Source organism: Teleopsis dalmanni, chromosome X, assembly GCF_002237135.1.
Source record: "Teleopsis dalmanni isolate 2A chromosome X, ASM223713v2, whole genome shotgun sequence".
Taxonomy (NCBI): Eukaryota; Metazoa; Arthropoda; class Insecta; order Diptera; family Diopsidae; genus Teleopsis; species Teleopsis dalmanni.
The window spans coordinates 19,263,544-19,321,254 of record NC_051848.1 but is presented as its reverse complement, the minus strand read 5'-3'; the positions used below and the strand labels follow the sequence as shown (position 1 = coordinate 19,321,254).

General features: G+C 29.9%; 5 protein-coding genes across 8 annotated transcripts; 2 read left to right on the top strand and 3 right to left on the bottom strand.

Moving 5' to 3' along the window:
* Positions 1-2,015: 2,015 nt before the first annotated feature.
* On the bottom strand, positions 2,016-2,299 carry LOC119662173 (actin, cytoskeletal 3-like). Its single transcript, XM_038071735.1, has one exon. The coding sequence runs from the start codon at positions 2,214-2,216 to the stop codon at positions 2,031-2,033; it is 186 nt and encodes a 61-aa protein (XP_037927663.1). The 5' UTR covers positions 2,217-2,299; the 3' UTR covers positions 2,016-2,030.
* An 8,877-nt stretch (positions 2,300-11,176) lies between these two features.
* Positions 11,177-34,978, bottom strand: LOC119662214 (transmembrane protein 214). Its single transcript, XM_038071786.1, has 11 exons — positions 34,716-34,978; positions 34,341-34,648; positions 34,047-34,268; positions 33,801-33,966; positions 33,245-33,344; positions 33,067-33,181; positions 32,783-32,981; positions 32,586-32,716; positions 14,390-14,794; positions 11,653-11,771; positions 11,177-11,581 (listed from the first exon to the last, which is right to left on the bottom strand). The coding sequence occupies exons 1-11, from the start codon at positions 34,837-34,839 to the stop codon at positions 11,467-11,469; spliced, it is 2,004 nt and encodes a 667-aa protein (XP_037927714.1). The 5' UTR covers positions 34,840-34,978; the 3' UTR covers positions 11,177-11,466.
* On the top strand, positions 32,437-43,830 carry LOC119662215. Of its 4 annotated transcripts, XM_038071788.1 has the most exons (7): positions 32,437-32,483; positions 35,162-35,291; positions 35,351-35,911; positions 35,969-37,186; positions 37,246-37,336; positions 40,993-41,775; positions 43,463-43,830. In XM_038071788.1, exons 4-7 carry the CDS (start codon positions 37,170-37,172, stop codon positions 43,523-43,525), a joined length of 954 nt encoding a protein of 317 aa, XP_037927716.1. In that variant the 5' UTR covers positions 32,437-32,483; positions 35,162-35,291; positions 35,351-35,911; positions 35,969-37,169; the 3' UTR covers positions 43,526-43,830. The 4 variants fall into 4 exon arrangements, with proteins under 4 accessions (XP_037927716.1, XP_037927715.1, XP_037927718.1 ...); XM_038071787.1 differs by having other exon boundaries at positions 35,351-37,186; XM_038071790.1 differs by lacking the exons at positions 32,437-32,483; positions 35,162-35,291; positions 35,351-35,911; positions 35,969-37,186; positions 37,246-37,336 and adding an exon at positions 40,644-40,771.
* A 1,686-nt stretch (positions 43,831-45,516) lies between these two features.
* LOC119688934 (transmembrane protein 230) lies at positions 45,517-46,348 on the bottom strand. Its single transcript, XM_038103612.1, has 2 exons — positions 45,927-46,348; positions 45,517-45,857 (listed from the first exon to the last, which is right to left on the bottom strand). The coding sequence occupies exons 1-2, from the start codon at positions 46,101-46,103 to the stop codon at positions 45,672-45,674; spliced, it is 363 nt and encodes a 120-aa protein (XP_037959540.1). The 5' UTR covers positions 46,104-46,348; the 3' UTR covers positions 45,517-45,671.
* Positions 46,349-47,671: 1,323 nt separating this feature from the next.
* On the top strand, positions 47,672-49,156 carry LOC119688221 (zinc finger BED domain-containing protein 4-like). Its single transcript, XM_038102904.1, has 3 exons — positions 47,672-48,070; positions 48,133-48,800; positions 48,856-49,156. The coding sequence occupies exons 1-3, from the start codon at positions 47,672-47,674 to the stop codon at positions 49,154-49,156; spliced, it is 1,368 nt and encodes a 455-aa protein (XP_037958832.1).
* The last annotated feature ends 8,555 nt before the right edge of the window (positions 49,157-57,711 follow it).

Below are 57,711 nucleotides of genomic sequence, written 5' to 3'. Positions count from 1 at the left end.
AGACGTTGCCTCAGACCACTCTCTCCTTATTATGGAGATTATACAACAAAAGTACAGACTAGAGTATTTATAGAAGCATCATAAATGAAAATTTAACAACTAACATCTAACCCAAAATCGGTAACGATGTCGAATTTGCGGTCGAGCAATTCAATACAATCATACAGAATGCCGCGTGGAACTCAAACACGCATAAACAAACAGTTACTTCAAAAACGTAGAACGCTGCCAGACAAAAGAAGTTTAAATGAAGCTAAAAAAAGCTTAAAGAAACTCTCACTGAAAACAAAAACGAGAACATTGAAACATTCCTCTCTGGATTGTCTCCCAGTGAAGCAACCGATTATTTATTATGACGTGCCATTCGCAATCTCAATGGACCAATGCCACACATTCCACCACTCAAAACGTATAATGAACAGTTGGCTAGATCCAGAATCGACAAGGCACAAACCTTCGCATAGCATCTCCAAGGTGTGTTCCAAGCACACCTGTCCAGAAATGACCAAAACGACGCTGAAACTGAGGCTCTCCTGCAAATACTGCATCAAAAGGATTTTCCAGTCACAAAAACCCCAATACAAAAATTAAATGGACAATTAAGACCAAAATTAAAGTCAAAAAGGCTCCTAGGTACGCTACCAAACATTTGTCTTGTATTCATCAACCCAGTTTTTAATGCCATTATTAGTCAAGAATACTATCAAAGTCAATGGAAAGTAGCCCAAGTTATTGTGATACCAAAACTAGGTTACATCATTAGAGTTAGTAACATCTTATAGCTTCAACTCCCTACACACTGTTCACAGCTGACCACTTAATCCATCAACGTATACCGCAATCTTTGCTAATGACACAGTGATCATAGCTAAAAGAAACGATCCAACAACTAGTAAAGTTACAAACAAATCTAGACACCATCCAAGTGTGGCTAAACAAATGGCGCATTAAAGTTTACGAATTCAAATCTGTACAAACCACATTCACTCTTCGCAATGATTACTACCCACCAGTCACACTAAATAATAACGTACTACCACAATCCGATCAGGTGAATCTGGGAGTTAATCTTAATCGGTGTCTCACATGGAAACACTACATATTTACAAAACCCAAGCCACTGGGTCTGAAAATGCGCTCCATGTACTGGCTCCTTTGTCAAAATTCAAAGCTATCACTGAGCGCTAAAGTACTCATATACAAAGCTATTTCGATCTGGGAACAATTGCAAAATCTAATATACCAATATTACAGAGATTTAAATCGAAAATATGGTACTTCGTTTATATGCGGCTTTTCCATGGTATATCCCAAATAGCACTTTACAGCGCGATCTCCACGTCCCATTAGTGTTTGAAACCATACAAACAGTCAGCAAAATTATTGAACAAGGCTATCAAATCACCCGAACTCACTAGCACACGAACTGTTATCAGATATCAATCATTCGCGTGAACTAAGAAAATTTTCTACGTCGGATTTGCCAAATAGAACCCAAAATACATCGTATTAGTTGAGTGTTTAACTTGTTTTTGAATAAATTCGTTATATAGAGATTTTTTTATATGCAAAAATTTGTTTATGTACCTGAAAAAACTTGGTTATAGAGAGGAATTCGCTATAGAGACGTTCGTTATAGAGAGATTCGCTATAGAAAGGTTCAAATATATGAAAATCGCTGTGTCTTCAACAAAACTTCGTTATAGAGAGGAATTCGTTATAGGAAGGTTCGCTATAGAGAGGTTTGACTGTATATACTTATTCATCATTAGTTGTAATTTAATCTTTAGCGGTATACTCGTATACTACTGAGTTGCCCGTAGATATCTACATATCATTTTTTTCTATATTATATCCATAAGAATTACTGAATGATCTTTTACAGGTTGTATTTTGTTGGAAATGTATAATCATAATTGAATAGTAGGCTATTCTTATTTGATTAACTGTATTTAACATTTTGTAAAAATATAGAAATAGATTAACTTTTGACTTCCGATAAGAATAAAGTTAAATTGTAAAAACACAAATTAACAGTTGGCGACGAGGATGGGATTGTAAGTGGTTTCATGAATACCGCAAGCTTCCATACCCAAGAATGATGGTTGGAATAGGGCTTCTGGGCAACGGAAACGTTCATTACCAATGGTGATGACTTGTCCATCGGGTAATTCATAGGACTTCTCCAATGATGAGCTGGAGGCAGCTGTTGCCATTTCTTGTTCGAAATCGAGTGCAACATAGCACAATTTTTCTTTAATGTCACGTACAATTTCACGTTCGGCTGTGGTTATTCATTCACAACCACAGCCGAACGTGAAATTGTACGTGACATTAAAGAAAAATTGTGCTATGTTGCACTCGATTTCGAACAAGAAATGGCAACAGCTGCCTCCAGCTCATCATTGGAGAAGTCCTATGAATTACCCGATGGACAAGTCATCACCATTGGTAATGAACGTTTCCGTTGCCCAGAAGCCCTATTCCAACCATCATTCTTGGGTATGGAAGCTTGCGGTATTCATGAAACCACTTACAATCCCATCCTCGTCGCCAACTGTTAATTTGTGTTTTTACAATTTAACTTTATTCTTATCGGAAGTCAAAAGTTAATCTATTTCTATATTTTTACAAAATGTTAAATACAGTTAATCAAATAAGAATAGCCTACTATTCAATTATGATTATACATTTCCAACAAAATACAACCTGTAAAAGATCATTCAGTAATTCTTATGGATATAATATAGAAAAAAATGATATGTAGATATCTACGGGCAACTCAGTAGTATACGAGTATACCGCTAAAGATTAAATTACAACTAATGATGAATAAGTATATACAGTCAAACCTCTCTATAGCGAACCTTCCTATAACGAATTCCTCTCTATAACGAAGTTTTGTTGAAGACACAGCGATTTTCATATATTTGAACCTTTCTATAGCGAATCTCTCTATAACGAACGTCTCTATAGCGAATTCCTCTCTATAACCAAGTTTTTTCAGGTACATAAACAAATTTTTGCATATAAAAAAATCTCTATATAACGAATTTATTCAAAAACAAGTTAAACACTCAACTAATACGATGTATTTTGGGTTCTATTTGGCAAATCCGACGTAGAAAATTTTCTTAGTTCACGCGAATGATTGATATCTGATAACAGTTCGTGTGCTAGTGAGTTCGGGTGATTTGATAGCCTTGTTCAATAATTTTGCTGACTGTTTGTATGGTTTCAAACACTAATGGGACGTGGAGATCGCGCTGTAAAGTGCTATTTGGGATATACCATGGAAAAGCCGCATATAAACGAAGTACCATATTTTCGATTTAAATCTCTGTAATATTGGTATATTAGATTTTGCAATTGTTCCCAGATCGAAATAGCTTTGTATATGAGTACTTTAGCGCTCAGTGATAGCTTTGAATTTTGACAAAGGAGCCAGTACATGGAGCGCATTTTCAGACCCAGTGGCTTGGGTTTTGTAAATATGTAGTGTTTCCATGTGAGACACCGATTAAGATTAACTCCCAGATTCACCTGATCGGATTGTGGTAGTACGTTATTATTTAGTGTGACTGGTGGGTAGTAATCATTGCGAAGAGTGAATGTGGTTTGTACAGATTTGAATTCGTAAACTTTAATGCGCCATTTGTTTAGCCACACTTGGATGGTGTCTAGATTTGTTTGTAACTTTACTAGTTGTTGGATCGTTTCTTTTAGCTATGATCACTGTGTCATTAGCAAAGATTGCGGTATACGTTGATGGATTAAGTGGTCAGCTGTGAACAGTGTGTAGGGAGTTGAAGCTATAAGATGTTACTAACTCTAATGATGTAACCTAGTTTTGGTATCACAATAACTTGGGCTACTTTCCATTGACTTTGATAGTATTCTTGACTAATAATGGCATTAAAAACTGGGTTGATGAATACAAGACAAATGTTTGGTAGCGTACCTAGGAGCCTTTTTGACTTTAATTTTGGTCTTAATTGTCCATTTAATTTTTGTATTGGGGTTTTTGTGACTGGAAAATCCTTTTGATGCAGTATTTGCAGGAGAGCCTCAGTTTCAGCGTCGTTTTGGTCATTTCTGGACAGGTGTGCTTGGAACACACCTTGGAGATGCTATGCGAAGGTTTGTGCCTTGTCGATTCTGGATCTAGCCAACTGTTCATTATACGTTTTGAGTGGTGGAATGTGTGGCATTGGTCCATTGAGATTGCGAATGGCACGTCATAATAAATAATCGGTTGCTTCACTGGGAGACAATCCAGAGAGGAATGTTTCAATGTTCTCGTTTTTGTTTTCAGTGAGAGTTTCTTTAAGCTTTTTTTAGCTTCATTTAAACTTCTTTTGTCTGGCAGCGTTCTACGTTTTTGAAGTAACTGTTTGTTTATGCGTGTTTGAGTTCCACGCGGCATTCTGTATGGTTGTATTGAATTGCTCGACCGCAAATTCGACATCGTTACCGATTTTGGGTTAGATGTTAGTTGTTAAATTTTCATTTATGATGCTTCTATAAATACTCTAGTCTGTACTTTTGTTGTATAATCTCCATAATAAGGAGAGAGTGGTCTGAGGCAACGTCTGAGCTGGAATGTATGGATAAGAGTTAGCTAGGAATGCCTTTAAATATGTAAACATCGATCACGTGTGGAACTTTATTGTAGTCTGATGGCCAGTAATTTGATTCTCCAGTTGATGCGTGAAGCAAATTGTTAGCCTGCATAGTTTTAAACAATTTGTGTTCTCTTGGTGTGATTAGCGTTGAGCCCCAGTGAGTATACTTTGCATTAAAATCTCCAGCAGCTATAAATGTTTGACCAAGCGTGTGGAAAAATTTCTCAAATTGATGACTTTTAATGCTGATGCGCCACGAGACGACCACCTCTGCCTTGTGGATTGCATCGAAGCTCTGGACGGGGGTTACGTCATTGGCTCCGCCAACACTTCACAGTATTCCAATTAATTGGTCTATGTGATCAAATTTGTATCGTTATTAATAAATTGCAAAATTCGACAGTACATCTCTCATAAGTGTCGCAAATAATTATCTATCCCACGGTACACTTCCCATATTACCAAATTTGTTTTTTGTTTGATTTGTGGCTTCAATCGACACTTTCCAAACATTAATTACAAAACGTAATTCTTTGTAACTATTCTAGTTACAGAACAATTAAAGTATCGAAATAATATTTTATCCCACGATACTTTAACTTCCTCTTAATAAGCAAAACAAAATTTCCTAATTTCAGTGCTCCAAATTCAAATTTCTAAATCATTAAAATATTAAAACAATATTAAAACAATATTTGAATTCATAGTAATTTCCATTACAAAATCTATTGCATTTGAGCATTTCTCAAACTGCATCAGCATTTCACATAAACAATGTAATGATCCTCATTTGTCAACAGGTTACCAAATTTTTATTGTTACCTCTAATCCACTTTCGCCAATTATGATTTGTAAGTAGTATATAAGATATTGATTTTGTATTTAGAATTTAGTCTTAAGATATCTTTAACCGAAGTTAAAGTTGATGACCAATATCTTGTAAAATAAAGATTTTTTGATACAACAATAAATAAATGCTTTGTAAAATAAATATTAACCAAAGTTATAATAAGTCTTAAGATTCCACCTAAGTGAACAAATATATAATTATTAAATAATTTTCATTTATAATAAAATTTGTTTTTTTTTTAACCAAATAAAATAAAATAAAATTTTAATAAAAATTAAAATTTGTGTGTTTTATTTTTTTTATTTACCGAAGTGAATAAAAATATAAGTCGGGCGATGTATTCGTTTGGTCTGCGAAGCATATGCCCAATCCAACGTCATTTTCCTTTGCAGATTTAAACAAACGCGGGGGTTTAATTGGTAGCGTACCAGAAGTCAGTATTACTAATGCGATTAGGCTGCCATACGTTTGAAATCTGACGCAGCCTTTATTGCAGAAGGCTTGTAGACGCGAAACGTTGTATTTGTGTGCTTCTATGTCTCACAACCATAAAACAGGATCGACTTAACATTCGAGTTATGAATTCTAATTTTTGTTTGAATGGTTATTTGTTGGGATTTCCAGATAGAGTGTAGCATGTCAAACGCCGTTTTTGCCTTGTTTATTCAAGACGTGATATCCTCTTCTGCATCGTCTTTTGAGGTTACCGTGCAGCCAAGATAATTAAAAGAACTCACATACTCGACATTCTTCGCGTTAACGTTGATAACCGGCTCTGAGTTAGCACTGTAGTAACCTGCCATTAATTTGGTCTTCGTGAAATTAATTTCTAGCCCGGCTTCAAGCTAGTAAAATTTGATGGCGTCTATGTTCTCTTGTAGATTACTGCGTACATGGCTTAATAGGCAGAGATCGTCAGCATACTCTAGATCTTCCAGATGTGAGGAATGAGTCACTGTATGCCGTTTCTACCATTTAAAACTGGTCGCATATCGTCATCAACTACAAGTAAGAATAGTGTTGGCGATAGTATGCAGCCCTCCCTGACACTAGTGGTAACTTCAAAGGAGTTTGACAGTTTTCCATTGAGTAGAATTTGACATTTGACATTTGGCATCCCTCTTTTTTGAAGAAGCTTCCATAGAAAGCTACTAATAACGCTGTCGAAAGCTTTCAAAAATCAATGAACGCTAAATATATGGAGGTCCGGAACTAATAACATTGTTTTAGAATAATTCTGACTGTGTTGACAAGGTCAACACTGGAGGGATTCTCCCTAAACCCAAATTGGGTTTCGCGAACAGTGGCTATAAGTGCATCAGAGATGCGGTCTAGAATGATGCGACTAAGTATTTTGCTTGGTAGCCCATTAGCATTCCAGAAAGCAATTTTAAATGTATTCATTATTTTGAAGTGTTAGCGATGAACGCGATTAAAAGATTGAGCATAGTACTCATTTGTTGCATTAGTGTTTGGAGCATCACTTTCAACTCTGACATATAATTGTTTTCTGAGTTTGTTTTTGGTCCACTAGTGATGATTTCGGTCTGCTTGAACGAACTCTGTGCGTGTTGGTGATCTAGTGGCCTCTTTTTTACGGAGAGCTGGAAACGCTTTTTGTTGAAGCTGCCAGTATACTTCCCAGCACTTGTAATTATCGGAACGATTTCCGTTGCATAATACGCATTTTACTTAATTGTCAACTACATTACGAGTACACTCTGATGTCAAGTGATTTCTAGCGCATTTCACACAGCAGGGCGTTCGATTATAGTAGAAATTTCGCGTTTTTGTCTTGGAGCTCCAAATGTTATCTTTGTATACAGTAGGCTGTTGCAGTTAAAAATATACATAGCAATTCTGAATACTCCCAGGGAACAAAACACCCTATTCCCACGCTGTTCCCAAAAACACAACTCCCTCATTCTGAATTGCTTGGGAGACACCAGTTTTGGGAACAACAACAGTTTCAAATTTGTTTTGTTAAATTTTGGCAACCATGGCACTTTTTGATGACGAAAAGTGCGAAAATGAGCAAAACAAAGAAAAGAATTGCGTATCATATGCTGATTTAAATGTAAAAATCGCATTTTTTGTCTGCTGCATAAATTACAAGAATTGAATATAATGAATATTTTATAAGTAAACTAGATAACCCGACAAACGTTGTTTTGCCTTATAAATTATTTCTAGTTTCTAGATAAATTCTAGTGTAGACAAAAAGTAACTTACTTATTATAAGTGTGTAAGTATGTGGTATATGCATGAAATAGGCATGGAGCGCTATGAACGAAAAGGAAAATAAAAATAACAAACGCCAAACAATATTATTTTTAAGTTATTATAGTTTATTTATTAAATTATTAATTTAAAATCAATAGATTTGTATGATACCAAGTTCCCTGGCAACAACTGTTGTATCTTCAAATTTAAATTGTCTTGGATTGACTGTAAATAATAATAATGATAATGGGCCAGTAACATTAACCAACAACAGTCGAAGATAAAAGCACTCAGTGTGTCTTGGATTAACTGTAAATAAGCGTTCGATTTAAATAAATTGAGACATGCATCAACTGGTGAAACTTGCTTGCGGGGCATCCATTTTTTTGTTTGAGCCCATGTGAAATAGCGTGGTACTTGTGAATAGAGTAATGTTCTTGCAAAGGCACCAAAATCATCCGTACTATTACACAATTCAAAAAATGCAGTGAGTGTAGATTTAGGTGGATTTGTACCACGATCAATCACTGTCTCGTTCGTGAAAAAAATACACGCTGACCGTTTTCAAGATGGACGGCTAACTGAACAGCTGCTGGATCCCGTTCATGAATTAGAAAACCGAAGATACGCCAAGCAGCTTCATTGGAGCTGATGTACCGACCAATTTGGTAGAGCGTAATTTCACCGTTTTTGTTCATTGGAGGAGCATTTACATTAGTATTTTCTACTCTAAACACAGCCATATCACTGCCTTTATGGACATACTTATATATTTGATGCTCTTCACAGAACTGCAAAACTCAACATTAATATGAGCATTGTATGTCTTGCTTAGCAGAGGCGAATACGGCACCACCCGCCATTGTCCCCCATTATCGGGATTTCTTCGACGATATATTGGATATCCGTCGGTATTTGTTATAGTATCATTAGTGAAATCTTTAGAAAAATTTTTAGTATATTTTCCATCTGCCATGCAAGGCGAAGACGAAGAAACGAAGTGGATGTAAATGCTCGATGTACTTGTTGGCGTAGTTACATAAAATATTAAGAAAAAAATTTTTCTTTTTCAAAAGTATAAACAAAATTTATGTCAAAAAAATAAAAAAGTTTTTGTTAAAGCAATAAGGATATTTTTGCTGGGTAGGGACTCCCTAATCACTTTAGCGGTATGAAAAATAGATAGTAGCCGATTCCCAGACCTACTGAATACGCATATAAAAATTTGGTAAAAATCGGTAAAGCCGTTTCGGAGGAGTACGGTAACTAACATTTTGACAATGTTAATTTTATATATAAGATAATATAAAGTTTTTATTTTATTTAATTATTTTATTATTTAAATATGTATATATTTAAATATAATTTTAATATAATTCATTATTTTCTTATATACAATAAAACAAAGTAAAATATCTTTTTTATTAATTAAAATTATCAATGTTTTAACTAAAGCTTGAGTTCCTCTGCAAAACTCGTATTTATTTTTATAATTAGGATAGAAATGTACTTAAATTAATAAACTGTAATAATAGTTTATGATTGTGCAGATGAAAAAAAAGAAGCAATGTTTTACCTGCACATAATTGCAAAAGTTTATTTTAACTTATTCTAGGAGTCCCATTCATTCCTTCCATTTTTCTATTGTTTTAAAAACAATAGTGAAAACTTTAATTAGTGGAAAAAACCCGTGTAAATAAAATAAGTAAATAAAAATTTAAATATTTTAAATTTGTTATACTTTTATTAAAATAATAATTTTAATAATATATATTAAATGAAAATTTTGTTATATTATAAATTTATTAAAATAATTTTATTAAAATATATTCGGAAAACCAATCAACTCTTGTGGATAAAATAAAAAAATAAAACTTTGAAAATATTAAATTTATTGTAATAATTTTATTATAATAGTAATTTTATTAAAATATATTCAAAAATTTGATCATTTTCCGTTACTTTTATATTAAATTAAACCATTTTTAATACTTTTTTAACTTGTCTCCCCAACAATTTGCTTGGGAAAGAATTTATGCAAAATTGGGAAAAAAAACTCCCATTCCCAAGCGATTCAGAATAGCAAAATTGGGAATAGGAAACAAAACTCCCATTCCCAAATTATTCAAAATAGCAAACTGGGGAATAGGGAACAAACTCCCATTCTCATGCGATTCAGAATAGGCCTGTCTTAGTGTGAAAACTGCGTATAAGTAAGTCTATAGATATTGGAGATCTTTTTGATTAGTTCAACAAATCAAATTGATCTATGGATATCTGTCTGCATATAGTATGTTTGTTTGAACGCATTTGCGACTTCATGTGGATTGGAAATGGTCGGGTTTAGCAGCCTACCAATACTACCCACCAAAATAAAATCATCATTGTTGTAGTACTTCGCTCTGTTAGACGCCTAGTATTCTGTTAATTAATATTCTACTCTTTAACCAGTCCCAAAAAAGTTTCATTTTGAAACTAATTAAGTTGAGGCCTATTAAGAACAGAGTTGCACAGCAAATTATACCTCGTAGAAACTACTATTTTAGTGTGTAATAAAGCTAATCCTTATCATTATTCGACCTCATTGAAGTTTTATCTGTTGCAATAGTTGTAAATGTGTTCGGGATGCAAATGAAGGGTTCGAGTCTTCTGATTCCACCATTATAGGTATATAAGCTTTTTGTAGTCTTTGGCAAGTAAGTTTTTAGCTTTCACATAAAGGATATGCAGCGGTAACTGGTTGAAACTCATCGTGTTAAAATTTTGGCATTTGAATTTGGTTGTTTTTTTTTTGGTGAAGAATATATTTTCATTAACATTTAGTTTATTGATGTTTTGTTATGTTGTATTATACAAAGATACAAAGATAGACTTATAATTTATTTTATTTAGATTTCATTTTATTTGATTTATCATTTCCGTTTATAATTCTTAATTTAAGTTACACATTCAGTAAAATCATAAAAAATCATTATTTTAATTTCAAATGCACTAATATCTTGTTTTTGAACGTAATTGGAATATTTGTTATCCTTACAATAATTACATATTTATGTTAATTATGCTGCAATACAAAAGTGTACAGTTTCAATAAATCTTATTTTAAAAACATTAAAATATATATAATTTTATCTTAATAATGGAAATGCTGAAAAACTTTTAGTTGTAATTTAAATAATTGCTTTCTTCATTCTTTCATTTAAAAATGACGAGACACGATATACGATTTTCCTTTTTTACTTTTAAAAAAAATCACATAAACAAATTTTTACTTATACAAAAACTTTAATGGAATTTTTTCGTTATTAGAAATAATGTTCTTGTGTTAACTAAACAAAAAGTAGAAACATGCAAAATATTATATGTACGTATAAATTAAAAATAGTTTTAAAAAAATGTTTTCGCTCAACGAACCTTACACTTTAAAAAATTCAAAATATTTTAAGTTAACAGTTCAAATAATAATATAAAATTTGAAATTGATTGCTAAATAACTTATTTATACAATTTCATAAGAGGTTTCTCTTGTCAATGCTTCTAAGAATTTAAAACTATTATTTCCCAAATAATTATTATTTTGCTACTTAGTTTTTACAATCCGGCGGAGAGCTCTCTTTTAAATTTTTCTAAATAAACATAAAAAAAACTGCCCTCACACAATAATCTTTTTTTGTTGTTTTTGTGTTTAAATTAGTTTTGTTTGGTACAAATATTAAGATTTAGGTAATTTGTTTAGTTGTTCTGTTGTTCGGGGTAAAGTTTTCAGAATCATTTAAGTTTCGCGTATGTGTCCACCTTTTTGTGGAACACATTATAGTACTCTAGCGCAACGTTCTGAGTGTGGTTCAGTGCTTTGCTTAGGTTTTCAGGTGAAAGCGAACCGCTGAAATTGAAAAAAAAATCCAAATTAATGAATACATATGAATATAATATATTTATTATTTTGAAACTTACACTAGAACTTTTTCTTTAAAGAACATGATAGTCTTGCCAAAGACATCCACGACGATATTTTTCACAGCCACTGAGATGTTTTCAATTTTTTGGGGCAAACCGGGCACGTATTGTTCCAACTGAAAAATAAAAATATCTAATTGTTATTATAATTCATTTATATGTTATAAAAACATAATAGAAGAAAGCTTCAATTCTTATTACGCTGCTGAAATTACACATATATTTGTTATTAATGTATATCTACAGTATCCATATATGACAACTTCAAACCCTTTCTTTGAACCATAAATTTACTGACACCATCGATGAGGTGTATAAATGGCTACATAGATGGTTTATTTATTATACAAGGTTATCTTATATTAACACCTCTTTTAAGGATATTATCTCTTAAGAACGGTGGTCATTTTCACGTCAACATCTACTATATATGGTATTGTTTTTCTTAATTAACGTAACTTTATGTTGATAAAAATATTAGGTGTCGTAATAAGAAATCTATTATTTTTTCAATATATGGCTTTAGTTGTCTGCATCCCAAGTTGTATTAGTCCGAACGGGTTACGCTAGAAGGCGTTTAAAGATAAGACTAGAATATATTATTTTGTATACATATATACTCTTTATATTTTCTAAGCTGACACTTAGTTCTGTTTTTCGAACATGTGATTTTTTTACTTTTGACATTTGTTGTCGGTGGTGTTAGAACAGTGCTGCCACAACTACTTCCCCGTTTAATGATTGTCTTGTGCGACCGCTACCTTTTTGTTAAAATACGTTATTAGTGGTTTGACTTCATCATTTGGATTTCTTGCAAAAACAGCGGTATTTACGCGTTCAAGTGAGACGTTAAGTTCTTTGCCATCTACTACGATCATATAAACGCGATCACCAAATTTGGTCATGAGAAGGGTGCTTCTAACGGTTTCTTCACGTGGTCAGCTCTGAAGAAAACATGTGTGCATATGTTTATATTTTTCTGTAAGAATTCGTAACGATGACCGTGATGTACTCACGTTTTGGACGTATAGCCTTGATATATTCTCGAAATTTGATAAGAAATTTTTGTGAATCACCGTATGCATCAAAGTCGTTGAAAAATTCTTCTGGTAGTCGAAACGTACAGCCGTAGAGCATTTCAGCTGATAAAACTCCTATATCGCTTTTTTAAGCAGTTCTTAGACCCAGAAGTGCTGTAGATAGAAGATTGATTCATGGTGTTTCACTGTTACACATTAATGCTACTTTTAAAGACCGATGCCAGCGATCAATCATCCCATTCCATGCAAGATAATATGGTGTTATGTGGATGTGTTTCGTTCCAGTTAGTTTTGCAAGTGTTGTAAATAAGTCGCTTTGAAGCTGACCCTGATTTGTTGTGGTCATCCTTGCTGAACTAAATCTGGATATCCATGTTGAACAAAAACCTGTGGCTCTTCGGGCTACAACAACGACAACAACTTTCTCTGTATTATTTATTGCTTATATAGCCTTGAGCACCATGATGTACTGGACGATTTAAAACTTTGGCTGCTTCTATAAAGTTATTTGTGCTTTTGTCAGCGGTTATTCCACTTAAACTAATAAATGTAGCCTTTTTAGTTCATTTCTCTAGCATATTCGTGTAGTATTAATTTATAGACTAGAAATTTATATCGACTAAAGGCTTTTATATTTAGATACCATCAATGTCGAAATTTGCTCATTTTTATTATCATTATTTGATTTTTTTTATTTTATATTCTGAGCAATGTTAAAAATCTTAAGTTATATCCATATAATATTTAGGTATACTTTATAACTAGATACATTAAAAGGAATTTTATCGTTTTTTATTTGTTTTCTTATGATATCTATAGTATATATATTCTTTGTCTATAGTAATGTTGGTATATACTTATATATTTATATGTATGTATAGTATACACGTATATATTTATATACAACATATACCATATATGTAAACAAATCAAAGCTATTAGTGATGTTTAAAAAATAGTTTCATTGTATTAGTACAATACTGATATTTGATTACTGCCAATTCGTTGATTAATTGTCACAATGATTTATTAATCTGTTATTATTTCAATTTGTTTTTTGTTTTCCCTACAAATATTTTTTATCACACATATCAACTGCTAAGCAAGTTTCCTAGATTAAAAAAAAATTTTTAATATTTTTATAAAAATGTGAAACTAAGTTTAACCGGTTTGCGTACTCATTTTATTTATTATTTACTGACCTATGTTGATTAAATTAAGCTTTCTAGACGACAAAGATTCAATGTGAATTTACGGCTTTAGAACGAAATCCTTTTTAATTAACTTAATTTGAAGTCAAATACAACTACGAAACGTGTTTTAATTAGAAGAGAAGATATAAAAGACTGTTTATATATTATTTGTAATTATTTGAATTTTCAAATGATTATAATACAGTTGTTTCGAGTATTGCGAAGAACCCATCACCAGTTGTCTGGTCTCTGAAAGTATTTTTCGTATATGACTTTTTGAAGTGCAAAACCGAAAATTAGGGATTTAGCAGTGTGTACAAGTTCATCCATGACTTGAGTTTATAGTAATAATAATTTTAACTTCCTATTATTTTTTCCAAAATAACATTTGCCCTCTATTTATTATTCATTCATATAGTGTTTGTGCAAATATTCATAACACGTAAATTTAATTATTAGTACTTCCTACTTATGTCAAAAATTAAAACGTCTGATACTTACAAATTTAGCAGCTACTGGCAGCTTCGATGAGATGACGTTTTGAAGTGTCGTAAATATATTGCATGCAGCGTTACGCAACATTTTGGTAAGATCACACAATAACTTGATAGCGGGCTTGGCTATACCTGGAACACGCTCTTCAGACCATTTATAAGCGCGGGCTAAGGTGCCCATTGTTACGTACCAGGCCTTTTCCACATGCGGCAATAAGCCGGCATCTTTCAAAAATTTCCCTGTAGCAGACTTAGCAAACACGCCTTTGCCATTGACATTGGTGTCGTAGGTGAGTGCAGCACCGATGATGGCCACCAATAATACACTACCGAGAACCCATTTGCAGCAGCCGCATTTCTTTTTCGCTTCTGCATTTTGTTTACGCTTGTTTGAGGTTCTATCTTGGGTACTCTACAAAATCGACAGAACGAAAAAACGAAAGAACGAAACAATGGAAGAAAAGGATAGAAGATGATTAATAATTTATATAAGCTGAAGTTCAAGAGTTCAAATAGTGAAATCATTTTTTGTGATGAAATATGTACATTGCATTTTTTTAAGTGTTTATGAAATTTTTTTATGTATGAAATCACTACCTTTTTACCGGATTGTTGCTGCTGATGTTGTTTGTTTAGTTTATTTTTGTTGTTTTTATTGTTTTGCGCCATTTTAGAGTTTTGTTGTTCTTATTTTTCTATTTTATAAAAATTAACTAAATAGTATTTTATTAATTTTTTAATTTTTTAAACTTTTCAACTTTTCAAATTGCTAATTTGCTAAATTGCTAAATTGCTAAATTTTTGAAATTTTTTGAATTGTTTTAAATTTTCTTTATTGCTTTGTTTAGAGACAAAACAAAAAATATAAAATAAAATGGAAAGCATAAACAAAAATTAATTAAAACGCAACGACAAATGCGCAGTGTTATTTGTTGTTGTATTTAATTTCATTTTTATTTCATTTATATTAAATAATTTATTGCTAAAATTTTGTATTAAAGTAAGCACAACGATTATTTCGAACCTGTTCAAGTAAGTCCACAAATCACATTAAAATGCAAAAACATATACGTTTTTTTTTATAATTTCATTCCAAATGAATATTAACAAAAAAAAAATTGGAGAAAATAGTTACATGCAATTAGATTCAGTTCATTGGTGTGAGAAGGATTGGAGAGGTGAGAATGTAATTTGCTACTAATAGTGGCACGTAGATAGCTCTTTGCGACCAGCCCATAAAACAGCAGTAGCTCCCTCCGCTCCGTATGATTTATATCTTTGCATTGAAACTAACACGCACACAGTTTGTATTATTACGTCATTGACTACACGTTTCAGCTGATTTCAGCAGCTTACGAAAGGCAATAAACTTATGCGTTTCCATTCGATTTAAAGTACCAGTAACTCAGCACCTTCAACCAGATTTTATCGACATTCAACAGTTTTCCATATACAAATCAATATGCGCATCTTACATATGGTATCAGCAATAAAATGCTACCGTTCCTCTCGCTTTTTCTTCATATTGATTATTTTAAACAAATATATTATTTTATCTATGACCAATAGAAATACAACCTATATATAAAAAAAGTAAAATAAAGCATCAATGTGGGTCCAAGTTATAGTACACTCCCGTAAAAGTAATACATGCGCTAACGGAAAACTTCTTACTAACGGAATACATTAAAAAGTATTTTGATTGATCAAATATGTACGTTATTATTTTTACCAAATAGAGGTAAAACCTATATATATATCATCTTCTGCTAATGGAAAAGTTTCTGCTAACGAAAAACTTCAAAGATTAATTTAATTGAATATATAATATACTAAGGGAATACATTAAAGGATATTTTAATTGCATATATATAACATAACATACACAACTACGCTAGAAAAGGAGTCACACTCCAGAAACGTACTGTTTCAAATTGCGGAAACAACCATCGATGACCAAGTGTTGGTTTACCATGACCTCAGACAACTTATATATACATGTCCAATGCTTACCACAAAATCGACAGGATCAATTTTGAAAGTCCGGATTTTTTCGGAAAAAAGAAAAAATATTTATATTTTCAACCAAAGTGTCAAATATAAAGAAAAGAAGAATTTCACAGTAGCTACATCAAATATAAACAAAACTGCTAGCTAATAGTGTTGCAGAAAAAAAAACAACACCGAAGAGAAACAAAGGCCCAGCTAATATATAATATTACTCAACACTACATATTTTAAATCATGTAGTATTTTATGCGTTTTGCTTAACTTTATATTCGACTTTTATGAATTTTATTTTATTTGTAAGGTGTACTACGGGTGTTCTAACCCGTATTTGATGCTGAATGACATACCTATAATACAGTTTATCTATTTTTATTTGCATAGTTAAATAAATATGCAAATAGTTATTAAAATTATTGTGAATTAAATTATAGATTCAATTTATTTTTATTATATGGAGTACAACAAGTAGTTAGAAAAGTTTAAATAAACAAAAAATCAATTTATTTTAATTAACTGAAGCCGGTTCAATCATAAATCAAATGAAATTTTAGTATGATTAATATGATTTTCGTTAAAAGCGTAAATAAATATTATTAATCTAATATGTGTTTCAATACAATACAATAATATTAAAATAATCATTGCAAGTGATTCATACTTTTTAACCGTGATCTCTTATTACAGTGAAAGCCATTATAGGTCTGGTTCTACAAGCTACTCGTAGTAAAACTCAAGTAAAACACAAGTACAACACAAGTAAAACACAAGTAAAGGCTGAGTTAGACGTGAATTAATTTCTTACGTCACCTACCGTCTAACTGAGCCTTAAGTCTGTGTAGCATTTTCAAATTGCGACAGGGATGTTACTTTCTCTTAGATGGTCTCATTTACTCGAAAATTTGCGGGTGGAACGCACTTGTGTGTGTATATACAGTGTTACTCAAAGTTACTACAAGTAGCTCGTGGAACACATACCTATTATGATATGTTTGCTTTGCAGAATTTAATTTCTATTCAAATAATATTGTATGTGGCAATCTTTTCAGTTCAGTCCTGTATAGTTCATATTTTTTAATATGAACGTTTGTAACTTTCTTATTAAAAAGTATTATCGTAAGTATAAAAATTACAAAATGTTAAGAATAAATGCATATTCACTGAATAGTTTTTTAAAGTTTTTAAAGTAAGAACATTCACATAAAGATTGGGATCAAATAAGTTGTGTAATAAGAGAGAGTTTACACTCAACATTCTCTTGACACCACTCGAGTAAATACTTCGGATAATTACGGTTTTAAAAATATACCATATGCTTTGAATGTCAAAAAAAACATGTAAGACAATACCCATTTAAAAATTATCGAAGGATTTATGGAACAAATCGAACATCAACTCATTTCACCATCGCCACTTTTTAACATTAATTGATAAAATTAACATCAATTGTTTCTTAGAACTAAATATGTTTTTCATGTGTTTTTGTTTTTCTATTTATATATTACATACCTAATCAAAACAATCAAATTCTTTAAAGCCACCAGGCTATCTATCTCTACGTCACGAACTGAAAAAATGCTTGTCTTATCATAACAATATGATATTGTTTGACATAACGTTTACCCAAGCAGACAACGACAACTATTTCAACATGTCAATCTAAAAATATTTAAAGCTATTGTTGAATTATGAGTATAATAAATATTTGAGATAAGGACTGTCCAAAAGTACACCTAATATACAGAAAAAAAAACAAAAAATATACAATTAAGGATTTTTTACCAGGTGATGTGACAGCACTCAGTTTATTGTTTGTCAAAAAGCTGATAACATAATCACTGCCCAATAAGATATATAAGATAATTTCGTAGCTCGACTACAGCTTTGGACCAATAAGCCATCCTCAAGACTACATAAGGTGCGCACAGATGGAGCTGCCTTCAGAAATTCCAAAAGTGTGACATCTTAAACAATAAGTAAGTTTTTCCCGATGAACTTTGTGAAGATTTTGCTTAAGACAAATTCTGCATAACATAATTGAGTTAAAAATTTTAACCACACGATCACAAATTGCGTCATGAATGCAGGAAATGGATGCTTGAACGGTTGGAAGTCGATTAACTTCGTTATCTCAAAATTTTGTTCAGTCCTAAGATTCCTATATATTTCAGTGGCTTTGTCAATAAACAAGATTGGCGCATCTGATGCACGACATCCCGAAAAATGTACACCAAGTGCGATTTATGAACTATTATATAAAAGAATACTTCTTCAATAAAAAAAGAGGCAAGTACAAATGTAACTGTCAATGACGTCCGATATTGAGCCACATTGAATAATTATCAAAAAATAAGTTTTACAGAATTTAAAAGAAGATTTGATTTCAAAATGATGGCGACGCATTCGACACTTTCTAAACAGTTATCGATGCGTGATATGATGGCGCTGAACTTTATTTAGTAGAAATACTAGAAATCGTTGGTCTCTACAAACAAGCCATCATTGATTTCAACCCTAAAAGCTGATGCCGATCGTAGTGTACTCATAAATCACATTGTATGTCACATTGTAATTGAAAACAAATGTACAAATGTATTGGCTTACCCGAAATATTGCAACCAGTGTGTAGGGTATAGGGCATGTCTTAAATGCTATGCAAATATGTGAATTTATTCGTAAATACGTACGATTACAAAGCCGGCCGGTTTGCTTACTCATTGTAGCAGTGTGCGTTGTTTCGTTGACAAAGGCCCATTTTAGCTCCCCATAAACAAATTTAGTTAGTGAAATAAACTCAATTATATGTGTGTAGGCGCGCTGTGATGACGAAACAATTTATTTAGTATTCAGAGTGAAATATATACACTTAAAAAGAAAAAAGATACACAACACAAGCAGGCAGTATTCATACGTATTAAGTGCACAAGAAAGAAAAAAAGAAATTTAAGCAGAAAATATTCAACAACCAAAATTAAAAGTGTACAAAATAATAACGAAAAAGATAAAAATGGTGGAAGTTTTTGTTACTTTTCAGCCACGTGTTGCAAGCTCATTGGCATGGCAATCTCAATTTAAAGGTTGATGGTCTTGATGGTCGTCACAATCATCAAAAAAAATAAAATCTTCAAAAAGGTATCTATACAATGAAAAATAGAAATAAATACTAAGAAAAAAATCTATAGGAGAGAAAAAGCATTAACTAACAAACAAAAAAAACATCAAAAAAAAGAGTATTTGTTGGCAAATTATCGCGCTGAGAACAGATTGCTTTACGTAGCTATTCAGAAAAACATACTCACAGATATTTGTATTCAATGGATACACGCTGCGTTGCACATATCTAGAATCCATGAGAACATTAAAAACTCAGGTAAAATTCCTGTTCTCTGAAGGGAAGCAACCAACTGAATGAGGTCAATTCAACATTTAATTCAGGCACATTTAATGAAATACATTTATTTATATTTATAGGTCTTGATGTCGCAATAATGCGGTATAGTAAAAAGCGTCTGCTAGTTTATCAGTAACTTTTGTATTCAGAGTGAATTTTTATACAAGTTTTTTATTTTGTGTACTGATATTCACAACGAGATGTTTCGTATATAAAAATGTATAAACTAACCTGGACAGAAAATATTCTGACTGCAAAATAAGCAAAGGATTCAGTGAGGATCAATTTGCAACTGGTTTAAGACACACTTTTACTAGTCAATAAAAAATTAGTATGAACAATTAAATATATATTTTATGAAAGCCGAACAAACTATGAACTACGGTAATAACATTTCAATAGATTAATTATAAAAGTACTGCAAATCTTGTTTCATAGTCCCGCACTATTCTATGATTCTATGATTCAACCAAAAAAGTTTATAACTAACTCTATAACTAACTGAAAAACAAAGAAATAGACTTTTAGAATGTCACGCTATTATAGGTTTATAGTACTTAACGATTTTCTCATTGCACCATTGAGTAGATTTTCATATATAGTATATACCTATACTGAAAACTGATTATAACATTAATCAGTGGTTTTATTTTTTAACCGATCACACGAAATAATAGACGATAAACATATTTTATGTAGAGATGGGTGGAAAAAATCATTTACCGCGTAAACTGAAACTACAGATTTTTAAAGTAAAATATAAATAAAAATTTAAAAGCAACACATTTCAAAGTAAAACCTCATGATTACTTAAAACAAGTTCTGAAGACCCTTTCAGATTTTAAATGGCAATGAAATATTTTCAACGTTTCAACGTTTCAACGTCTATATTTTTCTTTTTATTCTCTCTGACACGTAAATATTAAATGGATGTGTCTTTCATTTATAAAATAAAAAATATATTCAAGCAACCACAACTGTTTTTTCAGGATAAGATAACTCGATTAATATTTCTTGTTGTTCTTTGTAGCTTGAAGTTTTTTTTTTTTTTGCTCTGAGACCAAGACCCAACGGGTCCTTAAACCTTAGATAAGTATTATTGGAATTTATCTTTTAAAGATGAAATGATCAAAGTAGTTTCTTTTTCTTTAACACTCTTGCTTACACATCAGATTAGACATACATATGGTGTGTAGGGTGCATATAATATGATTATCAAGAATTAGTGAGCAGAAAAACCTTTAAAGTGTTTATTATTTTTAATTTAAATATATATTTACTTTTTAGTTTGCACGCATATACATATCTACACAGACAGCTTTGTGCAGCGCTGCTAATCTCTATTGTACTTCACCCATTTAGAACTTTATTTCCAAAAATAGTGTGACTGACTATCAGTGACAGAACAGAACAGAACAGAACAAAACAGCAGTTGATACACCAATCGTAGCTGTAACACATCAGCATTCCAAAATAAAAACAACAATGCCGTTGAGTTTTTTGATTGCTCAGGAGTTTATGTTGTGGTGTGTTTCGGATTTTAGCTCTATCCATACTGCTGATAAGAGGTTTTTATTTATTTTTTTTTTTTTTTAATATAAAAAACAAACGTTTGTGTGCCTCTTTTTGAGATTAAAATAAAACCAACGTTTTATAGATATTTTTATTTGGTGTGCAAGTGTGCAAGTGTTTACAGTGTAGAACTGCAGTTAAAATTTTTGACCCTATGGTGAAAGGTCAAAAATAGTTCACACAAATATACATAAATAGGTTGACGTAAAAAGAACAAGAAATTTTTAATAGATATCATCAATATCAAGTAAAGTTGATGCTGATGATGATGCTGATGCTGATATTGAATGTTGATGTTGACCAATAATTTATTTTTTTAAAATTAATATAAATAAAAAACCTACTTTCAAATTTCTTTTCTATTTTAGTACTACAAATATTCAAAAGATGATATAAGCACATCATTTAATAAAAAAAACCTTTAACTTTCCTTTTATTCAATAAACGCAAAAACAAAAGAAAAAACAATTTTTATAAAAAACAAAGCCAAAAGTTAAAATGAAATTATACAAAAAAAATGTATATTTGAAGATTAGAAAGTTTAAAAGCAACAAACCGCATGGTAACAGGTTTTAGTTTAAAGATTCTGATAGTCTTTCGGAGATTTAGTGGCAGCGAATTAAAGAATAACTGCAATCGAATAATAAAAGACAGGCATAAGAGAATTAAGGTAAAAAAGTTGAATTAATTAAACACAAAATATTTAAAATCTTATTGTCTTTTATTATGTCATTGCTGCAATAACAGATACTCTATTATCTGAATTGATCTGAAATGAAAATTACATTTCACATTACAATTGGCAAATTAATATTAAACGATCGAAAATGTTTACTTAATTCTATATTTCTAATTCACACAACAAAAATATCTTAGTGAAATAAATACCATCGATAGACGTACCTAAAGAACAGATTTTTTCTGTCAATAAACAGAACAATCAACTTTGAAATACGTGTATTTCGATACGATTGTAAGAGAAAATTACACTTACAACACGAAGGTCTAGGAAGCAATCCAGTAATTCTACTAGAAACCCAACAAACCGATCCATGAAGAAAGCTCGCGGCAATAGAAGCATAAAACATATACAAAAACATCAATAAATGTTTCTAACGAGTAAATTCCATTTTAGACATAAAATACGGTAAAAATCAAAAACATTCAATTTTAACACTATAGGAAAACACAATTTCAAAAAATGTGTTTTGCTTTCCACCACATTCTTCAGCATAAATTTAATAAATTTAAATTCGACAAACAAAACAAAAAAGAAATATAAGGAAACGTGGTCTACAGCAAATACAGCACCTTCGACTTTTAGTAAATCTTTTGTGGCGATAATGTTGTTCAAAGGTTAGAATAGATTAGCTTAGTGATACCAAAATTCAACAATTAATATCACTATAGGTTTTTAAATATCACTTAATCTTCTCTAGAACAAAACATTATTAGTAAATGAATTTAAATCTCTTCACACATTTTTTTCTTCTAGTCTAAATCATAGCTATTGGTATCAAATTGTAATAACGAAATGTTCAAACGCTTAACAGACATGCAATTACAATAGTCAATTTATTAAGACTCAGTATATAGCACACAATTATCTTACTAAGCACGATAGCAGTCATTCAACATTATTGAGCAACTACAGCGTTGGTTATCAGATCTCGTACTGGACATCCCTAATGCCATCCATCCATATCTACAGTTGAATATTAATACCTTAAAAATTAAAAGGTGAAAAAAAAAAATGGATGATAAACGCAGTCAGAAAATAGTTAATATTATATCGGTAATCACTTTATTTAGATCCCCAAATCAAAATTCTTTCTGCTTTCACATTTAATTTAGCGTCCTATAATCAAATAAAAACTCGAGAACTACGTCGAAGTTCACTGAAAAGACTGGACCAAGGAGTGCGACTAAAAATCGTATTTGTTATCTAATACTTTAGTTTTGATCAAAAATCAAAGTAAGAAGGTTCGAGAAGAACTGTCACAAATTGAATGTATCTACGACAAAATTCAACACATAACATAGTTTTCATGAAACAAAAATCATTTATTCGATAAGAACTACTTATCGTGAAGTTAAAATAAGATATAATATAGCAAAACGGAAATTGACTTTAATTTTTTTAGGCACTTTCTATATAACTAGTCATGAACCAGTAAGAAATTAATGATTTTGGTATCGTCCCTTTCTGTCAGGGATGTTATATATTCACTTGTAGATAGTGAATATCTATTAATGGAGTGTAAATATCCATTAAGGGATGGTAAATATCAATTCAAGGATAGTGAATAAATATCCAACATGTACTGACTTTTTGAACAGAATGCACTTATTGTTCTCAGTCATTAAGGTAGAGAAATATTAAAATCCAAATGTGCATTCAGAAAAATTTCAATTTTAATAGCATTAGTGTTTTCTAGCACTTGTAACTTTTCATGCTAGTTAACTGTTTGCAATATTCAATAAAAAAAAGTTTGTTATAAAATTTTATCCCGACATATGAGTTTCAACAGTTGTTTGATATCCTTAGGAATTTGAAATAACTAGAATACATAGTATAACATACAGTTAAGAAACTGTTATCTAAAATAATAATTATGCACTGTCTTGAAAAATTTGATACTTGAAAAGTTTAATTTATAGTAACATTTTTTTACTTTCACTAGAATAAAACAATTTGATATACTATAAATTCCCTGAGCTAGTAGTCTATAATAGAGACGTAACGCTTATTACACTAGATATTTATATATACCTATATATATGTATGCATTATTCTATGTTATATAGACGTCTAGAAGTGATCAGCTACTTTTCATCTGCACTTGAATTTATCAAGTAAAATTCAAATAAACTTTTCAGAGTACAAAAGAACAATCAACTCTCATAAACTCTCTTACTTGTTTTTATCTGCAGACATCAAAATATAGAAATCACTGTTTAATAGAATTTTAATATTCAATTATTCATAATAATTTCAGAACTATTCACTGATATTGAGATCCTTAGTAAACGCTCTTAGTGTGTGAAAAGCGCTGTTTTTTCAGTAGGTATACCTGTATTTGAATATGGTTGGTGAACATCAGTTCAATACTTTCATCTAGCTTACCGGGTAGCTTTGAATATTTTTTAAAGAAAAAGTAAAGAAAAAGTGAGAGTAATCTTTCAAATAAATATTAAGTTCTTCTTATTTACTTAAACTGGTTTTATTTTACTATGGTAAAATACTGTAGGAATTTAACTGTAAAATTCCAAGTCTAAAATTGCCTGGTACTTAATGGGTTCAACCAAAATATTCTAAACGATAACAATAATAGCTTTATCCAAGTACATCTAAGGGACGTCGTTTATTTAGGGAAAGCATAATTTATATAAGTTATAATTAACAGTGTACCATTGTTATTTCTATTACATAGAATATATATATGATGACTTTGAGATAATCTAATAAAACCTATAAGTTATAGCTGGCAGTGTACTATTGTTATTTCTATTAATATTGTATATCCATATAGATTTTTTAAATTTTAGAAACAATACATGAATGATCACTTTTCGATGATCTAATAAAACCTATGTCATTTTAAACAGGGGCGTTGAGACATTCGATAAGTTCTAGAGATTATCAGTTATGCCCACTCCCAAGCAATAAACTCGACATATTAATAACAGACCAATAAAACATATAGCAAAACTTGCCAGAATGTTAATTGAAAAATATCACAATGTTATCAATAGGGTTTTTACGATATGCAGAACAAAAAACAATAAAAAAAAAATTACATTATACGTGATACCAATGCATTATAAAACCTGACACTGAATAAGTTCACAGTCAGATTCCTTGAGAATAGAACTCGCATATCACCTCCTCCATATTCGATTTCGATTTCGTTGTCACTATTGTTGTTATTGTTGGTGTTGTAAAACTAAATTCTGATAAGAATTGAAGAAAAACTCAACAGACCAGAGGAGATTTATTGACATTTATCTACACCAACTGCAAATGTACTACTTGTGTTGATAAGTGTAGTGCTAATGCCTGAAAAACATGCGTGTTGGTTGTATTATTAAATTTTCACATTCATTTGTGTTTAGTTTTAATTAAAAAAGTACAAAAGAATCGAAAAAACTGTGTAAATTGTGTGAAATGTATAATACATAATGACACATTTACATGCATAAAACAACAAAACAACAAAACTGACAGAATGACATAAACTTGCACTCATAAAAAAGTAGAAAAGAATTATAAACTGTAATTAGCAGAAGCGGCGGCAATAACAGTAGCAGCAGCGGCAGAATATTGAATTTAGAAATGCCACTTGACACAATTTTCATATGCATATACATATTTTTTTTTTTTTTGCAATTGAGTAGAATGAATTATTGTTATATCCTTTTTATGTTACCAATAAAAATTACCGGCAACTACAAAATCATAGCGCACACACACAATCTGAATAAGGAACACGAACGCGCCCGCTTTCGCGTTTTCCTTTCATCTTCCACGTAGCATATTTTTTCATTTTAACCTTATCGTTTATTTACGACTTTTCTCAAATTTTTCTTTTCATGCTCTTTCTATGCTGTTTGTGAACTCTAAATATTGTATTTAATTCGTTGCGCTTACACATACACATTCTTTTTTATTTAATATAAATTTTATTTTTATTATATTTCAATATGCACCTTTTAATAAATAATTTGTTTCGATAATAAAAAAAATTTTATATATTATCCTAACACTTAATATATATTTTTTGTATGTATTATTGCCTCAAATTCGAATTTTAATTGGAACACTAAAAATGAAAATTTTCTCGACTCCTCGAGTTAGCGTCGGCGTGCTCACACAATATTGCGGCGTCACTGAATTCACTACAGTCCTCCCCTTTTGAAAGACCGGATTTCAGCAATTCACCACGAAGGCAGACGACAGCACATATGACAATATTGTACTTTTCTAGCAGTACACTGTTGCATTTTCTGAAATGTGGTGAATATAGGTTTTCTATATTGTAGGAAATAAAGTTGCTGCCTTCCAGTGTTGCTTATTCATTTTAATTTTATTTATAGTTGTATTTCTTTAATATAAATTCTCCTATAAAACACGTGCTGCTTAAAAATTAATATGCAAAGCAAAAACAAAATGCGCTAAAATAAGTCCACTTTCCTAAAAATGCTTAACGAATATAAGCCCCTTGCACTATAATGATGCCAAATATTAAAACTGATCTATTGTGAATGATTTCTGAAAGAAAATTGGCAAAACCCCTAACGAGTGTTAGGCCGTATGCGAGTTCGAGTAAATTGATGGTAAATTGAGAGAAATAAAATTTCGAGTAGATAAAATTAGATAAAAATTAGGTGTTAAAATTGTAAATAAATATGTTTAATAAATATTTAATAAGTAAGAGCTTAATAAATAAATAAATCAATTTGAAAACTTTTAATCAAAAATAATAAATAAGTGCAATAAATAAATAAATACATAAATATTTACATAAGTGCATTGCGAAAAATCCCTTGGAAATTTCAATTTATTCGAACTCTCTTAATAACGTAATTTTTTTAATTAAAATTTAAAATAATAAAAAAAATAAAATTTTTATTGTTGTAGTTCACTATTGTTCGAAAAAACCTCTATAAATAAAATTTGTGAAAATGACTCACAGGTTAATGACTCTTAATAACGTAATTTTTTTAAATAAAATTAAAAATAATAAAAAAAAATAAAATTTTTATTGTTGTAGTTCACTATTGTTCGAAAAAACCTCTATAAATAAAATTTGTGAAAATGACTCACAGGTTAATGATTGTAAAGTAGTTAGTTATTTATTAAGAAATTTTTAATTCCTGTTTTTATTAAAAAATGCAATTCATAAATAAATACCAAACACAATCATTAAAATAATAGCAAAAAGTTATAAAACAATTGCAATAAAACTAAAATAGTGTTAAATACAAGTTTAAAAATTATATAAACCTCACTAATAACTTTTTAGTGTCAATTATTTCATATTTATGTATATTTATTTATATTTATTTATATTTATATATATTTATATAAAAAAAACTTTTTTATAAAATTCAACCGCAAATTGTTTTAAAACTTTCTTATTTTTCATATGTTTACTAGTTTAGGCAGTGATGCCAAGTTATTCTTAAGCACCAAAAGTTGTTCTATTGGAGCATTCATGTCAAAGAAATACACCTTATATATTTCTTAACTCATCAAAATTAACTAAACAGCACACTGTCAAATTTTTCGAAATGGTAAATAGAGGTTTTCTATACACTAATAAAAATATTTTTGTTGCTAGCTGCTTGATCATGATAAATATTATTAACACTTTTTATACATTTTCTCAATACCATAAATCAATAAAGTCACGAATAGTTAATTTTATATTTGATAAAAAGTGATAACTGATAAGAGATGTTTTCTTTTTTAACTCTTCTTTAAGAAATATTGATTTCTTAATTTAGTTTAAACATTTGAAGAAATTTCTATTATTAATACATAATTAGTTAATTGGTATTTATTATAATACTATTTTAGTTAATTAGAATAATAATCTTGCAATGGAATAGTATATGTGTTCATTAGCTCAAAGTCTCCTTTAAAGAAGAGAAAAATCAAAAAAGACTATACTGGGACAACTAATAGGATTTAAAACACGCCAAATCACATATTGGGTGATATGGATTATATCTATAACCGACATAACTGTTTAATGCAAAACAACTTTGAAATCATTAAAGAAATTCTAACAAGACATCTAAATAAGCCAAATATTGTTTTTATTGTAATTTTCAGGTTTTGTAGAGAAGCGAATACCAACAAAAGTGCTGTGAAGGGGTCATACATGATGCATAACTAAAAAAAATACTTAAATAATTACATACTATTTTATTATAAAATAAGAGCGCTAAAATGTTACAATTTATCTAGAAAGTGTGACTGAAAGAATCTTTCTGATTCCATGTAGGGATTACTTTCTCGAAGTCACTGTACTAATATAACAATGGATAATATAAATAGTCGTAATTTTTTCTTTCAGAGTAGCAAAAAAATACTCACAACTTTCAAAAGAAAATATGTAAAATAACAATACTTTCAAAATCCTGAGTTAGGTTTTACTCGCAAAAAAATTTGCGTCTTTTGTGAAAGTTCACTGGAAAGATGTTGCAAAATTCCAATCATCCACTAAACTCATATGAGCATTTCATTTACTAATAAATTCAAATACATAAATTCAAACTAATTTAAATATATTAGTTAAAAATGTTAACAATTCCAGTCCTATCTTTGTAATTTTCTTCATACTGTTCTTCATACTTTAAATCATTGATATTAACGATCTCTTCTTGAGGCTGTGTGTCGATTAAAACTGATCTTTTTTTTATAAACCGTCCTTTTTTCTCGAATGTTTGAATGCAATTGATTCGAAAGGTTCCACTAATAGTCTGCTTATTGTTTTGAAGGTAATTTACAAACAAAATTTCTTTAGTAAATTAGACTAGGTCCAACAACAAAAATAAATTTTATTTGCATTTCAAAAGCTGGCACTAACTCTTTTTTGGTCGAGTTTTAGAACGAATTTGCTTGGGAGTCAAAGAGTTAGGTTCACACCACTGCTTATCTTATTGTTTTGATTGAGGATCTTGATCTCATCCATAGTATTGAATGTGTTTATTGCATTGTTTTAACGAATGCGACACCCATTGTGAAAACAGATTTTTGAAATCAAAAACTAGACATGACTATAATTGCTATGACTAATAAAGCCAAATGAAATGTTTTAAGTATGATTTTCAAAAATCATATCCTTATCCACTTTTAAATACAAACTATTGTTTTTGAAGGGATAGATATTTCATTCCATTTCAGTTTCGTTTTGTCCCATGCGTTAAATACCACAAATTCACACTGACATGTCTGCCAAATAATCGATACACAACTCTTAACTTAGGATCCCTTTTCATGTTGTCCAATAAGTCATCAGCCTATGAAATCGGTTGAGCTATCGCAGGATAAAATTTCTTATTTAAACCCAGGGTTTAACCCAGGGGGTAAGTTTCTAAATTCCTTTTAATCTGATGAGAGTTTACAATTTAAAATCGAGAATAATTACAATGAATTTTATATTTTTATGCTTAACATAAAACATATGAATTAACATTGACGTTAACATTCACCCATGAGTTTATGAATAGTTTATATATGAATAGTTTATATACAATATTCCTAACGACGACCAAGTGCCGTTGAACAGCTCCCAAAGAGACTTCACAAGCAGATCCCAGCGGGTTACAACAGCAACAACAACTTAAGCAGTTAAGCAGAAGGATCGTTTATTGAAAAATTTTTCAGCTCTCAAAAGTAAATCATACAGGTTGAAAATAAAATTGACATCACTTTTTAACATCACGAACATTTTAGAAAAGCAAAAGAGACAGATTGCAATTTTAAATAAGACATCTTCTAAACACTGTACCAACCTAAATATATCAAATAGTTCAAGTAAATGGTTAACTGGTTAACCCATGTATTATACGTTTAAGAAAAAATAAGCTATAGATTTATAATTAATAACTTGGCATTTCTATCAGGTACATGAGTACAGCATTTCTACCATGCAGGGTAGGGCGCAGATCATTGACAAACGTCGGGCGTCGTTGCCGTCTATTACACTCTATAGAATCATTAGAGATGTAAGAATCATATTTTTAAAATATAATCAAAATGTTATTATTACTATTACTGCAGCTAATGTAGTGTGGTTTTCTGATAAATGTAGCAGAGAAATGGTACACAACACTTGCTGGTTCTAGGAGTAGGCGGATCTACGACCCAAAATCACTTGCAACAGCAAAAACCAAGTACCACTCAACAACAATACCTGGGTATCTAATTTGATAAATGATACCAATCAGTAGTAGTCTTGTAAGCCCACCTACAGCAACAAGAGCAGAAGGCAATGAATCAGGAAATCACTTTTTAACTGCCATTTTTGAAGTTTACACACAATATCAATAAAATTTATTTCTTTTGATAAAAGTTTTTATATCAATATATTTAATTTCTTTTTACCAGATATAAATTCTAACCGGGGTAGACCAGTTGGTTTCTATATTTATTAACAATAAATAAATAAAACTTTTGTAAAATCTAACCCACTGTCAATGCAGTCAATGCAGATTCAAAATCTGTTTTTTTAACTCGATTTGTTGTAACGCGCTTCGTAAATCTGCTTATAAAGTCCATGTATATAGAGAGGGTTAAACGGCATAGAAAGGGTTTTTAATGTGTAGTCCCTGTGCAAACGTTAAAACCAAGAACATAAATTGACTTGCTTTGTCGTTGGGATGTAAATCTTCCTATATAGAAGCCAATCTAAATCTACCCGTTTTGTTCTTGCAAACGACAAAATTTGAACAGAAGTGTTAAACGGTACTTCGTCGCCATAGGCGAATAATCTCGAAACGTTGACCTAACAGATGTTTGAACCTTGAATTTCCAACAAAGGGTCTGCACTGACTAAATTTTGACATTTTTATACCAATTTCCGTTTTATACCATTTATATTCAAATGCACTTATATGCATGTATATATTTTTTACCAATTATGTTTGCGAACAAAAATTTGTTTTTAGCTAGTGATAAAGTGAGACTATATGCTATCTATAATTAGATCAAGTTTAGAATATTTGAGGTGGGGAAACACAATAAACTTCATTCTAATTTCAGTACTTTTATCGTCTGTGTGTGTGATTACTGCACTAACGCATTATTCGTCCAATATTGCTAATTTTCCAATTGCCAATTTTGTGAGATATGAAAAATATGTTAATAATCAAGAAATTGTATTTTATGAAATTATATGTGATGTCAAACTGGGAATGATTACAAATATTTATATTACTTTTTCACTTTTAATGCTGTGTCAATGAAGATATAAAATTAATGTTGATAGGCAACTCAAAAAAAAAATGGGATAGTATACATATTTTAAAAATAGTACTTCAATTAGTTTTATAAAAAATTTGCTATTAGTGATAATTGGTTACTGCTCTCCACAAGGGTTAGAACAAAATATTATATTTTATAAATTTATAATTGTTTTACAAAAATAAATGCATAGAGTACATGCATTGAACATCTTCGAAAGAAATATTTTTATATGGATTTTCCATGGATTCTATATACAAAAAAAAGCATATATTGCTGCATATTTGTTGAGTTAAGTACAATGATCTAAACACAGCATTGAATATGTTTAGCGAAAAGCCCGTAGAAGTATTTTTTCTCATTAAATATATTAATTTATTATTATTTTTACCTGCACATATCAGTAATTTGCAAAAACAAAAAAAACAATGCGTCCCCTAACTATACCTGTACAAATTTTCTAATAATGTTTACTAGCTAGTTAGGCTGGTCTTGTAATAAGACCAGCTATCCAAATAGACAGACAATCTTTTTCCTAACATAGTAAACTCTCACACACATAAACACTAATGCCAGCTGTCAAATAGGCAAGCAAGCGTAAGTAAGAAAAGGTTAGCGATATAGTACCGAAATAAATTTTAAAGCCTGTCAAAAAAAAATCTGCAAAACATGTATTATTTCTGCACCTACATTATTAAATTTTGAACTGGAGTTACAATAAGTAGTAAAATGAAAATATGTAAAAGAATATTTCACAACAAATAATTATTAAGAAAATTATAGTGCGAACAAGCAAATGGATGGACAGACGGTTCGTTAAAGGACACACACAAGTTTTTATAGCTATCTCACTCTAACATAGAATGGTTAGAAAGTTGACAGCACATTGCACATTATCAGATGACTGCACAAACTGACAGAATAACAATGCTTTAAATACTATTTTCATTGAAATAGTATTTAATGAATGAAGTGTGGAATGATCTTGTTTGATGCGCAGGCTAAAATGGTTTACGTTCGTTTAAAAAATTTAATGTTATTTATAAACATAATGGAAGTTTTAATTTAAAGTACAAATTTTATGTGTTTACTGATGGAGTAAGAAATGGAAAAAATTCTGAAAAAAGTGTTTAAAGTGAAATGTATGAAATTGTTGTGAGTAATTAAAGAAGCAAAACAATAAATAAACAAACTCAGTCAGCTCTTTAAGAAAATGTTACTAATACTACAAAACTCATTATTACTTTTATTAATTACCTGTATTATGTTCATGATGATATCCATGTTGGGATCACGTAATTCGTTGCTTAAAATTTGAACTTGTGTTAAAAATTCATGGAATGCTTCGGATTTTTCTAAAGGTGCTGCAATGCCATCAAAGTTTTTACCTATACATAGTGTAAGCGTTTATTGTTTTGATTTTTTAATAATAAATGTTAAGTAAATAAACTTACTTATACTTCTCAAGAGAATTAATGTTGGTAGGAGTTGTTTTTTATAATTCATTTTCCATACCCTGAAGCTGTCATTGCCTTTATTTAAGCAACTAATGCACCCTTTGATTTCTATGAGATTCTTTTTTTCATCGTGCAGATCACGTAAGAGCGTCAGGAATATATTGGATTGTTTCATAGATGTTGCTATAAACTTTTGCTGATAATTTCAAAAATAATAATCAATTATTTATAATCAATAAATAAATGATCATTTTTATATGAAAGTTATTCGTCTAACTTACAAGTATTGCATCCGCACTACGCATCAGTGCTTCTTGACATTCTCTAGGTAGACCATTTGACGAAGTTTTCAATATTTTAAAGGTTTGAAAAAATTGGTTTTGGTTTAGTTTCAAACTGTAGACACAATTTTGTAAAGTTAAGGGAATACCATTTTGTTTTAGTTAATTTTTTAGTTACCTTTGATCATCGGCTACGTGTAACACCTTCTCTATATACTCGGACACGAATCTACTGTAGCTTTTAAACTCTAAAACAGGAACCATTAAATTTTGCCACACTGAAAATACAAACAATAATATCAAACATAATAAAAAATTATAAATATATAATTCTGAAACTTTTTTTATACAATTTCTTTTATAACTCTAATTTGTTTCAATCTTATATATCTAATATTTAGTATACAATAGGTAGATAGATGGGTACGTGTGATCATAATCAAAGTTTTTTTAATTGAAATCGATACACTCAGGATATGTAAGCTTATGTTGTGATACCATTGACTTACAAATATTAGAAACATTTCAAAATATTTCAATATTATTTAGAAACATTATTCGTCTATACCAATTCACTAGTTGTAACTATGACTTCTGATCACTTTCATCATTTTTTTTTAACTTAATAATAATCTATGTTTTTTACTTTTTTCCTTGTCTTACTTAGAAATCATATTCTGTTTTTCAATATGAAAATATAAAAATAATGTACCTTACTATCTAGAAATATTAACCTTTTAAACCCTCCATAAGACTTATATAGCCGCATTGTCCAACAGCCCAAAGGATACTTAAGCATATATTACTGCGATTCTGATACGAGTTTCGCAGCATAGCCGTTGTAGCCATATTTTCTGAGCAAACACTTGGCCAATTTTGTCCAACTATTTGCAGAATTAACTAAAAATTGTTAAAGTGAGCATAAGCACATTTATAGAATTACATATTTGTATTAAACAATATCAGACGATATCACTTACTTTGTAACCAACAACTGGCATATTTTTACTTAAATCCATTGTCATCTGTGTCAGCGTACTGCTGAAGAAATACTGCAAATTAACGAAGGCGACAGTTTGTAGAAACTGCAATAATGCTTGTTTCAACGGCAACGGTAATAAATTGCTTGGGTACTGTGCTGATTTTCCTGAAAATACTGGATCGCAATCGAATACTAAATTCGAATTAAAAAAGCTCGCAACCTAAATTAAATTATAGACACTTTATTCTTCTGTAGACACTGGATTTTTCGAAGTTATATCAAACACACTTACGCCTTTTAACCACAGCAGCTCCGAAGCGACATATGTGGTCTTTAATTGTTCTAACTGTGTTATAAATTTTTCTACTGTTATTTCGCGTATAGTGGCCTCCAGTCCTTTACTTTTAGCTGCTGGTTTGGGTGTTTGATTAACGTTTTGCTGTTTCATACTTTTAGTTTCATATTCTTTGGAATTTTTTTTTACCGGCGATTTTGATTTCCTTTTTGTACCTGTTGACGCCGATTTTAACGAAGTAATGCGTTCCTTTTCGCCTGTAATACTTCTTCCCGCCAATAAGTTTTGATACTGATATGCTGGTACTATTTAATAATTGTATTTTTATTTAACGATTGTGCAATTTTCATTGAAGAATATTTGTGTACTTACAAATTTCTTCCAGTCTTGGTCCGACAGCTGCTAAACGTTTTTTCTCATTGTGCGCCTCTAGCTTTCGTTCTAAATTTCGTTGCTTTTTAGTTTTTGTAACAAGCTCCCATTGATTGGATGCCATTTTTCAATATAATAACTTATTAATTTGTTAAATGATAAATCGTAGCGTTATCAAAATAACAACACTCACAGTTTTGCTATGCTACAATTAAAATAGCCTGGCACCGCAATAATTTTTGAAGTATACACAGGGTTGCAATAAAATAAGCACCTAATTAGTAACAAAACTTGTAATTATTGTCTGAGTAAAAAATATTTTATACTAACAATAAAACTTGAGATTGTTTATGTAACAGTATTTCCTACTTCATTAGATGCTGTTGATTAGAATAATAAATAATTCAAAAACTTTATATTATTGTAAATATTTTATAATTTGACAGATGCAGATTTGCTTGCTTCCCTCGTTGTTTGACACTTATTTTACGGTACAGGGATGCTTATATGTCAGAACTGTGGTGGCTAATTGCTAAAATAGTACAGACCCTTAAAATTAAACAGAATAACTGTTTGGTGAGTTTACTATTTTATTTTTAAAAAATATTTGTGTTTAAATATATACAATTCTTTAGTATTTAATTGGGATTGTTTATGCTGGTAGTGAATTGAAAGCGGACTAAGAACTTTCACGGAAGTATAATCTAATTGGATTTCTGAATATGGCAATAAGAGAAATATTTACGTAAAAACGAAATCAAGTTGAAGTTTAACAAATTTTTTTTATATTTAGATATAAAACTGCGGTCAGAACTTTATAACCAAAGGAAATACAACAACTACGCAAAAATAATCATCAATTTAGAAAATCTCAGATAAAACGCTTATAATAGAAAAACACAAAATATCGTATATATTTCTATTAAAAATCGAATAAAGTTTTTTTAGATGTTAAGCTTTGCTAGTTGCAATATTGAATAACCCAAGAAATTGCAGTGAATTCAAAATCAATTGACACTTGGCATTTGTGCGTTTCATTAACGTCATATAATAATGAAAGACGAAGATCTTCAAACACCCTATCTGAACATTATTTTTACCGGAAATTCTTATGAAGATGCGATACTCATAACAATTCAAGCTAAAGGCGTGATAATATACACAATATTACAAAATGGATAGCCAATTGGAACGATGTTAGTATGAGCTTTAAATAAACCCCTGTTGTACTATCACTTTTCGTTATAATGAAGATTAAGCAGTCAAGGACTTAGAAACGGATAAACTGCTCGCAAACGGTTGAACTACTTCGAAACAGTTGCATTTTGTGGAAACTGGTGAACTTTATTGCTCTTTTTTAACAATGATATAAATGAAAAAATGATGAAAAGGCACTTACACTCTACACGCACTTAGACAGTGTTTCGAAACAATGGAAATATATTCAGTTTACTACGAAAGAAATAACAATTCATCTATATATATATATATATATATATATATCATTTGCTTTACAATTGAGTAGTGAGCCTGTTACACCATAATGCGTGTTTACAGCAGAAACTTAAAATGAAATATTGATTTATTAAGCACTATCTCTCTGAAAGCTTGATCTGAAACAATAGATCAATAGATCTGAAACAATAGAATAGATATTCTAGCAAGACCCGTAATGATAAAACAAAACTTACCATCGACACACGTCCGGTGGATATAATTCAGTTCAATAATCCATAAAGATATTATTGTAGTTTCTAAAATTTTGATGATTTATTTGGCTTTCTGGTGGCAAATAAATTTTGCAACATAAACTCTAAGGTCTGTGCTCTATGGTTATCAACAATGGAATTGTAAAGCATAGATGTGCATTAATCAGTCAGCATTGTTACAATAATTCTTTCTCAGATAAATACTGCACATTTAGAAAAGAATTTAGATAAGTTTACACTCCAGTTCGGAAATAAATGCCAATTTTTAATTAATCACAAAGTAGTGCAAAGAAAAAGGCATCAACTACCATTATGTATTAGGTCGGGTGAAATCAGTACGTCTAGAATGTGAACTGTAGATGCAGATATAACATCAATAGTATCCGACATCAATATGCAGTAGTCAGTATTTTTACAAATGCGTTAAAACATCCATGTATGTGTTGATCAAATTGGGTTCGTATACACTCCTGCGAAATAAGAGTCAGTTTAAAATCGATCACAAATTAATGTGCCAAGAATGAAAGTAAATATGTGTATATTTAAATGGTTTATATGGTTTTACCACTATCAACTTTTAATGTTACGGGGTGACTTTTGGAACAAAAACAGAACAGTACTTAAAATTAAGTACTATCTATAATCATTTAGATGAAACGCTTCGTTGATCCTGAAGAATTAAAAACAAAAGAAAAAGAATAATCAATTTGCGTCATCCCATAATCGCCTTCCTGTATCTTTTCAAATGTCATTACATGGACTGTGAGTGTCTTTATTTAAAATCTCTTAATAATAATTTTCAAAATATTTGTATCTTTCAGTGAATCCGTCGGAATGACATTTAGTGTTATCAATTTAATAAAGATACATTCAGGACAAATGTTGGAGTTACCTACGTCTTATGATATGTCGGTAAGAATTAAAAAAAAAATTGTAGGTTTAATGCATGAAAATTGTTATAAATTTTTGAAGATACTACGAACATTTAACAGAATTTGCCAAATAAAATTATAATCATAATTGAGGCTAATTAGTACCAACGTATAACCTTTATAATTTTAAACACAAGTTTTCTCAAAATGTACGTTGATAACGCCATTAACCTGACCTCAGCTTATAAAATAAAATTAATTCTTTTTGAATTCTAATCTCTTTTATTTCTTTTGCATTTATATTTAACAAATAAAACTTGTTAATCCCTTTAGTTCTCTCTTACACCAATTTTTTTCCTTCACTACTTTATCATGGTTTGTATGAACCAAAATAAAAGTAAAATTTAACATAACGCAGATTAATTGTGGGAGGAGCTCGAAACTTCCCAAATGTGAAATGCTTGATCAAAGCTTCGTAATGCTCGACAAGAGTTCTTTGTGTTTATGTTGCTAACTTCAAATTGTATATCATTTATCTATCAATCACATAACACTTATAGGCAGTGGAAAAATTGAAGACCGTAGGTTAGATTAGACTTAAATAAATTTTTTTAATAAAATTTATTTAATTATAATTATTTAATTATAGTTTTTATAATTTGTGTATATCTGTAAAAAATAATGTGTAATACATATATTACACACATAAAAATAAAAAATGATCGATGTATTACTATATTATATTATACTATATATACTTCATTATATTATATCGATTATATCGATGTTAAAATTGGAAATTTGTCATGAAGACGTTTAAGAAATCATTTTCCCGCCAACTCTTTACAATAGATCTACGTGTGGCAATGCAATTTATTCACTTAACCTTTAAATTAGTATATTTTAGATACTTTTATTTTGTTACTTCCCAGAAATTTCTTTGTTTCCAAACGATTTGAAAAAAATACAGGTAAAAATAGTTTTCAAAATATTTTGAATACCTGAGATAGTTTCATTAACAAGGCACTTTTTTTTTGAAAATATTCTATAGGAGTTATAATATATATCGTAATATTCGCTAACTATCCAAAAATTATCCATGACAATCAATTAGGGATAATCGTGCACTGTGATAAACTTAAACGAGATGAATTCACCATGCTTTCTTTTTATAAGAGACGCTGCACCAAGAAATAATTACAGAACAGTTGAATGTAATCAAAATATATTTCGTAGTTCATACACAATAGTTTCAAAATTGTGTGATGCATTCTGTAATGATGAATGACACAATTTTGTGCTGGTGCGCGCCTAGGGGAAGAGTGGTGTAAGAGTGGTGTATGGTGTAACTTAATTTATATAAGCATATCGAAGAATTTAGACTGTATTTTTTATATTAATATTAAAGTTCTAAGTCCGATTAAAAATAAATGTATTTTAATAATTAGTTTTCCTCTATAATAAAGTTTTTTATACATATTTTTTATATTTAATCGAATTAATCGAGTCGGAGTTAACGATCGACTATTTATTTCAGTAACTTACATATTGAATAGTTCTCAAAATGAGTATTAAAAATTTCCAACCTACTAGTTCTATTGCAGTATTAGTATTATTTTTATCACTATGTTTACGCAAGTTTTAAATATATCACCCCGTTGACGCGTACTTTAAAAACTGTTTTAAGGCTCTTAAAACCGATTTTAAGGTCGTGTAAACTCACTAAACTGAATTTTGCTTAAAAGCACTTTAGGCTTACTAAAAGCAGATTAACATCACTTTTAGTAAGAAACATCACATCTTAAAAGCAGTTTAAGGTTTCAATTTTCAGCTGTTAATTTTTGATAAAAAAAAAAGAAAACTAAAAATATGGAGAAAAAAGGGAGATAAAAAATTGCATGCAAGAAGAGGAAGAGTATTCAATTAACGGCAAGAAATGTAGAAAGGACACAATTTGCGAAATAGTTCGCTAAGAGTTAGAAGTCGTAAGTATTGCCATTTTATTAAAGAGTTGTAATCGCATTTCTCAAAATTTTGTTAATTTTATACGGGATATTTCTAAAATTTTCATTGTTCTATTATTTTCTTCCACTATTTTGGTTATAATATCTTTCTTTTACAATAAAAGTAAAACTATTTGTAGTTTTAGTCTATTCATTTTTAAAATGTTAAAATTGGTGGAGTGGTTTATATTTTCGTGAGCCTGAAATTAAATTAACGAACAATTGATAAAAATTTAACTAATATATTGTAAAAATTAAACAAATCTTGTTTTCATCTAAAATCAGTTTTCTAGTTATTAAAAAGTATTTGTTATATAGTTTAATACTAATGACAATGCAATAATATTCTTGATCCTGAAGTTCATCTAGCTAGAACTTTAATTACTTTGATTACTTATTATTACCAAAAATTTAAAACTTTATATAAATTTTATATAACTAAATAATTTTAACAGCTTTTTTAACTATTATCTATATAAATATTATTTATGTAATTTATGTAATATTAAAACAGATACATTTGTATCTATATCAAATTGAAATCATTTCCAGAACTCAAAATTTATGATCATTTAAGAAATCTTAATTTTTTAAAGATACAATATTAAATACTCATAAATTCATTATAAAAGTTCTTTATAACTTTAACATAATATTTATATTTAAATAAATGTGTATTTATATGTATTAAACGATATTTGTTCGTACAATACTTTAACACTATTGCAATTTGCAAATGCGTAGATCTAAACTTAACAAATAACGTTAATAGAATGTGAACACCATACTAAATTTGCTACTTAGGTTTATAATTGTAAGTGAATATATTATATAAGAATGTAATATATAATTAAAATAATTATTAATATATTAACTATTAATAATTTATAATATATAATTAAATATTAAAATAATTTATCATCTCTAATCCGATGTTGTCACAATAATTAAATAATAAAAAAATTATCTTCTATTTATATACAATATTATAAGAGTGTAGCCTCCTGTTATTTGAAATATAAAGGAATTATTATTTTTTTATGAAATTTTAACGTAATTAGCACAAACAACAAATTATTTAGCAGATTTATTAATAAATAACGTATTTGCTTTTAAATAAATGTATGAATATAAATAGTCAATTTAACAATTTTAAGTGTATTTGTATAATCAGTTCCATATTACTATTTATTAATAATATATAGAAGAGTTTTTATATTCAGTTTTTCCCAAAAAATTTAATAAAAAATTCCATGTAATGGATTTATAGAAGTTTTAAAAGTTAAAGTAACGAAGTCATTATAACAAATTGAATAGTTGATGATATAAACGTTTGAATTGAATTTCCAATTTTGTAGAGTTTTATAAACAAATGCAATGAATAATTCACCACTCGTGTTAACTCTACACTCCTGTCAAGAAATTGTATTCACTCGTTCGCCTTTTGGTTCATCAAACGTGTACGTTCACAGGTAAAAGTCAAAATTCAGTCGAGCTGTGTTCAGAGTAACTAACAAATAATAAACAAGAGTCAAAAGATAAAGAAGAGTTCGAATAAAATATAGAAAAAATTTTAAATTATTAATAAAATTTATTTTTAAATCACATACCATCCGAGGTAGTGTTTTATAATAAATAAAAATGTGTATCTTTATTGTTTTTATAAAACATTATTAATTTCTGTGTTTTAAAGATGCCAAGATTGAAGAAAAAGTCTGAATTCCAATTACGTTCAGCAGCAAAAGAACGGACGCGTCGTTTACGCATGATGCGACGTCTTGATCCCGATTACAAAAGACCACCAAAAACATCAGAGAGCAATGAGCAAGTAACAGAAATAAATATGGTAAAAGCGGATAGCAGTGAGGAACATGAATACAAGGCCATACGGCAAGCACAAATTATATCTGATTACTCATTGCGAAGAAATTTTCCCGCAAATAGCGCTGTTGAACAGCAAGAATTTATATATCAACAAAAAATCATGTCAGCATTACAAAATCACGATGATACTTCCTCGAATGAATCTATGTCACATAGTGTGAATACCAATTCTGATTTTCAATACCGTTTAGCGAATGATAATAGTTCTGAGTATTCAGAATTTTTTCACACTGAGGAAGAAACACAAATATGTGATCAGCGAGTAAGAAATGCGCAATTTCTATTGCAGGAACAGCATAATCAGCTATCACAAGACTGTGAAGTACGTCTCTCTAGATGTGATGACTCGAATGCTACTAGTGCTAGCAGTATTGCCACAGCTACAACAACAACAACCACAGCTTCAAGTCTGGAAAACGACCGTAGCACAATTGAAAACTTATCACAACTCTCTGAATATGAATATCTACGATTGCAATGCGAACTCCGAAGATCGAATCTTTATGCAAAATACAAGAAAAAAATTAAGCATGGTTATAACAATTTATGTCTTTGCTGTGGCGGTACTGGATTTGCATCACAAGTCGTTAAGGTACAATACATGTAATTTCATTACTTATCAGTTTTATTTTATTCTCCAGACCTGATTAGGTTTAGTATCAAAATTAATTAGTCCTATTATTTTTAATATTATGTATATATTTAATCTATTTCAGATTAGTTATAAGAAATCCTTTACGGTTCGATCATCTATTATGATCATTATGTTATTAATAAAATTTAACAAAAGTTGAAACTCAATTGTTGAAAGTTTTTTATGGTTACTTGAAAACTGTTTAAATAATTTATGCTTATATATAATATTGGGAAAAACCTATAAAATATTAAGTAAATTAAGATTTAGGAAGTGATTCACCATGTCATCTTATAGACGGACCTTCATTAACCTTCTGTTATAATTCGGTATTCATTACGAATTTATCGCCTAAAACATCCAAAATTCCAAACAAAAATGTTAAAGCACTCTCAGGTTTCAGAAACTGTCGGGTTGCAACATCAACATTGGTCTATAGAAAATATTATACGTTATAGCACAATCATAATTTAATAACACTTAAAATATATAAAAAATTGGTATAAATTATCGAAAAGGAAGACAAACAATATTAGTTGTTCTTCAAAAACTTTGTAAAATGTAATCATTTAATTTAGAGATTCGGAATGCAAAAATTCATTAATTGGATTGATGAAATTATTTACATAGGCCTTAATCAGTATAAAGATATAACTCTTTTACATTTAAAAAATGTATGTGTATCTTCTCAATTTTCTTGCCACTTTTGGAATACCGACACCATTCTCGTGCATCGAAAATTGCAGGATCAAGAATCCTGATCAATTCAGATCAGGATATAGCCATGAGCTAAACAGTCACTTGTCACGCATTAATGCGTTAACCCTCAATGTGTGCCCCACTTCAACTCCAACCCAAATGATGTCGGCCATCCGTTTTCCTGTCACGAGGCACGCACAAATCTGAATCCAATCGGAGTGGCTAGGCGCATCCGCCTTTATCCTGGTAAACTTCAATTTAAATCCCACACCTCCAATCCACCCCCAAATAATCTCCTTTCCTCACACAACCAACACCCATCCAGATTCGAACCTATGTGTTCGTCTTGTAATTTCTTTTATTTTATCTACTTTACAGATCCTTTCAAGTTACAACAACAACAATAACACTCTTTCAGTAAAACGTTACGGCAAGAATAAGACAAATTACAAAACATAGATTTGAGTGTTTATAATTAAAAATTTTCTCTTCAACTTCAATGTACTAGAATTATATGATGTAATTATATTCGAAATTATTTTTCAATGAAGGAATACATTAATGACATACTTTTAAGATTGCATACAATACCTTATAGATAAAGTTTAACACTAGTTATTTTCTAAATTTTTAAGATAATTACATAATTTTTTATGGAAACATACAAAAGAACTGATATGTCTACAATTAGGATATGTTAACACCCCTTGTTATGGTTACCAAATAACTTCCACGAACATATCAGTTGCATTGTCTTCGTAGTATATAAGAATCGTGTTATATAAGAATATAATATCAGTAATAATATTGATAGATTCAACTAATACATATTAACATCTATTTAGCAATATATAACAGATTTTTATAATAACTGTTATATAACAGATATAAAAAAATGAACTCATTATCAATATAACATATAATTTGTCAACTTCGTTTTTTTTAGGAAATGAACACATCTCGTTTGCCACTCACCAAAATTCCAACACCAGAACGTAAACAATTATAGGAAATTGAGTCTGCGTTGGAACGTTTTTATGAAGCAAGAGACTTAAATAAATTAAATTTATAATATATACCAAAAAAGAGTATGATCATCGACATCACAACGTACGTGTAAGTAACATTTCATATAAACAACAAAATCTATAAAGTCACTAAAAAGCAATAGGTAGAAGTGCATTAGAGTAAACCGACATAATTTATGTAAAATAAAATTAATGAATAAGGGTATTCACAATCTCATTTAAAAATTTGTGATAATTATGCGTAGATAAAATGCCATTTTTTTATAATTGTAAATTTTATATTTAAACAAAAAAAAAACAAACGAAAAATCTATAAATATTAAAATATATTTATTTTTTAATTCATAATACATTGTACTCTTATATTGTGAATACCTATAGAGTAATAAATTCTTATGCGATTAGTGCTAGTTTTAAGTTATATATGTAAAATAGTTACTATTCTTAACAGTATTTAGCTGTAATCATGTATATAGAATTTTTTCACATTTATATAAATAAAGAATATATTCAATTACCTAGTAAAATACTCAAAATTGTACAATAATATATTATAATATATATCTCTAATTTTAATTAATTTTGTAAATAATATGTATATATCAATTGATTATATATTATATAAAACTGTTGAAAAATTGTTTCATATTTTTTTATACAATTATTATGAATTTGATGCTAATACTGCAATTATATTTGCACAAAATAGTATTGTGTTGTGAGTCTGGGATTAACGCAGATGCAGTACATCTGAAAAATTTGATGTCAAATCTTTATTAAATCTACCCAGTCACATTGCTCTCAAGAATTCGGGAATATCGATTCGAGGTGGAATTGTTATTGCCATTTAAATCCCTCTTTTGTCGAGTTACTAGATTAACTCTTTTCATAAAATGCTGCATATCCAGAAACCCAGGTATTTAAGACTTAGTGTACAAATAATTTAAAATAACTTAGTAACTAAAATTAAAATACCAATGAAAAACTTGATTAAAGCTGAATACCAATTGACTTAAGATGGCTTAAAAGTTAAGGTTTAAAATTAGTTATAATACTACTTTTTAAATGTAAGTATTATATTTTTCATTTTTATTTAAAAATTTTTCACAAATTGTAAAGCATTATGCATTCCAAATCTTTATCTTTAATATTATAAGTGTTCATATTCCTAAATTCTATCATACAAGGTAAAATGTGCTTTCTGTTGTGATTAAAAGCCCTTTTAACGAGGCAGATGTCAGATCTGTTGACGGAGGCATATGTCAGCGCTTAACTTTCTGTAATTTTTGACGCTTATTTTGTGCTATAATATTTTTAATTTCTCGTACAGAATTTAGAAATTTACTTCTTGACCATGATCTTTTAATAATGTGATTCAAGCTTAAAACCTCATAACCTCTTTGATAGATTTATTATCACATTATGAATATATCGTTTAAATATTGGACTAGCTATGCTATTCTTATAAAAATTCGTATAGAGAACTTAATAAACTGTATACTATACTAACTGAAATTTGCTTGTTACCTTTTAGAGTTATCAACAAAAAATGAACTTTTTAATTTGTTAAAGAATTCAGAGTTCACAAATCGATAGTGTCTTTAGAAAAGTATAACGTATTCCATGTATTTGTATAAATATTTAATCGAATCATATTTTAATACATGTTTTAATGTATCAATGCTTTAATACATCTAGAATTATATATGTACATGAATTGGTTATGTGAAGATAGTTTAAACTGACAAAGTGACAACTCAAAAACCATAAATCTAAGGTACGACAAATTATAACTAACAATGATAAACGTACATTTTTCGTATATTTTTTTCCTATTTTTGTTTATCAAATTCTTTATTGCTACACTAGATTCATTACGCTACACATATTGAAATATATCTATATAAATAAATATATACATTACATATATAATAAAGTATACAAGTTTATTTTTTTTTTATATTTTATCACATTTTCTTAAAAACTAACCAATGCATAAATTGCATTTCAAATCAAAATAAATAAGCGTATTATAATGTATACAAACATACACGTATGGCAGTCTGTTGCTGAAAAACAATTGCACGAGAAAAATGTATATTATTAACAAAGATGGAATATTCCTCCTCATAGTCTAGGCACATCATCGTAGGAGAAACCGTGACGTTTGCATAAAACGCACAGCAATATGTAGCCATAATAGCCGCCAGGTATAAACATTATGACTCCCATTATAATAAGAGGATAACTTCGATCTGCATATTTCTTTTCAAAATAACCCATAGATATAAGTAAGCCAGCTGTCAGGCAAACCTTGCATTGCATATCAAAGATAAGACTTTAGAAGCTTTATTATTAAAATAAGTCTTTACGAATACTTACTCCACCCACTATTAAAAAGCAAACTATAAAAAACACTGCCTTCCATTGTATCTTACGAGGAGGCACAGCAAACTGTTCAACAACAAACCCATCGTCACCCTCATCTCGCCCAGCTCGCTTATCACTCTCCAGTTTAGTATATTTTTCAGCGTTTACACGACGACGACTTTGGCTCATCTCCAAAGCAAATTAAATTATATTACAAATTGAAAATCACTAAAACAGAACCTGTGTTCGTAAAATTTTGAGTCCTCGTATTTCTGAATTCAAATTAACAAAACCACACAAAGAACAATAATATGATATTAAAAGACTAATGAACTTTTTTTCCGTTTTGTCGTTTAAACAGCTGAGCCGTCAAATATTTTTAAGCGTTGCCAATCGAAAAAAAATTCTTTTTTTGGATGTTACCAGACAAGAAATTGAATACAAACATTTTAAATTTTTGTTGACAGTTAATATTATTTTTTTGTTTTAATTCATATTTAATATATTCATTATGTTTACAGCTAAGTTTATTTAATTTAACAATTGTGTGAGCGGCGAAAAGCTGCTTACTTATTTTCAATCCAATAAAACACTTTGGACCTTATATGGTGATATTGTGTCTATTCTTTTATGAGAATTTAAGAAGAACAACATAAAATAAGAACTACTTTCAATGCCAATTCTGGAAAAGCCGAACATTTTAATTTTGATACGTGACATGTTTATATATGTAAATATATAAATACAAATATTTGTAAAAACACATAAATTTAAACACAAATAATAAGTAGAAAAAATAACTAAGAAAAACAAATAATTACACATTATATGAATAATTAACAAAAACATATGTTGATAGCAAAGAATATCTATCAAAGAACGGAAACTCCGCCCACATCGAGCGTAACGAAGAGAAATCGCTAAGGAAAATTTTTTTATAACATTTTGGTACACGTATACATGTGATCTTAACACGATAACATCAAATTATTATCTTTTGGGATTGCCGTAAAATAATTTGTTACTGATTGCTAATTAGATGTTCACATTTTAATAATGTGAAATACTCGTGAGTTTTTTGGTTAAAAAAATCGTCATTTTGTCTTTCAGAGTAGCAAAAAAATACTCGCAACTTACGAAAGAAAACATGTGAAGTAGTAGTACCAAAAAAGTAATTATCCGTTACTTTGTATTCGTTACTCAAAAAATACCGGAGTAACGAATACAAACTTTTTATTGTATTCGTTACTTTTACTCATTTTACCAATGAGTAGTATTCGTTTTACCTACTCTTTTGAGTACTTGGTAACGATTACTTTCAACAGCTGTTTTCGCGGTTTAATAACAACTACTTTATTCAAAAATTTTGTTCGTTTTCAAATTTATTAAAAATGTGTGAAAATATTAATAATAAAAAAAGTGAAATTTGGATTCATTTTGAACCAGTAGGAAGTGAAAAAGCTAAATGCAGATTATGTGGAACAAACTATTCAATAAAAGGTGGTTCTACTTCAAATTTGAGAAAGCATTTAAACATTAAGCATCCCACGGTCCTAAGCGTCGTTAAACGGAATCGTGAAGTTGCTTTCCATGAAGTACTTGGCGAAGGTAAAGCAAATTTTATATATAGTTTCACTATGATAAAGCAAGTTCATTTACTATATAGGGAGTAGCAGCACTAACCAACGGTAGTTCCATCAACCTCTGGTTTGGTGGCTGCACCAAGAATAACGCAAACTTCTCTTGAAAGTTTTGTAATGCGACCGTTATCACTCCCACGTCAAATAAAGATTAACAACTTAATTTTGGATGTAATAGTTGAAGATGTACACCCATTTTCTATTATTAATGACACTGGTTTTCGTAAACTCGTGTTGGGTCTCGCACCATCGTATGCGTTTCCATCAAAAACAACATTTAGTACAACTTTTCTTATGGAAAAATATAATAAAGCGAAAGAATCAATACTAGATATCTTACAAGAAGCTAAAACTATTTCATTAACAACAGATATGTGGACTTCTAATGCTAATGAAAGCTATTTGGCTGTGACAGCACATTTCATATCCCAAAATTGGAAATTTAACTCCTGTTTGCTTAGCTGCGTGGAATGTAGGTTCCAGCATACCTCAGAAAATTTGGCAGCAGAAATTAAGGTATATAATTAAGGCAAATAATTTTGGTTTTAATGCTATTTTACAAAACGTAATTTTTACAGCGAATAATAGATGAATGGCGTTTGACTAATAAAATATTTGCTGTAACAACAGACAATGCAGCAAATATTATACGTGCTGTTACTTTGTGTGGATGGTGTCATGTTCCATGCTTCGCTCACACATTAAATTTAATAATTCAAAAAGGCTTAAAAAATATTGAGCATATTAGACTAAAATCAAAAAATATTGCTGAGTACTTTAACCGAAGTACGTTAGCAAATACTAAACTTCAAGCGCAACAGAAGTTGTCCTTAAATTCAACAGTTTTAAAATTAAAAAATGATTGCCCAACTAGGTGGAATTCAACCTGTTATATGTTCGATAGGATTATAAAAATAACTGAAGCTATATCAGCTACTATTGGTATTTTACGCATTCCATTGGAGGCCCTAACGGAAAATGATTGCTGTATTATAAAAGAAATTTTAAATATTTTAAAACCATTCGAACAAATTACGACGGAAATGAGCTCAGAAAATAATGTCACTCTATCTAAAGTAATTAATTTTGTACGAGGATTGAATGCGGTTTTAACCAAACTTTCTAAGGAAATAACATCAATAGAAGGGAAAAAAATGGCTGATACACTTAAGGACTCTATTTCCACCAGATTTGTTAATTTGGAAGGCAACTCGTTAATGGCGACAGCAGCGTTTCTGGACCCCAGGTTTAAAAAAAAAAGCATTTTCAAGTGATATCGCCTTTCAAACTATAAAACAAAGAGTTCAAAGTGAAATAACTGCTCTTATTAATAATAAGAGTATATCGAATGAAAGGCTATGCAATGAATCCAGGAGTACTTCAAGAAACGATGACGAGGATTTAGTTTGGCAAGATTTTAATGACTCCTTGGTGGGTAGTCAAACTCAAACTCCAACAGCCTTACCTATAATCGAGATACGAATGTACTTAGAGGAGCCATTAGTTGATCGAAAATCAAATCCACTTGAATGGTGGAAGCAGAGAGCTTTGCTTTACCCACATTTATCAGAACTAGCAAGAAAATATTTATATCAATTTTAGCTACTTCAGTTCCTTCAGTTCCTTCAAAAACAAAAAACTAAACTAAATCTTTACCTGCACCAACCTTTTCAAACATTTTCTATGGAATTGCAAAAACAACTACCTTGTATGTAAATTGCATTTTATATTTTCATTTTAAAAATATCGCGCAGAATTTGCGCGATACTCTTGCTTTTTATATTATATAACGCAAGTATACCAGTTATTTGTGCGTTTTAAAATAAGAAGCAAATTTTAAGAGTTATTGCTGCGCGAAAAAAATAAAAGGCATATAATAATTATTATTTTTGATGAATATAATAAAAATCAAATTTAATTATTATTTTTTGAGTTTTATTTTAAAATGCATATGATAACAGTTATAAGATGATTTTTATTTTTTTTATGATAACTGTTACGGTCCCTGGTTGTGACTGATATAAACCAATCACGTATCAGTTCCTCTACAATAAAGTAATAGCAACATTTCAATTTCGAGTATTATTGCTTGTTTCATCACATCCAGAGTAATTTTTACACTATCACATATGGTCGAATCTTGCCCATTTTCAATACGTGAGTTGAAATCCAATTCACTCATGTTTTCAATCGTTTACTCGAAGTCAACACATTTTTCATGGGTTTCCGGACCAGATTCTTCTGAAGAGCTGGAGCTATCAAATACTTCAAATATTTGGTTATCGCGCTACTCTCATTGTATCCTCCTTATTTAATTAGTTTTCTCCGTTAAAATGTATAAAGCCAAAAAAAGTGTATACATTTATATAAATTCAAATACTTACAATATAAAATTCTCACCAATAACTTTTTTTTGTCATTCATTTTATAACGTATGTATATTTATATAAAAAACCACTTATTATTTTTTTGGGGCTGCTGAATACATATATATAAATGAAGAAGAATATTAGGATTTTACATTGCATAATTAGCTTACAAACGCACTGGTCAAAAAAATTTGTTTTAGGGTTGAAAATCTTCACAAATGAGATCATTAATAACATTAAAATAAATAACGTCTATTTATCACCCAACTCCAAATGTCTGCCGTAGCACACCACAGATAGCTCTCAGTTTTTAAGTAGAGACTAAATTTTCGTAATGATGATTGAAATGCCACGTACTATCAATGATTTCTCAACCATCAACTATAATTTATAAATGATTTAATTGATTATGAAATGAACAATGTTCCATTCTAAAATATTGTGTAAATTATATAAATTATATATATTATATTTATATATTATATATTATAGCAGCACGAACACTATAGAGAGATGAGAAAGGAAGAGAAGCGCCTCTTCAAACAAAAGGAATTAGATCAAGAAAGACGCAAGCGAGAGGAAATCGAGGTGTTTAGAAACTGGAATGGTGCCTGTAAGTTTCACCAAAAAGTCAATTGTGTGATTGAAGGCTTTTAGTCTGGAGCACCAACTTGTAAAGACGGAAATAGTGTACTGGTTACAGATACACAGACTGTACTGAAAATGCAAATAAAACATTTCCTCAAACTGTTATCTGATGATAACATCAATTCTTCTTTTGCAAAAATGCTCTAAGAGTTTCAAATCAAAAATTATGGTGTTGAAATTCCACGATCTAGTCATAAACAAAATGCGTGTTGCTATATAGCTTCTTATAAAATAAAATGCTAATGATGGCCTACTTGCCCAATGATTGAAATCTTAGCATCTTCCGTCTTGTCTTGAAAAAGGTAAGCCAACGAATTGCGAAAGTTATTGTATAAGTATAAGATATATAAGTATAAGATCTTTTCAACTTTCCTGCGTCTTTGTCCAGGACTGAGACAAGGCGACTTTAATGTCTTGGTGTTTGCTTCCTCACTAACCTGGCAACGAAAGCAAGCGTATCGGATCTCCTCAATTTCATCTGGAAATGAAGTTTACCGAATGGTTTAACCAAATGGTTTAACGAGGATAGTATACGAAGGTAACAAAGGTTAGCAACTCGCCTCTCCCGGCAAAATCGTTAAGAGCATTACAATGGACAATATATGCTTCCGAGTGGAAGTGTTGATAACTGAAAGTATGAGCGTTCTCAACCTAACTAACCTACTGTGCAAAAGATTAAGGTTTCTTCGAAAGGGTATTGGGACCACTTCTTACTAGGTACTTAAATACAACATAAATGCAAATCAAATTTAACTATTATAAGTAAACTTATTATAACTCACTTCCAATTTATCTTTATAACTAAATAACATATATAAATAATTTCAGATCTTCGAAGAACTTTATGATGTCTTATCCTATGTCTTATGAAAGTTTGAATAGAACACTCTAAATGTTCGAAAATCGTCAGCTTGGAGATGTTTGAACTATTTAAAAAAAATACCCACAGTTTTTTGGTACATTTTCTTATTATTTGGTTGGTCAATTGTTTACCATTAAGAAAGCTATGCAGAGACTTAAAGAAATGTCAATACAACAATGAAGGCAACCGACCTGACTATACGATCGATGTATTAAAACTTCTCTACACTACAAACATAGTGTAGTGTTTTGTAGTTTTGTTAAAAAACACTACATGAACAGAACACTAAATAAGGTCCGAAACACATCAAACAATTTTTAGTGTTTGTATTCATGATCACAAACTCTAAAATTATAGTGTTATTTTAGTAACAAGCTTGGTTTGCACTTGGTTGTATTCGAAATAGTTGTTCAAAATAGCTGACACTACTGAAATCCGCTGTCAAACCGGTGCATCTGAGTAATTGAAATCGCGCTACGAAAGGTGATCGCTTATATTAATTAGAGCGGTAAAAGGTAATATAGAAAAACAAAAAATTTAAGAGTTTTGCTTTATACTTTGTATGTGGAATTTTTTTGATGCTCTCTATATTTAACAATTTCTTTTTTAACATTATATATATCATTTATTTTCTCTCTCTCCTAATCTTATTTTAAAAATTAAGTGTTATATGAAGGGATATTAGGTATGTAAAATATATAGACGACGCAAAATTTATTTGATAAGTACTTGTTTTGAATTATTGTAGTTTTTTTTATTTTTTTATAGTATAGTATAGTAAGTATAGTCAGAAACACATACCGTGTGCACTATGCAGTTGAAGGTTCTATTGATTTTGTTTTAAATTTCTGCTCCTATCATGTAAATATTTTTCCTTTATTTTGAGCTCGTACGTGAAATCCGCTTAAGGTGAATCAATTCAGACCGTTAAGAATTTTAATTAATTTTAATTTTATGGCTTTTTAGTAATTCAATAATTTAATAATTTATAATTTTATATTTGCGCATATGGTGTTTTAGTATTTGTGCACAAATCCGTCTTTTATTATGCATCACGTAGCCTTTTCAACTACTTTCCAGTGTATTTTCAGCGAAGGTCACGGGATGTAGCTAATGACGTGATTCTGTGCTTTTTTTTGCCCATAATTTTTTGGGCATAACGTTAAAAACTTGGCAATGGTGCGACTATACCTTTGCTAGCTTTAATTTTCTGACCAAACAAAAAACAAAAATAGAATGAAAACTCAAATTAAATAAATTAAAAACAATGTCGTTTCACATTTTTTAAAGAAAACTTTCACTCTTCTCTCCTTCCACTTTGCAGCGGGCTTTTTCGTTTTTGTTCCGATTTAGTTCAACTTTAATTTACAGCTTATTTTCGTTTATGGATTAGTCAGTATTCTTTGTGGATCCTTTTAAAAATGCATGACTCTACAAAACACCATGCCAGACGCCAGCAATAGTCAACAGGTCATGGTCAACAATTTTGTGAATGTATTTTTAAGTTTTTATTTGAAAGCCAAAATAAAAATTTGGTTGCAAATCAACACAAACGTCATTCATACTCAACTCTTACACAATTTAAAGGAATTTATTTTACAAAAGGATGCATAAGACCGAAGTCTAAACTCTGAAGTTGTATTGCTTCACACTTTATAGTTGGTGATATGATGTTTTGTAAGTTGTGTAAAAATTGGCATTAAGTTGTGACATTCTTAAGTTGATCCTATTTACACGGTGTAATTGAATCGCGTGACACATTGCGGTGCCGCTGTATTTTTGTGAGGGAACATTGTCTACGTTTTCTGTGCAGATGTAGCAATAACAATGTACATAGTAGTACATGGTCTATTTGCATGGCCACTTCCAATTTTACATAAAATAAACTTAAACTATCAAAAGGCATGAAATTGAGACACGCGACACTCTGACTCTGTTAATTGGAGTGGTCACCTCTTGTTTGATAGAGTTGCAGTATAGTCAGTATTATGTCAAATTATTTCTTCTACTACTATCAACTACTATCAACTAGATCAAAGAATTCTTTTTACTAAAGAGGAAGAAGAATATATATCTTATATATAATATATAACTTATGTATAATTAGTTAGCCAAGGTAATTTTTGTACAATTTTATTATTACGTAAGATTCACCATAAATCTATGTAGGAATCCTGAGTAGTTGACGAATTTCGTCAGATTGCAAGATTTGCCAAGTGCAAATTGAACAAAATTCGTCTTAGTTGTTTTTGCTGCATTAACTAAAGCAAAAACAACTCAGTGTTTTAGTGCCTTCCTCTGCGTATAAGGAAGACATCTAATAAGTCTTGGTTTACTTTCTAACGACTTTTGTCAAGGTTATCGCTTTGCAGATGAGGCGGAAGATATACTCCATCTCATGTGTAAAATTTTATCATTGGTTAGGATTCAAGATTCAAAATTGTTGGCGGCCTTTAGTTGTTCTTAGACAGCTGTATTCTTTCAAAGTTAGTAACAAAGGCGTCTTTTTAGATTTGCCAGGTTGGCTCCCAAAGGGATTTTTATTCATGCACTTAATGTTTTGGACTTCTGACTTTAAGTACATTTTTTACGTCTGGCATACGGACTGTATCTCGTTAGTGATATCATAGTGGCAAATTATTTACACTTAAGTGAGCTTTGGTACGCAACGCTGCCATACTTAATACAGCTGCTCAACTATATCCTAGTGATTTCTAATTAACCTCTAGCATTTAAAAACGAGTAAATGAGTAGCTAGCATTTATTAGTATAAAGTAAAATTCTTTGTATTTCCATTCGTGTTTAAAGTGCTTATATTCCATAGATGTCACTTCTACAAATATAATGGATTGATGGTTTCGATGGCTTATGTCATTTCTACAAAGATAATGGAGTAATTGCTTTGAATTGAAGTTTCTTATTATTTTCCAAATATGCAAATATTTAGAGTTTCTGTCATTCGAAAACATGAATAACTTGGATAATCTTATTCACGGTTGTGACGAAATATATTTGTAATGCATTATTAATTACGTTTCTGTAAACAATAATCTGGGTATTCTTTGCTGAAACGCTACTGATCAGATATGAACGAAATTAACAGTTAATACAAATATACATAGACCAATGACTATATGTCTAGAAGAAATTAGCAGTTAATACAAATATACATAGACATATGACTATATGTCTATATGTTTCACCTCTTTCGTACGACTCCATGATTATCCGGGTGGTTCTCCATATAGTTCAAGAATAAGACTTTCCATGTTTACGTTGAATACATTGTAAGTGATGGTGTCCACTCACGTATCTCACACATTTGTGGTAACCATTACAATGAGAGGACTCATACCCATACTGTTGACTGTTTTAGGGCTAAAGAAATACATAAATTTTTGTGCCACATTAGATATTTTTACCTTATATATGGTGCCTACAAATTTTAATTAATATGTTTAAGTAAAACATTTCTAGAACTCTTCTTGTATATCTTAAAGCTCACGTGCTTTTAGACCCCTAATAATTGTTTTTTTTTTCTCAATTACGAAATTATAAAGTACTGTACACTGTTATTTTTGAACTAACATGTAATAATTCGATCTTTATATTTCATTTCTGACATAATTTGAATACCGTGATGTAGACGTAAGGTCCAGTGTATTTTAACTTTCAGATCTCAACTATTTCCCTAATGTTGCACCATTTATTCGCCTCTAGTAGTTATCAACTACTGACACTTTTTCAGGTGATTTGTTATTGACTTACATTTCATCATTGTTTCAATGGTTCTATTTATTGTTTGTGAGGCTGTTAGTAGCTTTGCATTAGAGTTTTAATTGTTATTGTTACTATAAATTAAGTTGTCTCTGTTTTTGCTTTCATATTATTGTTAGTAGGTGTTCGGCAGCTGTTGTATTTTTGTTGTTGTTGTTGTTGTTATTATTATTGAAATTGAAATTGTTTAATTTGTTGGATTTTTATTAATTTTATATTGTATTTTTATTGACTGCATTAGTTATTTTTTTTTATTTACATTCTTATGCTAGACTCCTCACTTTTCCTCTCTTTATCGCAATTTTCTAACCAATATTTAATTGTTTGTTTACGTTCTGTAATTACAAGAACCTTTTCGGTACTCTCAGCCTTATTAATTTTTAGTCTTTGTATTGATTTATGGAGTTTTTCCCTATATAAATCTTAGCTTTTTCTAATCTCAATTTTTTATACAAATCATTTATTTATTAGAATAATATCAATATTATTTTTAAATAAGTGATATTACGGCAGTGATGTAAACGAAGATAATGATTTCATCAATACAGTAGAAGTAATCATAACAGATGTTTGAAGTAAAATTCTTTAGGTACTTAAAATTTGAAAAAGTTTTCGGGAATACTCTTCCGTTAATGGAGTTACAAAAAAAATTAGAGAGTCGTTATGTCTAAAGCCAATGACGACTTTAACATTAGCTTAAAGTGAAATTCTTTAATTTTTCTCAGTTTGTAGGGAGCCAATAGTCGCATAAAACTATTTCATGGCACAGATGTGCAGTACCCACAAACGAAGTAATTGAAGACATTTTTATTTATATTCTTGGCACTTGTCAATACTCGTCAACCCCATCTTGGAGATATGATTTTACCAGAAGCATGCTCTCTTAAAAAATTGTATATTTTTGTAAGTTCAAAATAATTTTTTCCCGTCTACATCTGAGAACCAATAAAGCTCACTAAATGGGAAATCCATAAATAAGTCAACATCTGGAATACGCGTTATATACATATATTTTTATATAACTGTAATGAATGTAATGCAATATCATTGAAGTAAATAACAATAGTACATAATAAAGCAATCCATAGTTTTCTTCAATAAAATCTGAAGAGATTCCATATACATACATAGTATGTATGCATCTATAAACTAATTTGCAATATTAAATGTGAATATATCACATGTAGAGTACAATAAAATATATTTAACTTAGTAAACGTTGCTGACAATATTCACTTGGCGCCAAAACTGTATTTACAAACAAAAAGCAAAAATCATTGAAACTATTTACGGGGTTCCCTTGATAAGTTACCTAGTAATCAGGTTATACGAATTAAAGCGTTTGCACAGAAGAAGAAGGAAAAGAAATATGGTTCTTCTTTACTATTTAAGCAACTGATTCAACAACTAAGCTGTAAAAACTGCGCTAAAATTACAGATTCGGTTGAGCCTTTTAATGAAACGCTAAATGCGCCCAAATAGCATTTATTAATATGTTACATTACATATTTTACACGATTCCCACTTTCCTATTTCACATGTCTTCCGCTCCGAGTGTTGCTGTTTTTGTTGCTTTTTACTTAATGCGACGTATGCGGAATGCCACTGCGCGTGACCTTGAGAGCTACTAAACGCAACACTTCTTTCCCACTGCCACAACGACGTTACTTGTCGCCACACAATATCAAAAAAAAAAAAAGAAAAAAACTAAATAAAATAAAAAAACCAAATATTCTTCATGTACATGCTGCCTTTGGCCCTATAATTTATTTTAGCATTTTTATATGTCATTGTTGTTGTTGGTGGTGTGTTGTTGCTGTAATCGTTCTTATTGTTTTATTCACTGCCATTACGACAATTTGGCAATCTGACAATTTTTGCATTACAGTCTCACTGCCTGCTGCTGTTTTATGCAAATATAATACTTATTTAGAAATAAAAAACTAAATAAAAAAATCATGAAAAGGTTTTTTAACATATTATTTATTTATTCCTTTTGTATTTACACTCCATATTACTAAATATTCCGTTGAGCCTACTTAGTTCCACCAAACTTTGTTTATTCTTTTCAAAAATGTCCGCATATCAAATTATTTAACTGCAAGATCCATTCCCACGGTATCTTAGTTTAGCGTCACTTTCGCATTAGTAAAAATGTGCTCGTTTCTTTCACCAATCAAACAAAATAATCAAACCCATATACATATGTATATTACTGGTCAATATTAAGCCGTTGAAACCAATAAGTGAGCCAGAAGAAATGACAATAAATTATGGTTTCATTTTGAACCTCATAAATACATCTAGTCAATATATGTATGTACCAAGATTTTCTAAACTCTTGACATACCCTACCTCTGCTAACGTAACAATTCATCAAAGCTCGATCATCTAAAAATTGTTTCATAGAAAAATTCAAATAAAAACTAAAAGAAATTAATTTATATAAAAATAATATAAATCCCCAATGATCTACAAAACAAATTTATATTCAATAAATT

Excerpts from the sequence above, each read along its gene's own strand:
- LOC119662173 (XM_038071735.1), bottom strand. The coding sequence starts at position 2,216 with ATGGCAACAGCTGCCTCCAGCTCATCATTGGAGAAGTCCTATGAATTA.
- LOC119662214 (XM_038071786.1), bottom strand. The coding sequence starts at position 34,839 with ATGGCATCCAATCAATGGGAGCTTGTTACAAAAACTAAAAAGCAACGA. Across the intron at positions 34,649-34,715 it reads ACCAAGACTGGAAGAAATTT|TACCAGCATATCAGTATCAA; the intron begins GTAAGTACACAA and ends ATTATTAAATAG. Across the intron at positions 33,182-33,244 it reads CACGTAGCCGATGATCAAAG|TTTGAAACTAAACCAAAACC; the intron begins GTAACTAAAAAA and ends TTGTGTCTACAG.
- LOC119662215 (XM_038071788.1), top strand. Across the intron at positions 37,337-40,992 it reads CTACGTCTTATGATATGTCG|ATGCCAAGATTGAAGAAAAA; the intron begins GTAAGAATTAAA and ends TGTGTTTTAAAG. Across the intron at positions 41,776-43,462 it reads TTGCATCACAAGTCGTTAAG|GAAATGAACACATCTCGTTT; the intron begins GTACAATACATG and ends CGTTTTTTTTAG.
- LOC119688934 (XM_038103612.1), bottom strand. The coding sequence starts at position 46,103 with ATGAGCCAAAGTCGTCGTCGTGTAAACGCTGAAAAATATACTAAACTG. Across the intron at positions 45,858-45,926 it reads GCTTTTTAATAGTGGGTGGA|GTTTGCCTGACAGCTGGCTT; the intron begins GTAAGTATTCGT and ends ATGCAATGCAAG.
- LOC119688221 (XM_038102904.1), top strand. The coding sequence starts at position 47,672 with ATGCGACCGTTATCACTCCCACGTCAAATAAAGATTAACAACTTAATT. Across the intron at positions 48,071-48,132 it reads ATTTGGCAGCAGAAATTAAG|CGAATAATAGATGAATGGCG; the intron begins GTATATAATTAA and ends TAATTTTTACAG. Across the intron at positions 48,801-48,855 it reads GCAGCGTTTCTGGACCCCAG|AGTTCAAAGTGAAATAACTG; the intron begins GTTTAAAAAAAA and ends TATAAAACAAAG.